This window comes from Gymnoscopelus braueri, assembly GCF_963280865.1.
Source record: "Gymnoscopelus braueri genome assembly, chromosome: 2".
Classification (NCBI taxonomy): domain Eukaryota; kingdom Metazoa; phylum Chordata; class Actinopteri; order Myctophiformes; family Myctophidae; genus Gymnoscopelus; species Gymnoscopelus braueri.
The window spans coordinates 11,727,130-11,799,218 of NC_137604.1; the positions used below are offsets into that span (position 1 = coordinate 11,727,130).

General features: G+C 43.0%; 4 protein-coding genes across 4 annotated transcripts; 3 read left to right on the plus strand and 1 right to left on the minus strand.

The window, feature by feature from the left end:
* Positions 1-17,760: 17,760 nt before the first annotated feature.
* Positions 17,761-18,531, plus strand: LOC308094105 (mitochondrial inner membrane protease ATP23 homolog; the record flags this gene model as incomplete). The annotated part of the gene is made up of 1 exon (XM_080440563.1): positions 17,761-18,531. The coding sequence occupies one exon, from the start codon at positions 17,761-17,763 to the stop codon at positions 18,529-18,531; it is 771 nt and encodes a 256-aa protein (XP_080296689.1).
* A 3,795-nt stretch (positions 18,532-22,326) lies between these two features.
* Positions 22,327-23,358, plus strand: LOC308098907 (cytoplasmic tRNA 2-thiolation protein 1-like; the record flags this gene model as incomplete). The annotated part of the gene is made up of 1 exon (XM_080447373.1): positions 22,327-23,358. The coding sequence occupies one exon, from the start codon at positions 22,327-22,329 to the stop codon at positions 23,356-23,358; it is 1,032 nt and encodes a 343-aa protein (XP_080303499.1).
* Positions 23,359-42,949: 19,591 nt separating this feature from the next.
* Positions 42,950-43,654, minus strand: LOC308094115 (mitochondrial inner membrane protease ATP23 homolog; the record flags this gene model as incomplete). The annotated part of the gene is made up of 1 exon (XM_080440575.1): positions 42,950-43,654. The coding sequence occupies one exon, from the start codon at positions 43,652-43,654 to the stop codon at positions 42,950-42,952; it is 705 nt and encodes a 234-aa protein (XP_080296701.1).
* Positions 43,655-58,641: 14,987 nt separating this feature from the next.
* Positions 58,642-59,631, plus strand: LOC308094122 (solute carrier family 25 member 3-like; the record flags this gene model as incomplete). Its single annotated transcript, XM_080440587.1, has 1 exon — positions 58,642-59,631. One exon carries the CDS (start codon positions 58,642-58,644, stop codon positions 59,629-59,631), a length of 990 nt encoding a protein of 329 aa, XP_080296713.1.
* Between the last annotated feature and the right edge of the window lie 12,458 nt (positions 59,632-72,089).

The window sequence follows — 72,089 nt, forward strand, 5'->3', positions numbered from 1 at the left end:
ATTGGTAAATGGTTTGTGAACCAGTGATCTAGAGTAGTTAGCGAAATAGAGGCTTGGTTCATAACGGACGGAAATAATTATAGATATCAACAGACACTATCAGGGAGGCCATATTTATATATATATATATATATATATATATATATATATATATATATATATATATATAGTTATACATGGCTGTTGTTGTAGTGGATCATGAAAGAGAAGAGGTCGAGGACATGGAGTCAAGTGGGACACTGAGTCGCCAGAAGTTGAAGATGATGTGGGAAAGGGATCCGAAACGCCCGGGCCATCCATTATCTGAGAGACTGCGGAGCAGCTTAAAGTCCACCAGACAAAGCACCCATGGCTAATTCGAAAAGGAGTTAACTTCTGCACAGCGTGTGGGGTCAGGTAGGATCACTTGGTCCTGCGAAGAAAGGGGTGGGAGTGGGTGTGAATCTAGCTAAACAGTGGGTGACAGGCACCGTTAATCCTACTGCATGTGACATGAAGAAAAGGGAGAGGGCCATGAGAAAAAAATGTGTGGAACACGAAGACACCAAGGCGCACAAGGCTGCATGTCAGATTGTAGAGAAAGCAAGCGAGAACACTTTGGAGCAAGTCATCGTTAACTCCCAAGCACAACAAATATCCACAACACCTAATGTTTTCCACACTGCATACAAGGAAGCTAAAAGACACAGGCCAGCATATGGATTTGAGCATGAGATCGATTGCCAGCAGTTAAATGGTGTTGACATGGGGCGAATTCTGCATTCCAATGTTGCATGTTCTAACATTCAGGAACACATATCTTCTGAAATTAAGAAAAAAACATTCGCCATCATAACACAGTGTGCACCAAAAATCTGCCTGATGTTAGATGAGGCTACAGGTCTAAACAAACACCCTGCCCTGATTGTATATGCGAGAGTCCAGCTAGACGCGATGGAGACGCCAGCAAATGTTTTTGTGGACTTGGTTCAATTACATGATTGCAGTGCAAGTGGCATTGTCCAAAGTTTGCTGTCTGCATTAAAAAAGGTACATTTCAATGAGGAATTCCTCGCCAAGTGCCTTGTTGGTGTGACGTGATGGTGCATCGGTCATGTTTGGGCGCAAAAGTGGGGTCGTGGCACGAATGAAGGAGATATTTCCCAACATCATCGGATGGCATTGCTGCACACACAGACTAGAGCTTGCTGTCAATGATGTCGTTAAAGAGATGGGAGCGATAAAGTATTTCAAATCATTGCTTGACAGCCTCTACTCACTATACAGCACATCAGGAAAAAATCGTATGGAGTTGAAAGAATGTGCAGACGCTCTTGATATCCAGCTTGATAATTGGCCGTATTCTAGACACATGGTGGGTGGCCTCCCGCTTTCGAACAGTAGATACAGTGTGGAAAGCCTATCCTGCTTTATATCAGCACTTCACCTCCGCAGCGGAGAGTGACAAAAGAGACGGCGCATCCCGCCAGACGCTATACAGGACTGGCCAAGCGTTTGTCCTCCCATGCTTTTGTCAATAACCTTGGTCTGATGTGGGACGCTTTGCAGGAACAATCAGAATTATCAGTTGAACTATAAAAGCGGGACATTAACATTATTTCTGCACATCGAGCTATTTACAGGGAGGTTAAAGTGTTAGAGGCCATGGCAGAGCAGGCTGGCACTGGCAGACACACACAGCTGAGCCAGGCAGCTATTGAAGTAAATGTGTTCAAAGGAGTCACATTACATGCTGGAAAACCAACCAATAGGAAGCTCTCACAGAGGGACCCCCCGATGTCCTCGTCACCTCCACCATAAGAAACCCGGACACATACAACTGCTTCAAGCATCAGCTTGAAAACATGGGAATCCGCTACGATGTCCTGACAGGCCCCGTCAGCCACGTCTTTCCTTACAACAGAGTGTCTGCTATAGAGATGATTAAACTGTACATATGACAATACACCTCCTTTGATACTGAGACAGAATACAAATTTATTATTATTATTAGTTGGTTCCAATTTCTGTATGAGTTGGAGTTCTCTAGTGTATGAGTTGGCGCACGCGCGATGTGTCCACGAAAGCCACATATTAATCTACAAATTAAGCACTGTATACACTCCTTCCCTAATGGGAAAGCTGCCAGCCCAGAAGCTTCCATGGATTTAGTCGCTCCTTTCTTGCTAAGGACCACCAGAGGACCAGATTTGTCACATACGTTTAAGACAGAGAGACCAAAGAACAATGGATGACAATAATCATAGCCCTTGTCTTGGGCCCACCACCTGCCTTGCCGCTCCCCCCCCCACCCCCCGCCATCATCCTTGCCCACTGCCCCCGCCAACCAATGGCCTAAGTGGTGGTTCGTCAACTTAGGCCACGATGAAAAACTGGGGGAAAAAAAGATTTTAAGTCCAACCAGTAGAAGGTTCATCTACCTACATCAAGAAGAATGACGAGTCCAACCGTTTCCTTTTTTTTTATGGAGATGTAAAGAATTGGGAATAATGATAAATTTCAATAATCTAAAAAAAACTTGGTATACTTCCTTAGATCTCTTAACCTACCTAAACTAAGCACCTGAGCACAAAAGGACTTGAATGCCATTTTGCCAACTTTACATTAGAAGAAGTCACTGGAGCTATACACTCCTTCCCGAATGGGAAAGCTGCCAGCCCAGATGGGTTCGGTATAGAGTTTTACAAAGCTTACATGGATTCAGTCGCTCCTTTCTTGCTAAGGATGTTCAATCACTCAATTAAATTGGTATACTGAGAATCTTCTAGATGCCGGTAACCACCAGAAGACCAGATTCGTCATATACGTTTCAGATAGAGACCAAAGAACAATGGATGACAATAATCGTCGACGCTTGGGCGACGCTTGGGCGATGTTGATCGTCATAGCCGGCCCCCAACACAATTAGATTTTTCCCTGGTCTTGGGCCCACCACCTGCCTTGCCGCTCCCCCCCCCCCATCATCCTTGCCCACTATATACGTCTATTCAACTTGGTCAAAGGCTTTTCTCGCGTCCAACACTAAAATAGCGATATATAATTTAAAAAAAGTAGGTGACAAAGAACTGCTAGCAAAACGTGTTTGGTAATGGCTTATCAGTCACAGTGAAGGAAGATGGGTTCAGAGGCATTGTCAAGAGCTGGACTCCCACTTGGCTACTCCATGCAGGGACTGTGCAAGTTTAGCTTCTATGAAGTGTTCAAGGGCTGTTTACGTCACCTAAAAAAGTAAGTGACAAAAGATGCTAGCAAAACGTGTTTGTGCATGTCTTCCTTTATTCTTACATGCTTGTATCCTGAGGTCAAAATGACAAAGTCTGAAAATCTTTAAGCTACCCAGTGTCAGAGTTCAGTTGCGGGTGTGATCAACATCCTGATTCATTTTACAAGGTTTGCAAAACGTTTTTAAACGTTTGACTTTGTCAAGTGTCACCTGCAGGTGGACCCAGCTAAATACAAGAGCATTGGTAATGGCTTTTCGCTCAGGAACTGTCCTGTTCAGCTGCACATTCTCTTCAAGCAAAGTTGTAAAAGACAGACCTAAAACGGAATTTTCAGCAATAAGATTTCACAATAGCGTTTGCCATTTATTATTTCACTGTGGAAGTTGGGATAATTGCGTGGATGAGTACTGAAGACCAGCAAACATGTCCAAAATGTATCACCCAATGTCCCAACCTGGAGGATGAAGATGGATGTATGGATGGATGGATGTAAATTGGGACAAAGTCAGATGGTCCAGCCTTTTTTTGAGCAAAGGTTTTAATGTTTGGTGGTAAGTAATTGAATTAGGGGGGCATGGTGGCGCAGTCGGTAGCGCTGTCGCCTCACAGCTAGAAGGTCCTGGTTTCGATTCCCGCAGGGGACGCTGTGGGCACTGGGGGTGTGTTCTCTCCTCCGTTTCATCAGTGGCCATACCCTAGGCGGGGTTGGCGAAAGGGCCTCTCTGTGTGGAGTTTGCATGTTCTCCCTGTGTCCCCTAGGGTAGGTACCCTCACAAAAACATACAGTAATCCTGGTCACTATACTGCCTCCCCCTGGCCAGCCGGGGTGCCTGATGGAAGGGAAGGGAACTGGTTGGAATAACGTGTTCCTTCCACGCGCTACGTCCAACCAGGAAAGCTCTCCCCTGTCAGGTGACAAGAAGGTCAGTTGGCTCTCATGCATTGAAGGAGGCATGAGCTCGGCCCTGGCCTCCCTAGGTTGGCAGAGGGAAGGTAGTGCCCAGGATTACATAGACAATTAGCACTGCGTAAAAAATGGGGTTACAAAAAAAAAAAAAAAAAAAAAAGTAATTGAATTATATTACTTGGAAGTAACATTGATAGCAATTGATTTAATCTGTCACTTTCTGTCTACTAAAGTGCTTCTCAAATTGGGGTCTGGGGACCCCGAGGGGTCCTTGAGGAGATTCCAGGGAGTTAATGTAGCATCAGTTTAACCACTTTAACCCATGCATCAGCTATTTTAAAATAGCAGATTTACAAGCTCACACGTTGTAAGGGGTCTGTGGCCGCATACATATTCATTTGGGGGTCCTTGACACAAAAAAAAAGAAATCTTGATTGACAACTTAGCAAAGTGCAGTGATGTTGAAAGCCCTGCGTTATGCGTCTCTGACGCACATTTTTATCAAAGGACGCATCAAACAAACCATTACAGCGTCCATTGTACGCACACTACTTTATCATGCTATGTTATGAACAAATTCAGCACTTATAATGCAGGATATTCCCTCATGTAATATTATGCGCAGAGGAGCCGACGTGAATGCGGAGCGGGACTCGTCTCCTTCTCTCCAAGTCACTGCCTCACGGTCGCTCTACAGGCAGCGAGGAGCAAGTCTCCCCCCCCTTCTCTGCTGGCTATGTGTTGCGCACCGAACCACCGCGGTGCCGTGAGTCGCGACTCGCGGTAAATTAATTGTAATTTTTTGGTGCGACACAAGCATAGATCAGACTAAAACTTAAATATATCATTTGAAGGGAATTCCGCTTTGTAAAAAACACCAGAGCAGCAAATACTTCTTCTCCAATGATAACAAATATCTTGTTCCGTCTCTATTATGCTTCCTCCTAACACATGTTGTTGTTATTTAGTTCCTATCTATTCTGTTTCTGTAAGTGTGAATTATATATTTTTCCCATTATTATTATTATGAATTTTGTATCTTTGTCACTTATGTATTCTGAGTTTTTGACTTGCCAAGGAGTAGTGAATACAATTTACAGTAGGAGATGTGTACTGTATGAACAGAAATGCATAAAGTAGACATCATAACTAACCTTATTCTACTGATCTTTAGAATCAAATATTAAAACTGTAGGTTACTACAGTTTCTGTCCAGTGGATGCATGCTATTTTACCTAGACTTAACAAAAAAAACGTATTATTGTAATTATATCTTTATTGATATATTTATTTTTGAACTTATAAGAAAAAAACTTTTTTTTCCCCCAACATGATCCAAATTCAAGATTTAGTTTAACTTTTTGTTTTTCCAGATACATTATCAACATACATGAATATAACCATGCTTATAGCCATATAATATCAAACACGGGTTTAACACTGCAATTTCTCAAAAATGACACATTGTATTAGGACTCATTAGATTTCCCTGGGACTCATTCACACACCAGTGAGTCCCGGGACTCACTACATTGAAAACTTAGCAACATCACTGCATCATGTTGTATTAGCTTGGTTTGCTTAACTGTTCTGTTTGTTTTACAGGTCAATCCTTGTGTCAGACATCTACGGGGGGAAACTGAAACCCAACAGCGTAGTCGAGGTGCGATTGGTTGAAGAAGAGGCAGTAGTTCCGGTCATCATCGACAAGGTGAAGGTGGCTACAGGAAACCAAGACGACTACGTCCTCACAGACGCTCAGGGAAATGAGATAATTGACTCTGAAGGATCATCAGGTAAAAATATTTTTAAATTACAATTCAATTTGCGATAAATAAATGCTGTAAATGTTGTAATGCAAATGGGCTGACTGTTGTGGCAGTATAACTATGAGCACCTTTAGTGTAACTTTGTGTTAGCACTCTTAAGCCCTATTTCAATCTCAGCTGATTAAATACACAATAGACAGATCACACAATACATTGACCAACACTAGAAAAGGCTGCCACAGGCTGTAGCAGAGGCCCTCAGATTTTGAGATACCCCTACCCGAGTTAGAACAAAACACAACCATGTTTTTCTCATCTTTAGGGTCTCCCATTAATGAAATTAATTGATTGGTTTGATTGGTTAATTGATTGGTTTGAAAAAAACATTTGGGCCAAAATTCGTTTTTTTGGCTATTCTTTAGAATTACCCCAATCTCTGAAAAAGGCCAATCCGAATAGGGCAAAGGTGACCAAAAATTCTATAACTTGAGAATGCTCACTCCTATCTTCATCAGATTTGCTGAGGTATGAACCAGGTGTCTACCCTACATCACCAAATAGTAGAATTTGGAATGTAATTTACCTAAAGAAATACTGAAACATTTAAACATACCTTTAGTTTTGGTGACAACCTGCTTGATAACATTGACTTGCCTAAGGAGGCACTGTACTGTAATAATCTGAACTACAAAAACGTGCAGCATGGCATCCAAATTTGTGTCATGTATGATAACATAGATTTTGGGTCAAACCATATTTATTTCCCCGCCTAGGGTCGAAAGAACTTTGTTCGCAGTGTATGCAGTTGTGAAAGTGATGAGGGGGGATGCCGAGCAGGACAAAAAATCGAGGATCTGGAGAAGAGGGTAGCTGACCTGGAGGCCAGGAATGAGGAACAGGGCATGTCAAAAGGTGTGTAGGCAGAAATCTTAATGAGGACTGAGTCAAAAATACAAGACAAATAAGGCAGAATGTTTCTAGGGTTTGTGTTTGTAATTAACCCATTCAATCCGGGAACGCATCTGTCATTTTAGATTTCTTTTCAAAAGAAGCGGGTTTTGGGGCGAGGTGTGCAAGGAGTTAAATGCACCAAACACGGTCAATAATCGGAGACAATTCCAACAGAGGCACCAACGGTGGACCAAGGTAAACTCCTATTTCTGTATTTTTGTTGGTTATGATTAATCCAAGGCAGAACAATGGGAACATTCATTATATTGGCCCTCAGTCTTTGCAAGGTTAAATGTAATTAGTTAGTTTTTTACTTTTACAGCCTAAGCACAATGTAGTCTTTTGTGCGACGCGTTGGGAGCTTGTAGATCTGTTATTTTTACTTTTATAGTAGGACACTCCTGACTGATGAAGTAGAGCATTCATGAAAAAGAACATACAAAGTTGAAATATGGAAATGCAAGGTTTCTTCCAGACAGCGACGATATATACATGATTTTAAAGGGATATTTCACTTTCAAAACAATTTGGGTCATTGTATCGTCTACTCAGGCTTTTGTGAGCCCCCCAGACTGTTTTTAAGTTGCTTGATTCAGTATTTAGATAAGACGAAAGCTGAATTAAGTCTCTACGGAAGTTCATCAGTGTACATCGGGGATCTTGCAGTTCTCATCTACGGCAGGGAAACACTGTCCAGTTTAAATTTGACCGGGAGGCAGTCTGGGGCTCACAAAGATATGTTGTCAAAGCCACCACTGGATAACACAAAGATTGATGTTATATCAGAATGTAATTTACCTAAAGAAATACTGAAACATAGTCCTTTAAACATACCTTTAGTTTTGGTGATAACCTGCTTGATAACATTGACCTGCCTAATCCTGAAATACCTCTGCAGGTTGAGGACTGGAGCTTCTCTCGTCACATGTTCCAGCGCCATCTTTTGCTTCGTGTCAGACGAAAACCCAATTAATGTGTTACCATGGACTTCGCTGTCTTCGCAGGGGGACTTGTGATAGGGTTTTCTCTAGGGGTATTAACACTATGGATATTCGCATCCCTTTTGATTCCTCGCATTCTAAACTGCCGTTCGAGAATGAATGTTCGGAACATGGCGTGGTGGATCGCCCCTGCAAAGTTGAGGGAAGCTGTAGCGACCCTCCGAGCCATGAAGCACAAGGATACCAAACATCTATACGATACCAAACATCTCCTTTTCAACTTAATGGAGGCGTTGTACAAATCGCTTGCTGCTCACTGCGAAGTGGACCGGTTAAGGAGGGCAGCGGTGGGGAATCGGGAGATAATCGAGGTAAACCTCGATTAGTACAGTGCGCTGCAGTGCCCTCTGCTGATCTGCAAGCCCCAAGACTGTCAGGGTCAGGCAGCAGTGGAGGCATACCTGACATAAGAGGCTCCATCTTAAGCAAGCAAGTAAGCAAGACCCTAAGGAGGCACTGTACTGTAATAATCTGAACTACAAAAACGTGCAGCATGGCATCCAAATTTGTGTCATGTATGATAACATAGATTTTGGGTCAAACCATATTTATTTCCCCGCCTAGGGCCGAAAGAACTTTCGACCTGCTGTACCTACTGGGGAAAATGATGACAACTGATCACACCCTCGCCGACAAAATAAAGAAGCTGGAGAAGAAGGTCAGGAAGCTGGACAAGAGGGTAGCTGACCTGGAGAAGAAATAGAGCCATGGATGTCAAAAGGTGTGTAGGCAGAAATCTTAATGAGGACTGAGTCAAAAATACAAGACAAATAAGGCAGAATGTTTCTAGGGTTTGTGTTTGTAATTAACCCATTCAATCCGGGAACGCATCTGTCATTTTAGATTTATTTTCAAAAGAAACGGGTTTTGGGGCGAGGTGTGTAAGGAGTTAAATGCACCAAACACGGTCAATAATCGGAGACAATTCCAACAGAGGCACCAACGGTGGACCAAGGTAAACTCCTATTTCTGTATTTTTGTTGGTTATGATTAATAAAAAGCGACGATATATACATGATTTTAAAGGGATATTTCACTTTCAAAACAATTTGGGTCATTTTATCGTCTACTCAGGCTTTTGTGAACCCCCCAGACTGTTTTTAAGTTGCTTGATTCAGTATTTAGATAAGTCGAAAGCTGAATTAAGTCTCAACGGAAGTTCATCAGTGTACATCGGGGATCTTGCAGTTCTCATCTACGGCAGGGAAACACTGTCCAGTTTAAATTTGACCGGGAGGCAGTCTGGGGCTCACAAAGATATGTTGTCAAAGCCACCACTGGATAACACAAAGATTGATGTTATATCAGAATGTAATTTACCTAAAGAAATACTGAAACATAGTCCTTTAAACATACCTTTAGTTTTGGTGATAACCTGCTTGATAACATTGACCTGCCTAATCCTGAAATACCTCTGCAGGTTGAGGACTGGAGATTCTCTCGTCACATGTTCCAGCGCCATCTTTTGCTTCGTGTCAGACGAAAACCCAATTAATGTGTTACCATGGACTTCGCTGTCTTCGCAGGGGGACTTGTGATAGGGTTTTCTCTAGGGGTATTAACACTATGGATATTCGCATACCTTTTGATTCCTCGCATTCTAAACTGCCGTTCGAGAATGAATGTTCGGAACATGGCGTGGTGGATCGCCCCTGCAAAGTTGAGGGAAGCTGTAGCGACCCTCCGAGCCATGAAGCACAAGGATACCAAACATCTATACGATACCAAACATCTCCTCTTCAACTTAATGGAGGCGTTGTACAAATCGCTTGCTGCTCACTACGAAGTGGACCGGTTAAGGAGGGCAGCGGTGGGGAATCGGGAGATAATCGAGGTAAACCTCGATTAGTACAGTGCGCTGCAGTGCCCTCTGCTGATCTGCAAGCCCCAAGACTGTCAGGGTCAGGCAGCAGTGGAGGCATACCTGACATAAGAGGCTCCATCTTAAGCAAGCAAGTAAGCAAGACCCTAAGGAGGCACTGTACTGTAATAATCTGAACTACAAAAACGTGCAGCATGGCATCCAAATTTGTGTCATGTATGATAACATAGATTTTGGGTCAAACCATACTGTATTTATTTCCCCGCCTAGGGCCGAAAGAACTTTCGACCTGCTGTACCTACTGGGGAAAATGATGACAACTGATCACACCCTCGCCGACAAAATAAAGAAGCTGGAGAAGAAGGTCAGGAAGCTGGACAAGAGGGTAGCTGACCTGGAGAAGAAATAGAGCCATGGATGTCAAAAGGTGTGTAGGCAGAAATCTTAATGAGGACTGAGTCAAAAATACAAGACAAATAAGGCAGAATGTTTCTAGGGTTTGTGTTTGTAATTAACCCATTCAATCCGGGAACGCATCTGTCATTTTAGATTTATTTTCAAAAGAAACGGGTTTTGGGGCGAGGTGTGCAAGGCTTTTGTGAGCCCCCCAGACAGTTTTTAAGTTGCTTGATTCAGTATTTAGATAAGACGAAAGCTGAATTAAGTCTCTACGGAAGTTCATCAGTGTACTTCGGGGATCTTGCAGTTCTCATCTACGGCAGGGAAACACTGTCCAGTTTGAGTTTGACCGGGAGGCAGTCTGGGGCTCACAAAGATATGTTGTCAAAGCCACCACTGGATAACACAAAGATTGATGCTATATTTGGTGAGCATTTCATTTGATTGAAAAAACTCATTCTAAAGAGTGTGCAGGATTTTTGTTCATGAATTTGTCCATTTGTCCAACGCACCTGCATCTGAACCAAGTGGATGTGCGAATATTTCCTTTTGCAAAGACTCATTACATTATCTAAAATAAGGCTGATACTCTTACAAATGAGATGACACTCAATGGATATAACAATTACATTCAATGATGAGCTTTCTTTTAAAGCTACATTCCGTAGGTTTAAATGTCTGTTGTTGCTCTCCCGACGAGGTCATTTCAACCATGTCTGAACTACAATAAAGATGGCGGCAAATCTAGTGTCCAATCTGGTGCGTCTGTCTGGTTCAAATATTGATTTTCAACCTGTAGGTGTCCTACCCAACACCAGGGTCTAAATTTGTCTGTAGGGAAATGGGGAATAGGGAGACCACCTCCAACCGCTGCAGTTGTACTAGTTATATTGTATTAACATACTCAATACAGATTGTATAAAATGTTTTATTCATTAAATTGAATTAAGTCCTGGATTGTAGCTTAAATGTTTGTAGAAATAATAAATTAGTGTACTCATCTAATAAATGTCTCATGTTTTCTAGTTTAGATAAAGGTTGACTTTGTGAACGTCCTCAATGGGCAACTAATGGTGTTTCTTTTGTGTTTCACACAGATCTTGTAAGACTACAGATTGATGGAGTTCTTTGTCTGAGGATTATGGATCCATTTAAAGTATGTTTCTCTTTTATCTCTGGTTATAGACCACCGAAGTCTGACGTAATTTACGCATCCTACCTGGGTAACGTCCGTCCCGTCCCCCCATTCTCAATTCCCATAGATGTGTTTAATATCGCGGCATATAAGAACTGTGTTCCAAAAATAAACGAAAGAGCCAGGCGGTTTGACTCATATGGGTATGAAGCATCAACTGACGGTGAGAAATTAATCAGAAACGTTACCACCACCAAATCAATAACATTTTCACCAGAAACAGACTCTATCAAATATGAGTGACTGACTATCGCTAACGATACAGAGCCACCTCCTTGACAATATCGGCAGGACAATTTGCTTATTCTTAGACCACAATTCTTATATCAGACGATTCTAAAGACGACCCAATGTTATTCTCCATAGAGAAAAGCCTCTGTGATAAAATTAACGTATCACATATATAAATGATACATAATTACAAATCCAATCTGGAAAAACATTTGGGGCTATAAAATACTAAATTGATTCTGTCATTTTTTGCAAACCTAATTTTGTTATTTATTCATAACTTGAAAAGAAAAGCACATCACTCTTTATGTGTCTATGTCTGTGTGTTTTTTTCAGCCATGGTAGCAGATTTGGAATGAAACAATTCCAAGTACACATCCTAGAAACTGATGAATGTTTCAATGTTTTTTAGGCTACTTATGGAAGTTATGGCATAGAGGGTGGTGCAGAAGCTGCAGCCACTCTACTGGCACAGACCAGATCAGCCTCAGAACTGGCAAAACTCACCTGGGACAAAATATTCAGGGTAAGAAGCTACATTAGCAAGGCTACTAAGCAAACGCTTGCAGAAACCGACTATGTGTTCATTTAGTTTGCATGAGACCAGTAGCGGTCTTAACTGTAGGCAAGGTTAGGCGACCGCAAGTCAGGAGGCCTCATGAGATTTACCCAAATTATTACTTTTTAAATATAAATAAACTGTTTTTCATTCCTTTTGAGGCCCCTCAAAAATCCTGTGTGAAAATACCACAACAAGACCGCTTATTTTATAAGCTTCACTTCATTTCACTCTGAGCCCCCCCCTCAGTTCACACTACAATGGTCTATTCCATATGCCAGCCAATTGCAAGCCGAGCTGCCCAGAAAGTAACGTTACATTCAGTGTTGCCAGATTGAAAGAGAAGATAATAAGCAACCAGGTCTAGGAAAAACAAGCCCAAAAGAAGCGGCCACATGAGCACTTTAAACCTGGTCAGTGTACTTGAGTAAAAAATTGAGTACTTTTTCCAACGCTGAACCTGGGCTATTTTAAAAAAAAAAGTCAACCTATTAATATTTACAAGCAACTTAGCAGAAAATACCTTTAAAAAAATGTGCTTATAATAAATGGACATGGCAACACTAGGTCACATGGTCACATTCTAGGAAGGAAATAACCGCATTCACTCACTAACTGCAGTCAGTCACTCAGTGAGTTGGAGAGTGGAGCACAGAGAGAGAGACACAGAAAGTGAGAGATTTACTGGCCGATTGTGGAAAATGATGAAAAAACGCTTTGATAGTGGTGCACAAAAACGGAGGAAGAAGGAGGAAAATAAGAAGTTCATAAATAAACTCCCGAAATTAACTTCATTTAATGTTTTCACCTCCCCTGGGCCCTCCCCCCCACACCTGTTGTTAAAGCAGCAACAACAACAACCAGTGCTGCTGCTAGTGCCACAAACGTTGGTGTTTGTAGCAGCAGTGCCAACATTAACTTAGTGTCAACTAGTGCAGATGCTAGTACTAGTAGTACCTTTGATGAAACTGAAATTAGAGCCTATGGTAATGATAGCAGTGGTGGTGATGACACCTCTTTCCATGATGGCAATGATGATGATGCTGACGACGACGACAGCAATGGTGATGAAGGAAATGATGAAGGGTCTTTACCTAATAATGACAATGACAGCAGCAATGGTGGTGGCGATGATGAAGGAAGTGATGAAGGGTCTTTACCTAATAATGACAATGACAGCAGCAATGGTGGTGGCGATGATGAAGGAAATAATGAAGGGTCTTTACCTAATAATGACAATGACAGCAGCAATGGTGGTGGCGATGATGAAGGAAGTGATGAAGGGTCTTTACCTAATGATGATGATGACAGCCGCAATGGTGGTCATGATGATGATAATGAGGAGGAGGAGGACATCGTAGTCCATGATGAAGAGCAGCAGCAGGTATATGATCCAGCACAGTGGCCAAAGCACCTAACCGACAAAGAGCACTGCTCAATAGTCAGGAAAGGGCCAGTTCAGGTTACAGGCATGGTTTGTCCCAAAAATAAGGATAGGTTTACAACATCTCACTATTACATAAAAATGAAAAATGGAGAAGAAATCTGTAGATCATGGCTTTTGTACAGTAAAAGCAAGGATAGTGTATTCTGCTTTTGTTTCCACCTTTTTGGAAACAGATCTAACAGCCACTTAAGTGGGGATGGTTACAAAGATTGGAAAACAAATATTTGTACTTGTCACTTGAACATGCAGTCTTTCTCTTTTTAAAATGTTTTTTTTTTTAGGAACCGGAGAACCTGAATTCCCTGATAACCGACTCCATCAATCAACAATCACATAGGTGGGGCATCCACTGCCTCCGTTATGAAATCAAGGTTTCACCTCGTGTCGAAGAGTCCATGGAGGTGCAGGTAAGATGCATTCATTCTAATTAATTAATTAATAACCCCTGACAACGTACCCACTCTATTGATGGATTGCTAAGTCCCACTCCACAATAGCTATTGTCCAATGCTAGCTTATCAACTGTTACCGTGTTAGACAACGCTCCCATAAACGATAACTAAGAACATTAATAACACGAATAGGAATACCAGGTCAAACATACTGTGTAATCTGCAATAATGATTGCACGTGCCCAGAGTGGTTGGAATGGACATTCTTTTATCCATTTCCACAAGCTGAAATATGCACTGAAACTGCAGGCTGTGGCCGTTGCTGAAGACACACACACAGGTTAACGTCAGGAAAATGACACGGCTCACCGGCCCAGGTGATGGCAATAATATTAATGATTACTGTATAATAACATTAATCGTAATAAAGTTGCAAATCATAGAAAACGAACAGACGTTACACTCGTCACTGATACTGATGTGTTTGGCATGATGCATCCTGAATCACTCTATTTAGACTCATGAGCATGTTTAGAAACATGTGCAGTATGTTATATTATAAATCACAAATGTGTATTTGTGATGAAAACTGTCTGCGACTTCCATAAGGACTTGGGATCAGTCAGTTCCAGTTCAGCACACAACTCAACAAAATAAGGCGCCAATCTACAAGCTTGAGAGCTTGTCTTGTATATCGTCTCTTTTTGTTTATTTGGCATACAACTCAGTATAGGGCTAAAGTAGTTAATAGATTAACTGGGCTTTTGACTAGGAAGATATTGGCGTATGTGTTTTACGATATGCACAGATTTACATTTTACTTAACTTACGCAAAGCACTACGCAAAGAAAGACACTTTATTTAGGTGATTCAAAAAATGTGTAATTATGTACTTTGTCTAACAGAGCGTGCTCTGTCTCCATTTTTGCACTCAGCACGGTGTGCAATCTCTGCATATGCATGTATGGCAGTTGAGCAGCCGGTCATGGGGAGGGTCTGCCTGTCAATTCTTGGGTCTGGTCATCTATCCTGCTGGAAGGCCACACGGCATCTACACCATCCACGCTACACACTGTGTAATAGCATACAGCCTAGTCTACAAAAATGAATCAATAAATAAAACAACTCATTCTAAAATAAATCTCTACATATTATGTTTTTTTTTTGTCAGAGCTGATATTGATTGAGTTACTCTCAGTATGGGCCCGGCGCCACGGGGGTGCCTGAGGGGGCCTGGCACCCTCAGTTTCAAATTGTGCCCCCTTAGTTTGTTTTAAAAGTTATTTTTATATTTTTTTACAATTTCTTTTTTGATAAATCGGTAAAATCAGGCAAAAATAAGAATTAAATAACATAAGCATAACCTAACCCTAACCCCAAAATAAAGTAACAAAAAAACGCCCAAAATCCATCCAATAACCGTAAATTTCCGGGTCGGGACGCGCACAACTTGTGTGCACCCTCACAATTTACAACTGCACCCTTAGTCATTTCATCCTGGCGCCGGGCCTGTCTCTGACAGTAATTCTCATTTGACTGAAGGACTAGTTCCACAGTATGCCACAACCTGGGGTAAAACAGAAAAGTAAAACATGTACAATGGTCAAAGTAGTAATTATTAATTATTTTGATGGGTTTGTTATTTGTCTGCTCTCTTAGGCACTACACACGCCTGATGGGAGCATGCCTCCATTCTAGCAGGATGTACAGTATCTGTGAAAAAAGCTGGGAGGAAGGTTCTGGAAGCGGAATGTTTATATTGATGCATTGTTAATATTTAATGTTGTGTATTTTGTGATTAAATACACCAAAAAAGAAAAACCACAGCAGAATAACCATGTGTCCAAACTGAATTAAAAAAAAACATTTTATATAAGTGATTTTTCAAGTCTACTCTCTTGTGAAAAAGTCAAGATGAGACCCTAAAAAGGGTATGTAGTTGTGGGTCTTCTGTGTCAGGGGAAATTTCACAGCTGTTAATGTTAATTCCCGGTAGGGGTGGAGGTTATGACAAAGTTTGACCCAAATACAGGGATAGACTGGCACGACCGGTGTCGTGGTTCTTGAACTCGCATATAAGAGAAGCAGAAGTTGCAGAACTGGCATGTGCACACAGAAAAGCAGAGGACATGGCAAACACTCATTTCAATGTGCAGGTGTGTGTATATATACACAGGAACTAACTAGACATAGGTGCGAGTCAAATGGCAATCAAACACATGATAGGCTGGGGCTAACAGGACACAGGTGAACAAGATGAACCATAATCTCAGGGTGGATGAGACAAGACGGGCAATAACAACAAGGGCAAACAGGAAACACCCAAACATTACTACAAAATAAAATACCAGAAACACTAACACTGCAAAATAAGAAATACAGATCTGACAGCTATATGAAGGCTTTGATAATGTGTTTCTCTGGTGTCTACAAGGACCCCTTAGCTGAGAGAGAGATGACGCAGGGACCCCCACTACATATTGTATAAAATTGTGTTGCATATTAAACTTTTTTCATAGCTTTCATAGATAGCTTCATAAACTTGTTTGACAGCACTATCATCAGTGTTGTGTAAAATAATGATGCATATTTTAACACATTATCTTCTGTTAATATTCATTTTGGATTCATGTTCATGTGTATTTTTTTACATTTAACCACTTAACCACTTAGACCCTTCTTATCATAAACACTTTGTAAACTTCACCGTTGGCTCTGTCTGCTCTTCTTTTCCCCACCGAAAATAGCCGATCTACAAGCTGACAAGCCCTCGTAGTGTGAGGTGCCCAAAGGGCAAGAATAGGGACGCTATAGGGTTGAAGTGTGTTGACATCATTCTATGATCATTATTTGAATGCACTGTTCTGAGAGGTAGGCAAGTGTACACTGCAAATGTCACAAAAATAAATGAAAATTGTAATCAACCATAAAGGCTACTTTCACATCTTATTTATAATGAAACGTGTTTAAATTAATTGTATAGTGATTTTGCTCTGGTAATCCACTCTAAATCTACCCAGGGCCCTTTCCTGCTGTGCTGTGAGTGTCCATGTCTCTGCCCCATACAGCAGTAGCCTGCCTACTGACTCCACTGTCGCTACGAACAGTCGCCTCTTGAGGTCTTCTCTCATGTCAGATTTCCACACTCTCCTCATCCCATGTAGGGCATTCTAAGTGCCCTCCGGACCTTCAGGTCCTGTCCCGTTTAAGCAGACCAGGTCCCAAGATAATTTTAAGTCCTCGACTACCTCGAGCACCATCCCATCGGCAGTGGCGATGTTTTTTTCCCCCTGTGTTGACTGCCATTCAATTTTCTTGGCATTCTTGACATTGAGCAATGGTTCATAAATGTTTGCCTGTATGCCTGGGGGACCGCTCATAATTCCAACGTCCCATTATTCCGACCATTAAGTTAGTGTGAGGTTAGGGTATGCCTGTAATATGTTTGCCTTCCACCATACGGCCCTTTCTACCCAATAGAAGAGTTTCTCTGTGGTGGTGGAAGATCTGTGACAGCAACCCAATCCCTTGAAGGCAATGTAATTGGCCTGTGCATTGTAGAATATTGTCAAGGCTGGATCCCCAAATATGGATGTTTAGAGGATGTTACATCATGCTTACGTCACTACAGAGTCACTTCTCTTCAACTGAAGGTAAACCTTCATGTTAACCTTATTTTACAAAATAGCTGAGCTGTAGCAGCAGTCCAAACAGGATCCTTGGACTGTACTGTACTGCATTGCTTTGCTTCACAACCTCGCCTGAGCGTCTATTGTGTTGTGACCGACGCCCTGACATTATTGATCCAGAACACACCCTCCTATCCTTACCAGATCTGAATACATTTAAAACGTCATGTGCCAATGGCTCACGCTAATCATGAAGCAGAGGACTACGGATACGACCTGTTTCCCGACAATAGAGGATTCAATAAAGGATCTCTTGCAGAGAGGCTGTTCACTTCCAATCACAAGTGTCAGGCCATGTTACAGTATACATTAGAAAATAGTCCATACGCAAAACTCCTCCTTAGAGCCATGAAGAGTTCGGGATGTGCAGTGTTTAAAGACCGCCATTTTTCCTGTGAAGATTGCGACGGCGCTGTCAGCGGGGGGTTTGACTCTGCCTCGTCTCAAATCGTCTTGTGTCAGAATAACATTCACCAGCAGTCACACATGAACAGACTGGTCACACACGAGCTCATCCATGCTTTGGACCACTGTCGGGCACACGTGGACTGGTTCAACAACGTCAAACATTTGGCTTGTTCAGAGGTTCGAGCGCATAACCTCAGCGGGGACTGTTCCTTTAGGAACGAAGTCGCCCGATTTCACTTTGGCTTGAAGCGGCAGCATCAGGAGTGTGTCCGGGGAAGCGCCGTGCGCTCTATCCTGGCCGTGAGGAAGATCCCCAGGGAAGAGGCCGAGAAAATAGTGCATGAGGTCTTTGACACCTGCTTCAATGACCGCACGCCGTTCGGTCGGATTCCACACGGCGAGAAGGACGCAGAGTTCGCCTTCAGAGATTATGAGAACAGAGAACGATATTATGCAAACCTTTTACATGTCCATAAGAACACTCAGTGTAATGGCCAAGGATGCATTGACAATTATGCCCCCCCAAAAAATGGTTAATGACCACAATACCCACAGAAAAATAACCAAGAAGGAACTCAACTCAAGGAACATCTTGTGTCTCGTCCAGTCGATGCACTTTTTGTCCCACTTCAGAAAAACAGTTTATAATTATTAAGACCAGCACCTAAGAACAGTGAGGGAGGGCCCTTAACTCATCATCAGTTCTAACCATTAACTTAACCACTTAACCCAAGCATCCATATTGTGGGGAAAATAGCAGATTGACACGTCAAGCTGCGACGCGTTGTGAGGCTATTTTCAGCGAAAGCTTTCCCCACAATAACAGAAAATATACTAGTATAGAGACCTGGGACTTCGGTCAACCATGGGGTTTAAGTGGTTGACTTAACTTTAATTTACTTCACTCTTAACTTAACTATTCTGGGTTTTCATTTTATTCCAGTAGCCTCTTGTGTTGTATTCATTAGGGCCCGAGCACTGCACAGTAGTGCGAAGCCCTATTGAAACTGCAATGATTATTCTTCTTCTTCCGATTCTTCCCGATAATGAAACGGGAAAATGAAGGCTTACACGTACTACAAAAGTTACGCTACTGTGCACACACATTATCAGTGGTGAAAAATTACGTATTTAAAAAAAAGTGGGCGTGGCCTAATGGCTCAATAGCGCCCCCTACAAAACTTCGTGCTTCAAGCCCGACAACACGGTTTCACCTACATGTATAAAAATCGGTACACACCTGTATCATGTCCCAACTTACGAAAAAGTCTCTTGGAGCCATGACCAAAACCAAACAGGAAGTCGGCCATTTTGAATTGCCATTTTCACGGGTTGTACTTTAACGAACTCATCCCAGGCGGATTGGCGGATCCGTCTCAAATTCGCTCAGAGTACACAAAAGATGTTAACGATGAAAAGTTATCAAAAACTTGAGTTTTCGTACAACGGCGTGACCGTGGCAAAGCGTCAAACTTCAACGCCAAACAGGAAGTGAGAATAGCCGATCTACAATTCCTATTGGCTGGGCTTTAAACAGCCATAACTTCGGTTTACTGTGGACTAAGACCACCAATAGGGACGAGTTGTAATTTCTGAAGCTCCGCCCCTCTGTCTTCCTATTGGCCGGCCTTTAAACAGCCATAACTTCGGTTCGCAGCATGCTACCGAGTCCAAATTTGGTATGTGGACTAAGCCCACCAATAGGGACAAGCTGTAATTTCTGAAGCTCCGCCCCCTCTGTCTTCCTATTGGCCGGCCTTTAAACAGCCATAACTTCGGTTCGCAGCATGCTACCGAGTCCAAATTTGGTATGTGGACTAAGACCACCAATAGGGACGAGCTGTAATTTCTGTAGCTCCGCCACCTCTGTCTTCCTATTGGCCGGCCTTTAAACAGCCATAACTTTCACTTCACTTTCAAAAACACTTTGGGTCATTTTATCGTCTAATCAGGCTTTAGTGAGCCCCCCAGACAGTTATTAAGTTGCTTGATTCATTATTTAGATATTTGATATTAATTTTAGCAGACACGCCCCCTTCCTATACAAACCCATTATAACTTCAAACTCCATTTTTAACTGTTAGATTCATCAAAAACACCTGTCCTTGGTTCTGGTGACTCACCCTGCCCTCCTAATACGCGAGGGGGCCGTGTTTTTTCGATTACTTTTTTCGTTTATTTGATTAAATTTTTTATTGTATTTAATTGTTTTTAATTTTCAAAAATATATATTAAAAATAAATGAAAAAAGTTATCGAAAGAACACGGCCCCCTCACGTATTAGGAGGGCAGGGTGAGTCACCAGAACCAAGGACGGGTGTTTTTGATTAATCTAACATGCTAAAAATGGAGTTTGAAGTTATAATGGGTTTGTATAGGAAGGGGTCGTGTCTGACAAAATGAATATCAAATATCTGAATAATGAATCAAGCAACTTAAAAACGGTCTGGGGGGCTCACAAAAGCCTGAGTAGACGATAAAATGACCCAAAGTTTTTTTTAAAGTGAAATATCCCTTTAAGCTATGTAGCCTTAAAGGCTTGCATCTTGGACGGAACGTCGAGGGCCCGTTCATCGCTGCTTGCAGCTTTAATTTTGTTTGAGTTTAATTTTTAAAATCTTTTATATGGTTATGCTGTAAAAAAAAAAAGACCAACCAGAATGCCCTCGATGCAAGTTTGAGCTGAACAGATTTTTGATTGATTGGATATTTTATTGACAGTTTAAAAGGTACGGACAGCACATTCAAAAAGGCAAATAAATAAATCACAAATAGCCAAATACTTGACTATCTGTCAGACATTTGATGCCCCACAAACACACAGGAGTTCAGGATTTATCAGCTGGATAACGAACATGGAGTATTGTGTCACTTGAAAAATAGCAACAGCTAGAATGGGACTTAATTTACAATCCGCCACTGCAGTGAGGTGACACGATTATAATTTTGTTTTATAAGTATAAACTCAATTAAGTTTAGGTGTAATATAGTAGATGTTAATAGGAACTGTTACACATTGAATGGGGCTGTGACCTTAATTTGCTTCACTGTCCCTTTCACAAACACAAATGCTAACTCTCCGACCCCCTAATTATAACTTAGCACAGTAATTTAACTTGAGAGCTGTCGATAATTAACGAATGTCCACAGACATCATACTATAATAATTGGAGAAGATTGAGTTGTATTATGAATGCTACTAAGCCAATTACAGTCACAGAGGTAGAACAGGCTCTTTATCCATTGGTGTGAAAAAAAGCGACTTAAAGATAGTCAGCCTCTAATGACGTTTGTGTGTGTGAGTGTGCGTGCGTGCGTGTGCGTGTGTGCGTGCCTGCAGTGCGGTGCGGTGCGGTGCGGTACGGTGCGTGCGTGCGGTGCATGCGTGCGTGCATGCGCACCTGTGTACATCTGCGTGTGCGTCCGTGCGTGCGTGTGCGTGCGTGTGTGTGCGTGCGTGTGTGTGTGCGTGCAGTGCGGTGCGGTGAGGTGCGGTGCGTGCGTGCGTGCGGTGCGTGCGTGCGTGCATGCTCCCCCTATCGGTTCACAACTCGGACGGCGCTGATTCGACTAGCAGCCCTTCGGCCGGTCGGCGCGGGCACTCGCGCCTGGAGGCGCTCGGGCGCGTCTCCTCGGCCTCAAGCTCTGCTGAGTCGGCGTGCCTCCGTCATGGACAATAACTATTATCACGTGTGCGTGTGAACGCGTGTTCAGCGTTCCCCTAGCGTCGCTTCCTGGTTGCTATGTGGGGGGGAACAACAAAAGCCAGGTCGGCCTCGCATCAAAACCCCGCCTCGCGCCTCCTCCTCCTCCTCGCGCCGCCTCGTATCAAAGCCCCGATTCGCGCCTCCTCCTCCTCGCGCCGCCTCGTATCAAAGCCCCGCCTCGCGCCTCCTCCTCCTCCTCCTCCTCCTCGCGAGCCTCGCGTAAAAAACCCTGTCTCGAAAAGCCCTGCCTCGCAGCCCCGCCCCGTGCCTAAAAACAAACGCTCCCCTTCCAATTTCCCTGGAATGCCAATTTACCTGTGACATATACACACACACACTAATACAACTGTGGTGGTTGGACGTCGTCTTCAGAAATGTACCGTATAATCATGTTAGACATGCCCAAATATGGAGTGTCGCTGGGAAGTTGCCGGGAGTTCTGCATACATTCCCTTGTCCCTTGTATGCCCATACTGTATATGGAGATTCCAGAACTCTCCCCAAGCTGATTGGTTGAAACACTTGCCCATATATGGAGTTCCCCCAAACTCTTTCAAGCCGGTGCGTCATCAATATCTTGTTATTCTGAATGTTGTCGTTGTGTCTTAGGACATTTTCTTCCAAGATGCCAATACAGTGCAGCTGTTGTTCTGAAAAGCGTGCGGCACTGAGACGTCCAAAGACCGGCCACTCGCTGTGCAAAGAGTGCTTCTTTGGCGCCTTCGAGGAGGAAGTGCATCAGACCGTTGTGGCGGCGAAGCTCTTCAAACCTGGAGAGACGGTAGCGATCGGTGCCTCTGGCGGAAAGGATTCCACGGTGCTGGCGTACCTCATGAAGATGCTAAACGAGCGACACGACTACGGACTCAATCTTGTGCTGCTGTCAGTGGACGAGGGAATCTCGGGCTACCGGGACGACTCCTTGGAGACGGTGAAGAGGAACCAGCGGCAGTATGACCTGCCGCTAAAGGTCGTGTCCTATGAAGAGCTCTACGGCTGGACCATGGATGCTATAGTGAAGCAGATCGGAGTGAAGAATAACTGCACTTTCTGCGGGGTATTCAGAAGGCAGGCGTTGGACAGAGGCGCCATTATGCTCAAAGTAGACAAGATATGCACGGGCCACAATGCCGACGACGTGGCCGAGACCGTGTTGATGAACGTGCTGCGAGGGGACATTGCGCGCCTGCGCCGCTGCACCGCCATATCCACGGCCTCGGAGGGCGAGGGCGTCGTCCCGCGCTGCAAGCCCCTCAAATACGCCTACGAAAAAGAGATTGTGCTCTACGCTTACTTCAAGAAGTTGGACTACTTCTCCACAGAGTGCGTTTACTCGCCTAACGCCTATCGGGGACACGCTCGTGCCTTCCTGAAGGACTTGGAGGCCGTGCGGCCTAGCTCCATCATGGACGTCGTTCACTCTGGTGAGAACCTGTCGGTGAAGGAGGGGGTGAAGATGCCTGTACAGGGGACTTGCAGCCGATGCGGCTACATCTCCAGCCAGACGCTCTGTAAATCCTGCGTGTTGTTGGAGGGGCTGAACCGAGGGCTGCCTAAGTTGGGCATTGGGAAGCACCACCCCCTCCACGGCAGAATCCTCACCCAACAGCCTCTCACCGAACAGGAAGAGAGGAAGTTGAGGGCTATAGACTTTTGAGATTTATCGGGAACTTTATTTATACACCATTTCAGTAAAAAAAAAAAGAAGAAATAAATGGCACACTGGCCACCACCACTTAGATTTGCTAACTTAAAGAGATAAGAGAGAAGTTTGCAATAACATGAATGATTTTATGTATTTTCTTGTAGGCAGTAGGCACCGCAAACTGCTAAATGTTTAGAATGGTATGACAAATTCAATATTGTCACAGGATGGGGTTGGTATTGTGTTTATTATACAGTAGGTTAATCACACAAACAGGTCTTAATGGTGAGGCAATGTTCACAATATAATGTATATTTTGTATTATATTATAATTAATGCATTATTCTATAGAAAAAATATATATACTCCAGAGTTAATGAAGAGTTACTGAGTCTCTTCTCAGTTCAATTGATTCATTTTTATCTGAAATTGGTTGTGGTTACCTACAATTTGTGACTATAACTAAACGTCAAAACGTAGTACCTGCTGCCAACAGATACGGCTTCGCTGATTGGTTGAAACACGCGTGTCACCTTTTGCCCATATATGGTTATCTCCCTCTGTGCGTACATGTTTGTGTCCCTTTCATGCCTATATGGAGATCCCCACAATCTCCCCAAGCTGATTGGTGAAACACATTCCCATATATGGAGATCCAAAACTCTCCCAAGCTGGTACGTCTTCAATATAACATCATAGTAATGACGTCATAGACTGGCCTTTAAGTAATCTGGCTACTGCACTAGTGATGGTAAATGCACTTATCTCTTATTAATTTATCCAGCTCCAAGATCTCTTATTTTTGCCTGTAATGGCATGGCCAAAATAGGGAGACCAGGTTGGAAGTGGTAAAGTCTGTTTAACTGCATTGCATCCATTGGAAGGTAAATTAGAAAAAGTGCTCCTCGGAGCACTGCCAGACCCCTAGTGGTTGAAATCTGAAAATCAGAGCACTACGTCACGCGAAGCTTGGACAGGTGGGAAAAGAGGGACAGACCGACAAAGCCTCCTGTAGGCCGACCTCTGGGGTCTGGCAAAAAAAAACGTTTTCATTTCCTGAAAAGTAACAGTTTTGGACATACAGTATAGCCTACAAGGTTTCTGCCTGACCAGTGACGTTATCCATGGTGGCGATGCCTTTGTGATACAACTGGAGGTCTGGAGCACCGATGGCCTAGTGGTTAAGATGCATACCACATATCGTCTCTGATGGCCTAGTGGTTCAGATGCATACCACATATCGTCTCTGATGGCCTAGTGGTTCAGATGCATACCACATATCGTCTCTGTCGGGTGGAAACCTCAAACATGTCCAAAACTGTTACTCTTCAGGATTCAAATTAAAAAATGTCAAAAATAGTAGATCGACAAGCTCAAAACACGCCGTTTCGAGCTTGTAGAGCTGCTATTTTTGATACTTTGGTGTGACACTGTAGTATGATCAAGTAGGGCATTCATTTGTGTAAAAACACAGAGAGGTTTCTGCCCGACAGCTACCATATAGGCTCTAGGGTTCGATTCCTGAGCCTGACGACCTTTTCTGCGTGTCACTCTGCGTATCTCTCTCCCTGTTTCCTGTCACTCTTCCGCTGTACTATCCAATAAAGGGAGAAAAGACCCCCAAAATATTATATACAGTATATAAAATTAAAAAACTGGAGGTCATCTTCTGCCCAAACTAGCGGCCATAACCCCAAGGACGGCATCACAACTTTTTTTGGGCAGCCGTCCCAAAAGCGAGCATGCAGCTCACATGACCTGACATGTGGGGACTGTCCATTCGAATGCTCTTTCCATGCACTCGCATCCTGGTGCATCTGTCACGGCAGTGATCAGCCAAATGGTGCCTTCAACCCGCTGTTGGGGTGGGGATGCTGGCGATGATGGCCAAGTTGATCTCCGGTCCTAGACACGACAATGCATCTCATGTCTGTGCAAGCAGCTCTCTCTCTCTCTCTCTCTCTCTCTCTCTCTCTCTCTCTCTCTCTCTCTCTCTCTCTCTCACACACACACACACACACACACACACACACACACACACACACACACACACGCACACACACACACACACACACACAGCATCAGTCTCCTGCAAACAGCTAAAGGCCAGCAGAAAGTAGCCATTTGCATTGGCCCCCCACTCGCATAATCAACCTCTAATCAAGGGCTTATAGGATCGTTAGGGCTCGTTAGAGCTCGTTAGTGGGCTGATTTATGCACTGTGTATGGAGGGCTCCTGAGCCACACACCCCTGTTCACGGGGACATTATGACCCGGACACTGACATTTGCAGTGATGCAATGCTCTCTTCTCTCTTTCTGACACTCCGGCGAGTGTGTGTTTATGTTTGTGTGTGTGTGTGCGTGTGTGTGTGTGTGTGTGTGTGTGTGTGTGTGTGTGTGTGTGTGTGTGTGTGTGTGTGTGTGTGTGTGTGTGTGTGTGTGTGTGTGCGTGTGTCGTGCGTGCTTGTTAGTGTGTATGTGTGTGCCTCATCACCTGTGTTGAGGATGCTTGAATGGCACACTTGATGTTTCCTGTAATCTGTTAATTATCATAATAACATTAGACGCCATGAGGCTAATTACACACATACACACGCACACACACACACACACACACGTGCGAGCGCATTCACGTACACACGCGAGCACGCACGCACATTGATTAGATGGTATAATTGCCTCCGCTCTGTGAATGGATGTCGTCTCATCTCCTCATCCTTTTTGTCTTTGGAGGAGATCAGACTCGGATGCTCTTGGCAGGTTTATAGTTTTGTTTTGCATCCGAGTGTGTGTGCGCGGTGGGCGCGCATGCGTGTGTCTGTGGTGTTTGTGTGTGCGTGTTCGTGCAGACAGTATTTTCAGGGGAAAGTGTCTACTTGTCTAAACTTTCCTATTTCACCCGCCAAAGTTTGAACAATAAGTATTGTTTCACTATTCACAAGACAAACCCAGTCCGTTTGACAAAGCGCCAGTGTGTGTGTGTGTGTGTGTGTGTGTGTGTGTGTGTGTGTGTGTGTGTGTGTGTGTGTGTGTGTGTGTGTGTGCGCGCTTGTGTGTGTGTGTGTGTGTCTTGATTTAATGTCTCCTTACTGTGCACTTTCCTGCCTCTCAGTATTCTGTCGTCGGCATGGAAAAGCTCTCAAGCTGTGGGACAGAGCCTCACATCTCCTCCCTCTAAGTCTTGTTTTTGTCCAACCTCCATTTATCCATCACTCATTCACCTCTCCTCTCCTCTCTTTTCCTCTCCTCCCCTCCCCTCCTCTCCATTCTACCTTTCATTATCCCCACCCCGTCCCCCACAGCCCCTCCGTCATTCTCTGCCTCGCTCTCTTGTTTGCTGGCAGCATATATACTTCAAACGAGGTCGAACTTTTTCCTCTGAGAAAAAGTTCTCAGAGGACAAAACTGCGATGTGGCTCCTCTCTGCGTTCTGCACGTTTTGCCCCGCCCACTGTATACAGTGCTGGCGATGTTAAAATAAGGCCTTTAGTCATTCCGTGAGGGAAGTTCAGTTGCCTAAGGGCAGCACAGCAGTTACGATACAGCTACGGGGCAAGAAAAAGTACTGTAGATACAACGGGGTAAAAGACATCACACTCAAATAAATACACTGTGGAGAAAATATACATTATACAACATTAAACACCCTCAAATGTTGTCACCTGGATCTCCACTGTTTGTTTTCATCGTCCTCTGACTTTGAAATCATTTGTCTCTGACATTTCACCATTTCTGGCGACAGACACTGAGGACAACGTGTGTGCTATCTATCTCCATTAATTAACTGGCTCCTGTCTGTGTTAGTAGTCCATCAGAGATGGATTATAGGGGATTACAGAGGTTTTCCCCCCACGGACACGGTCGAGGCAGCTGGCCGGCCACCCTAGAGCCTGGGTCTGCCTGAAGCTTCTAGTTCAACCTAAAAAAAAAGTGTATTTCCAGTAGGAAACTCAAAAGAGACTCCTTTGAGTCTCCTACCGAATACATTAGCATCTTTCCGCCAGTAATCAAATTATTGGCTTAGGAATGCCAAAAAAAAATATAAAAATGCAATATATTTTTTCGAAAATCTGTATGGGAAAAATGTATGGGCTTTCGAGTTTTGGCACCACAAAATGGCCGCCACTGCTATGCCCTATATCAGTGCATCTCTAATTGAATGGAGTCGTAACATTTATTTACAAAAACAAATGTGGGAGAGCATTCAAAATCGGGGCATTAGAAACATGGGACATTCCGTTTACTCAGCATGTGCTTCCGTGCTCAAACATGCACCACCTCAGTAAATAAGTACCCCTCCCCATCCGTTTATCTCACCCCCATCCCACTCCACTATCGTTTCTCCTCCACTCCCTTTCTTGTATCTTTCTGGCTCATCTCTCCGGGGTGGCTTGGCATGTCTTTATTCCTGTTTTTTTGCTGCTGATGAGGCACTTTCCTGTGCCAGGCAGAAGACAGTGTTTCGCTGTGTAATGCACTTATTACTGGGAACTACAAATGACCTCATGTGCCGACATACCCGGGCCACACAGTTAGCCGTGTTCAGCTGACTTTCTGCAGGGAGCTCATGGTCTGTGTAACAGTGTACTCATTATCATCCCCTTCTTAAGCCATGTTCCGTTTATTATGCCGTTGCCGTTGGGTGGAAACCTTGTATGTCCAACACTTTTCAGGAAATGGAAAAATAACTTGTATTCCAATGGATCAAATTGAGTTATTATTGAATCACAAGCTCTTATATTACTTTTTTCAAACTTATTTTCTAATGTAAAGTACAGTACAGTACAGTAATTCTTTTTGCAAACAAACACAATATACTTTATAACTGCACAAGTAATTGCTATAAGTTGTGACTTGTGTTTAAACTTTGTACTACTTGCTCATTGGTAAGATGGAATTCACAGCACAGTGAACAACCAGGCCAGATAGTTAACTCGAGCCAGAGACCTTTTAAATTCAATAATGCCTGCACCCAGTTTGTTTGCTAATGTGCACCCCATGTCCTCACACAACACCAGTATTTGTTTAGATTAGCTGAAGTCCCATTACATTAGCTAACTAAACACTCAGTAGAGGAGGAGAGGTCGTGCGGGTTGGTGAGAGCTTTTTAACATTGTATAGCGTCGCTGTCGGGTGGAAACCTCATACAGTGTGTCCAAAACGGTAACTTATTTTTCAGAACGTTTCAAGAATAGCGGAAATAGCCCATTTTCAAGCTCAGGTCAGGCGTTGTTGATCTCGTATTTTCACTACTTTTGTGCGACATTGGCATACGACAAGGTATAAAAAAGATGAAATATGGAGATACAGGCACAGGAATAAAAAACTGGGAGATTATTATTCCAATCTCCTTCATAACTGTTGCCACCTTCTCCGATATTGCATAGATTAGTAGGCTGCACACTACAGTTATTGCACTGTTTAGTACAGTTTAAAGAGCTATATTGGAAAATAACCTGTAAGGTTGCACTATGTCTATGTCATATTCTGATGATAAAGGCATTGAAACAAAAGTGTTTCTTCTTCCAATATGAAATGATCCCATATGATCGACACATTCAATGTTTTTCTGTTTGGTTCCAAAAGTGTTTGAATATTTGGTCTCTCACGATCCTCAGAGGTCAAATCTGACGTCCCTCCACGCATCTGAAAATAAACATTATAGCATTTACTAGTAATATTGTTTGAATACTTACTTTATACATAACTTTGCATAAATGAACCTAAATTATGGTATAGTTAATTAACAATTGTCCAGTTTCTATCTGTTCCTGTATCCAACCCCTCCGATCTGAATAGTCAGTTGACAAACCTTGCTTTGCTCTCCCCTAATTGTTCAATTGAGCACACTTTTTGTGCATAATTTGCTTAATTATTCTGCCCCAGTTCTATGGTGACTGGTGAGGCAGCCTCAGAGTGACAGTCTTATTGCACGAATCCGGAACAAGGTGCACTAATCTGCAGGAGCCCATGGAGGATATCTATGAGGAACGAAGGCCAGGAAGGTACCTGCAATTCTACAGCAGAACTATGGAAGAAACAAACATTTGACAGACAAATGTCCTTTCATACTTCCACAGAACACGAAAGCCAGACCCCGCCCACCACGGCTTGCGAGTCGACTCGCTCGGGCAGGGACGCAGGAGGTGTGGGGGGGGGGGGGGATTGGACATACTCAGTTCCATTGGGGGAGGGATATCCCCCCCACTTTTGGGATGAAGAAAAAGGAAAAAGAAAATCATTTTTTTTGTACCGAATTAACCGAAGGAAAGTAACAAAAACACCCAAAAAAGTAACAAGCCCGGTAAAAAAAACACAAATTTCCGCGTGCTCACGCACGGAACGCACGCACGGAACGCATGCACGCACGCTTGCGCTCGAGCGAAGCAGTGTGTACACTACATGCACTGCTGTAACTTGTGGCGTGTTTGGGAATTTGTAACGGAGGTAATATGGAGATCTTTCTAGGGATAGGTTGTGTTTATGAATGGTCACTGTAGAGAGGGATTTCAGAGGTCTTTGTACACCTTGCCTCACTGCTGACAGAATTAATTTGGAGCTGGGCGGTGACTTCTACAATGTGTTGCATCACTATTTCGGTTCTCTCCCCTTCTCTACGTTTTCCCATGCGCTCCCACATGTAACAGAAATCCCTGTAATCTCATCTATCCATCCAGGTCACCCGGTCACCACATCCTTATGGAAGGAGGACTTTGGAACTGCCAATCAGCAGTCCAGACAAACAAGTTCATTTCAAACCCTCCAGCTTGTGTAATGCCTGGCTCTCACTGAGACGTGGATGACCCAGGAGAACGCTGCTCCCCCTGCTGCCCTCTAAGAACCCTGCACCTTCAGCCACTCTGCCATGCAAGCTTTGCAATGTTCGGCACGGCAACTCGTGCGCTTTAGCGTGCTCGTGGTGCCTCTTGTGGCTCAAGTTTGCTTGAGACTGCGCCCCTCCGTCGCGGTCCGGTCCAAAACTATACTTTATCGGCGAAAAAAAGTAGTCCGTGGTTGTTTGAAAAAGTATTGTCCCAAGCGAGAGCCGAACCTAGACTCACAGTGGTAGTATATTGAGAGTCTAATGATTAGCGAGGTGCGCCACTGTGGCCAGTGCTGAGATTAGGTATTCGGGCTGAATTACAATGTGACGTCCTAACTCTTCCACCCACTTCAAATCCGCCATGCACTACCATAAGCCTCTGCCATAGCCTGGCATCGCCAGACTGATCACGTGGGATCACTCACGTGATCAATATGGCACACTTACAACTCAAGTGGAATTTCTTTGTTTGTAATATTTTGTTAGTAGTATTTTTCCCCCCCAACTATACTTGAAAGGGAGGAAAGCAAATTGGGATCAAGAGGTGTGTTACAGACGAATGATCAGACAACCAAAAACAGAGGACCAGAAATTAAAGGGATATTTGACTTTTAAATACAATAAACATTAAAAAAAATATATATTAGAATGTCCTTTTAATGCGTGAGGGGGTCATGATTCTTCCATTACTTTTTCATTTATGTTTTATTTATTTTGTTTATGTTTATTTTATTTGAAAGTGAAATATCCCTTTAACTAAGGAGGAGCATGACCAGAACAAAATGTGTTGCAGAGAATACGATCCACCACACCTAGGGCTGACAGAGGGCTAGAAGACTGGCTAGAATAATGTATTCTATGGAGAGTCATTGAATTAATCTGTGTCTTATACATACAGCACAGTAGATGTGTTTATAGCAGGAATACAATGTGCCCATAATATATATATATATTTTTCTATCAGTTTCTATGTGTCCTACAACAAGTACAAGCAGCAAAATGTTGTTTGGATTTGTTCTGCTACAGTAAATAGTGTGCAACATCCTATAATGACATATTAATATATTACGTAAGAGAAGAAATACTAATATAAAACATATATACAGTGAGGAACAAATATAAGATATTGTCTTAGACAGGTACATTAGCAGCAGTTCCAGAAGTATGCAGGTGATATACTGCACATATACATATCTAACTGTGCAGGTAAAGAGCATAATTATGCATATTATCTATTGTGGGGTCCAGGGACCCTCAGGGCTCCTTGAGGGGGTTCCAGATGGATCCTTACAGGTCTGTAAATCTGAGAGTGTACAAATGGAACCAAATGAACCCTTATGGGTCCATTTGGTTCCATTTTAATAGTTATGGGTGTCCTTGGAATTAATAAAAGTTTGAGAACCACTGCACTACATAAAACAGTCAAAACATGGTTAATGAGCGATCTAGGACTTTCCTAAATCTGGCATCGGTTGTGCTCTAGTTGTTTCATAACAGATGCATTTGAATAAAACATTGAAAACGATGGCTTAAAAAGCAAACTGTAAGAATTAAAGTGCTAAAGTGCTCGTGCTCATTTATTGCACCAAGACTTTGCCTTGTGTGTGGCAGAATAATTGTTCACTTTAAATACTTTCCGATTACAATAGATTTAAGAATTAATATTAATACCCGAGTTTGGAATTGTGGGTTGCATTTGTGAATCACTACTTTTTAACATGCACACAAACTTGGTGATGGCGCTGTTGCAGTATGACTTTTACTCCACAACATGTGGAAGATAAATGTACTTTTGACTCCTCTACATCTCTAAGAAGGGACAAAAATTCATTATGAATCAACCACTTCATCCATATTTCAAAAACAGTGAGAATAGCTTATCTAACAGCTCACAACACGTTTCATGGCGTTGTGTTGTGAGCTTAGATCTGCTATTTTCACTATATTTGGGAACATTTCAATAAAACAATGCATCATTAGAAGATTTCTTTTTGATACTTAAAGCTGCACCATGTAACTTTCCTTTGAACCCGAGTCGACAGCGCAAGTGCTCGGGTAAAAACGTGTGTCAAACCAGAAACAGGATTGTGTCAAAGGTTGTGTCTAACCTAGACACAGGCTCTAAATGTCTTCTCATTAGAAGAACTGGGAGACAAAATACAACCACCCCAATTGTATAAGTTGTATTGTATTAACATACTCTACCAAACAGAATGGACAAAAGATCATTTTATTCACTATTTCTTTACATAATAGAGCCGTTTTATTATTATTATTATTATTATTACTCCAGTACCTTAACTCAAGGACACATTTGACTGAGCCACTTTCACTTGTAGTGTTGAGTAATATTTGACCAGGAGTGTCTATATTTTGACTGAAGTACTGGTGTTGTTGAGTACTTTGTCCACCACTCGGTATGGGTATATAACCTGCAAAGCAGTCATGAATAAACCCCTCCACTGAATGTTTTACAAAATCAACAAAACAGCACCGCACCCGCAGCACCACCACTTACAAAAGTGAGCCACAGTTAATTTTAGCTCAAGTGGTGTGTCCCTGGCCTGCCTGGCTCACTTCTGGTGCCTGACTAATGTCTTTTTAAGCCTAATGACCTCAGCCGTGCATAACCCAATGTTTATCAACCTCTCATTTATCAATGGAGTTAATCCATCCGCTCTTAATGGATGACTTTTCTTAAAACCATGCTAAATGAGGTGGGTCTGTTATTTAAATCTGTCGGTAAATGTTATTTACATCTTTGGCTTAAATGCACACTGGGAGGGAGGAAGAGTTTTTTTTTTTTTTTTGTAATGCCTGGTTTCCATTTGTTTAATAGATAAATGGATGCCACAGGTAATAGGATGTAGAATTGCTTTAGCAATTATGTCTTTAAAGATGGAAGGTTTTCATGAATTGAGAAAACAAAAACAAATTGGCAAATCTCCGGGGAAGCAACTGTTAATCAAACAAATCAATGTGATTGATCATGAAAAAAAATGAAAAAATCCAATTTAATAAAATAAATGATTCTCAAAAATAGAGAAAACAGCAATCTTCAAGTTCACAATAGATCGCAATGTGACGCGTTGTGAGCTTGTAGATCGGCTATTTGCGCTGTTTTTGTGCCATACCATAGTACGGCAAAGTATAAAAAGCAGCTGAACCTTCATCATAGCACAATGGTATTAAAACCAGGGATTTGGAGGAGACGCAGACGGCTGAAGACAATTGAATTCCACCATCTAAGGGAGAGCATTATGATGCGATGCGACGCGTTGTGAGCTTGTAGATCGGCCGTTTTCACTATTTATTTATGTTATGTATTTTTTAAATAACAATAAAATAGAAACGGTTTTGGACATACAAGGTTTCCACCCGACAGCAACGATATTCACAAGATATGTTCTCAGGCCATAACTCTATGATATGGCCTCCGCACTGTGGAGAAAGTGATCTGATGTCATGGATGTCACGTGTGACTGATCAAAGCCCTACTCATACACAAACATCAAAAGAAAGAAAAAAAAGATAGAATAGCTTGGTAATGCACACTTTCTCATGAGATTCCTTATAGAGCTTTTTTTTTACACCGGTACATGCCTGACATCAAATTGGACAAATCTTGCGATGAAAGGACATGTGATTGGATGGGATGCTCAGATATGCTGTGACATTCAAAGATCACTCCAGTTTGATCAAAGGGTGCGATGCGTGTCGAGCAAGCATGTTCCCAGACACAATACCAGTGACATTTCCAACAGTGCTGAAAGGTGACATGCAGTCATCCATATCATGTTGGTTTCTTTCTCTATAGCCCGGCCCCTACTCTAACCCATTAAGACCTGAGGACCAGGGGCGGACTGGGACCAAAATTTAGCCCTGGCATTTTGGTACGTACCGGCCCACAACCCCCCGTTTTGTCAACTCTATGCAAATTACGCCACTGCTGAAAAGCATCCCAGCCCAATTTTTTTTTTGGGGGTGGCCCACCGGCCCACTGGCCCAACGGTCCACTATGCATGGTATGCCAAATGGCCAGTCCGCCCCTGCTGAGGACTCGATTCTACAAATGTCCTGTTTCCTGAAAAAATTGATGTTGCTATGTCAGTGGTGCTCAAACTTTTTCATGTCAAGGTCAAAATTGTATTTCGCTGCCGACCCCGCTCTCAAACTATTATGTTCCAGAGTTAAAAATGTTCGCTCTAAAAAATATTATTGTCTCCGCCAGGCCGAAAGGCATGGCGAGAGAGTATGTTTTACCCCCTGTCCGTCCGTCCGTCCGTCCGTGTGTGCGTCATTCTATCTGTCTGTGTACAGCTAATCTCCGCCACCGTTGGCTTGCTCGCAGCGAAACTGTGCACACACACTCCCTGGATGCCAGAGCAGAACCTCTGCCCCACATTTTTCACAGGGGCCTGTTATAGCGCCACCAGGAGGCCGATTGGTGCAAAACACATTTCTTGACAGTACTCCTACAGATTTTGTCCAAACATCACGCAAATCGGTACACAGTATCTCTATAGTCATTAAACGAAAGGTTTTTCAGATTTGTCGAATTCCATCCTGATTGACTAAAATTGCCTTCCAAAGTTTGCAGGAGTGCTCCGTTTTGAACAAAATGCCTCTAAAAATGAACACAGCATGCAATTTCCGTGACATTTTGCACGCACATTCCCACTACGCCAAGGAAGAAATGCCACTTGAACATTTTTAAATCAGCCTCATGGTGGCGCTATAACAGGCCAATTTGTGTTTTTGCCTATAACTGCACCGATCTGTGTAAAACTTTGTATGCACACTCTCTAGAGGACAAGGAAAAACCTTTTTCCTGCATTTTTCACATTTGCCTTTTATAGCGCCACCAGGAGGCCGACTTATGTAAAAAAATAAAATTGATTGTAAGCCTTCAGATTTTATCCAAATTTCACGCAAATCGGTACACATGATCTCTATAGTCATGTGATCAAGACGGATCTGTTAGATTTTTCATATTCCATCCTGATTGGCTAAAATTGACATCTAAAGTTTGCAGCAGTGGCCCGTTTTGAACAAAATGCAGCAAATCATGAACGCAGCGTCCGATTGTAGTGAAACTTTGCACGCACATTCGCACTACGTCGAGGAACAAATGCCACCCTTTTGACATTGCCCTATTATAGCACCACCTTGAGGCCACTTTTTGCAACAGTTTTCTTTTTTATATTACTCCTACAAATTATGTCCAAACATCATGCAAATCGGTACACATTATCTCTATAGTCACGTGATCAAGATGGTTCTGTCCAATTTTTTATATTCCATCCTGATTGGCCAATTCCGAACATTGCTGGCCCATAATAACCTACCTGACCTGGCGGAGACCTGTGCTCCGAGGAGCACTTTTTCTAGTTTTATATGTTTTCAAAGATCTGCACAAATTTTCAAGATTTTTTAAAATAGCTCGTAGCTATAAGCTTGTATATCTGCTATTTTTGAATAGCCAAGGCATAGAATAGTGGTTAAAATCGAAAATGACACAGATGCCTTCCTGATCTTGGGTTAAAACTGTTCCAACCAACAATTCAGAACAACAGATATAAACAATGGTTTAGAATTATTTCCTCGTGGGTCCAGTGTGTTTTCATAACCTTTTGACTGCTATAGTTTTTTGTTTTTTTTACAGCGTGGTGCAGAAGGGGCCTAGCCATCTACAACAGGGTTTGTCTGTGTCTCTGTCTGTCTCTTTTTTATGTATCTCAATAATCAAGAATCAATAGGGGCTTTTATTAGTCTCTCACTCATACAGGTACAAGCAGCTAAATGTTGCGGTGACATGGTCTGCAAGATAATAAGAGTAGGAATAATATTACAGGACTGTATGAAATAAAACAAAACAAAATAAGAAATAATAGAATATGAAAGCAGCAACGGGGAATGTGCAAAATTGGGGGTACATTAAGTATACTTGCTACGGACATCTGTGCAGCAAGATAAAACTGATCATACACTTATTTTTGTACATTTGTGAAAAATAACCACACAAAAAAACACATAGTTGAATGCCGCTTACCGTTTTACTCTAGTTATTTCCTAAATACAAATTTAAATAATAATCTGTGTCTGTATCTCTGTCCCCACTCCAAGGCCAATCTCAGCTCAGCTCACGTTATCAACGTTGGTGCAGTAAGCTCATGTTATTGGTGATGTGTACTGTATAGGCATTTGTTGATGACATGTCCATATCGTTGCTGTCGGGCAGAAACCTCTTATCTCCATATTCTAACTTTTTGTGTTTTTTGTAAATGATTTCCCTACTTCATCAAACTACTGGGTCACACAAAAGCACCAGTTAGCTCCTGTTTACTTTACATATTTTGGTTCTACTCGTTTATATGATGTTTTTGCATAGTATTGTATATTTGTCTGTCATTAAATGTTTCGATGAATTGAGTAGGTACAAAGGACCCCAATGGAAACAAGCGATAGTGCTTTCTTGGGTGTAAAATCCTCTTAATAGACCTTGTATTTAACTGTACTTCCCTGTGCTTGTCTTTGCAAACTGTAAATAAAGTATTCAATCAATCAATCAAACCAAAAGTAGCAGATCTACAAGGTCGAAACGCGACGCGAAGCGATGCGTTTCAACCTTGCAGATTATTCTGTTTTGCACCCAAAACAGATTGTTCAGATTGTTCTGAATTGCACCCAATTCACCCAAGTCACAGTTTGTGACTTGGGTGGTACTTGTCCTTGATGATGCACTTGGCTTTGACCACGCACCGCTTTTTGTACAGTTCCTGGAGCGCTGGAAGCTCGCCTCCCATTATTCGCTCTGCCGATCGCACTACTCGCTGTAGGCTGATCTTTTCTCGGGCAGTGCAGTTCCCATACCAGGCCGTGACACAGCCTGTTAGGACGCCTTCAACCGAACTGTTGTAATACAGCCTGAGGATGCAATGTCCTACTCCGAGCTTCTTCAGGAGGCGTAGCCAGTACAGTCGCTGCTGAGCCTTTTTCTTCACGTGTGTGGTGTGCGTCTCCCATTTGAGGTCCTCCTCGATGTGTACTCCGAGGAACTTGAACTCGCTGACCCTTTCCACTGCAGCACTGTCGATGAGGATGGGCGCATGGTCTCTCCGCGGCCTCCTGAAGTCCACGATCAGTTCTTTGGTCTTGTCGACGTTAGGAGCGAGGTTGTTCTCCCGGCACCAGAGTGCCAGTGAGTTGATCTCTCTATAGTCAGACTCGTCGTTGTTGACGATTCGTCCTATCACTGTCGTGTCGTCCGTGTACTTTATGATGGTGTTGGAGACATGTGTAGCTAGAATAGAGGGTCTAAGTGGTTAAGTGGTTATATGTAAAAAAAATTACACATAAACATAAATCCAAAATGAACATTAACAGAAGATAATGTGTAAAACTATGCATCATTATTTTACACAACACTGATGATAGTGCTGTCAAACAAGTTTATGAAGCTATCTATGAAATCTATGAAAACTTTTTTTTTTCAACTGTCAAGTCCCTTTCTAGTTTTGCTCCAAAGGACACAAGGACGCAACTCAAACTTCCAAACTCAACTCAAAACAAAGTAAAAGTGGGAGGCAACATCAGCCAAGCGAGCTGTGCTGACTGGCGAAGAACTGGTTGACAGCCGTGTGGCTTGCAGGAAAAACAAGGCAAAGCGGTGTCAACAAATCATAGCTGACCTGCCTCTACAGCAAACAGGCCCAGCTGCACCCTTAACCACTTCACCAGTCACTACCATGGACCTGCGTGGCCCGATGAGGTCAAGAAAAGAACCTGGCTCAGACTCAAGAAAAGAACCAGACTCAAAGTAGTTACCCGAGGTGTGAAGGCAGAGGTCAGCAAATTCTGGAAGAAGTGGAGCCAATTTGCCGGACCTGATTTGTTCACAAGGAACAAATGGCACACCAAAGAGCAAAATGTTGCTGTTGGAGATGGTGTGGTCTGGTTGGCTGACCAAAATGCCCTGAGAGGACAGTACAAGCTGGCTAGAGTGGTCTGTGTTAACACTGACAGCAAAGGCATCGTCAGAGATGTGCTTGTGAAGATCTTTCCCAGCTATCCTGTTCCCATCACAAAGGCAAACCGCAAAGAAGAGCCCAAAAGAGCAAACGGTAAAAGAACCAAGAGGCTCCAAACCAAAATCCCGGCCACAACTCTTCAGAGATGTCAGACGCATTGTCAGTCTACTTCCCACTGAAGAACAACCAGAGGCGAGAAGGACTTGTGTGACCTCTCTGGGTTTTGGAAAAGCAGGAGCTCAAGTCTGAGGTGTTAAGTCAAAACTGGAGCTTTGACTCCAGATCCTCTTCCTTATATGGTCAAAAAACTACAACTACTCAAAAAGCACTACACTTCCCAGAGTGCAGTAGCAAAATGGCTGCTCGTCATCAGATTGGGAGCACCTGAAAAGGACCAGAGGTGCTCATTTCAAACAAACATTCTCCAGAGAAGGAGAAGAACTCCAAGTTGCAGTGGAGAGTTGAGCCCAAAGACGCCAATGGTCGGTGAAGTGTTTTATTTACTTTGTTTGAATGCTGCTTTAATATGTTGCTTAATGTGTCAGGTTTAACAGCTAAAGTTGTAAAGTAAGGAACACATTGCAGAAATGGTTGAGGAGCACATTGCAGCATTGACCTAATTTGTGTTAAAGTCAAAAGTATAAAATGCTAAAGAATACAATGTTACAAAGCTAAAATTAAGTTTATTTTATTTAAAACTACTAAAATGTAGAACTCATGAATTTGACATGTGTGTTTAAAAAAGGTTTAAAATGCCAAGTGAAAAAGAGACGATCTACAAGCTTGTGGAACAGCTATTTTTCTGAAGATGTGTCTTTGTTATTTTTAAAGACACTTATTGTTTGGTCTAAGGGCTTTAATTGTTTGGAACATTTATTGTTTTAAAACATGTATTGTTTTTAGACATTTATTGTTTTTAAAACATTTATTGTTTTAAAACATTTATTGGTTTGGAACATTTATTGTTTTAGACATTTATTGTTTTAAAACTTTATTGGTTTAAAACTTTATAGTTTGAAAACGAAGTTGTTTTAAAAAATGCTATGATTTGTTGTAAAATGGCAATGTTGCTAATCTTTATTTTTCTCTGTTAAAGGTTTACAACCTAACTAAACAACTAATCTACTATTGATGATTGACCAGACCGATCAACCAAAGCCAACAATGAAAAACAAGCTGGAAAATAAAAAGTTGATTGAGTTTGGACGTTTGAGTTGCGTCCTTGTGTCCTTTGGATCAAAACTAGAAAGGGACTTGACACTGTCAGATCTGTATTTCTTATTTTGCAGTGTTAGTGTTTCTGGTATTTTATTTTGTAGTAATATTTGGGTGTTTCCTGTTTGCCCTCGTTGTTATTGCCTGTCTTGTCTCATCCACCCTGAGATTATGGTTCATCTTGTTCACCTGTGTCCTGTTAGGCCCAGCCTATCCTGTGTTTGATTGCCATTTGACTTGCACCTGTGTGTAGATAGCTCGTGTGTATATATATGTTACAGGGAAAATGGCATTCCAGGGAAATTGAAAGGGGTACGCTTGTTTTCATGCCCCTCATGCAATTCTGTAGAATCAACGCTAGAGGGCAATGCAAGCCAGACATGAGCCCCACACCACACACGCACGCATGCACAAACCAGCACGCACACACGCATGCGCACACGCGCGCGTGTACACACACACACACACACACACACACACACACACACACACACACTCCAGGGGGCGGGCCTGGCGGGCTATGTTAGTGCAGTGAGTGGCACTTGGGGCAAACGCAGTCCCCACACAACATCATTTACGATTCTGTGCCTATCGGTACATAACTCGGACGGCGCTTAAGTCGACTAGCAGACCATCGGCCGGTCGTCGCGGGCACTCGCGCCTGGAGGCGCTCGGGCGCGACTCCTCGGCCTCAAGGTCTGCTAAGTCGGAGCGCCTTCCGTCATGGTCCAAAACTATACTTTATCAGCGAAAAAAAAGTAGTCCGCGGTTGTTTGAAAAAGTAATGTCCCAAGCTGGAGTCAAACCCCGGCTCCCAGTGGTAGTGGGTGGGGAGTCCAATGATTATCGAAGTGCGCCACTGAGGCTTGTACTAGTGGTGCAAAGTAACAAAGTAGATTTACTCAAGTACAATTTTGAGGTATTCGTACTTTACTTGAGTATTTCTCTCATATTATCCATTTTATTTTCAGCGTTCCCCTAGCGTAGCTTCCTGGTTAGTATGTTGTTGTTGTGGTCGTCGTCCTCGCATCAAAGCCCCGCCTCGCAGCACCGCCCCGTGCCTATAAAACAAGCGCTCCCCTGTCAATTTCCCTGGAATGCCATTTTCCCTGTGACATATGTACACCTGTATAATGTAAAGAGTTGAGTGTTAGCCATGTCCTCTGCTTTTCTGTGTGCACATGCCAGTTCTGCAACTTCTGCTTCTCCTATATGCTAGTTCAAGAACCACAACACTGGTTGTGCCAGTCTATCCCTGTATTTTGGTTTTACTTTGTCACAACCTCCACCCCTGCCGGGAAATGACATTATCAGCTGTGCAATTCCCCCTAACACAGAAGACCCACAACTACCTGTACTTTTTTTTTTAGGTCCCATCTTGACTTGTACATAGGAGAGTAGACTTGAGAAAGTCAGTTTGGACACATGGTTACTCTGCTGTGGTTTCTTTTATTGGTGAATTTATTCACAAAATACACACCATTAAATATTAACAATGCATCAATATAAACATTCAGCTTTCAGAACCTTCCTCCCAGCTTTTTCCACAGATACTGTACATCCTGCTAGAATGGAGGCATCCTCCCGTCAGGCGTGTGTAGTGCCTAAGAGAGCAGACAAATAACAAACCCATCAAATGAACAATTAATTACTACTTTGACCATTGTACATGTTTAACTTTTCTGGTCCAGATATTATACCAGCAAACCCCAGGTTGTGGCATAATGTGGAACTAGTCCTTCAGTCAAATGGGAATTACTGAGAGTAACTCAGTCAATATACCTCCAACAAAAAAAAAATATGTAGGGATTTCGTTTTTTTTTTTCTTTAATCAAATGAAATGCTCACCAAATATAGCATCAAGCTTTGTGTTATCCAGTGATGGCTTTGACAACACATCTTTGTGAGCCCCAGACTGCCTCCCGGTCAAACTTAAACTGGACATTGTTTCCCTGCCGTAGATGAGAACTGTAAGATCCCCGATGTACACTGATAAAAACAATCTGGGGGGCTCACAAAAGCCTGAGTAGACGATAAAATGACCCACATTTGTTTTGAAAGTGAATTATCCCTTTAAATCATATATCGTCGCTGTCTGGAAGAAACCTATTTCCATATTTCAACATTTTGTCTTTGACTACATTGTGCTTAGGCTGTAAAAGTTAAAAACTAACTCATTACATTTAACCTAGCAAAGACTGAGGGCCAATTGAATGTTCCCATTGTTCTGCCTTGGATTAATCATAACCAACAAAAATACAGAAATAGGAGTTTACCTTGGTCCGCCGTTGGTGCCTCAGCTGGAATTTTCTCTGATTATTCCACGTGTTTGGTGCATTTAACTCCTTGCACCCCTTGCCCCAAAACCCGTTTACTGGATAATATTTTGTGTCAGGTGGTTTAGACAGATATCTGCTGATTTTGTTGCAAATTTTAAGCAAATCTTCCAGGGTTTTGGTCTCTGTTCTCGCCTGAGAACCGAGACCAAAAGAGTTAAGGGCCCTCACTGTTCTTAGGTGCTGGTCTTAATAATTATAAACTTTTTTTCTGAAGTGGGACAAAAAGTGCATCGACTGGACGAGACGAGATGTTCCTTGAGTTGAGTTCCTTCTTGGTTATTTTGCTGTGGGTATTGTGGTCATTAACCATTTTTGGGGGGGCATTCTTGTCAAAGCATCCTTGGCCATTACACTCAGTGTTGTTATGGACATGTTAAAGGTTTGCATAATATCGTTCTCTGTTCTCATAATCTCTGAAGGCGAACTCTGCATCCTTCTCGCCATGTGGAATCAGACCGAACGGCTTGTGGTCATTGAAGCAGGTGTCAAAGACCTCATGCACTATTTTCTCTGCCTCTTCTCTGGTGATCTTCCTCACAGCCAGGATGGAGCGCACTGCTCGTTCCCGGACACACTCCTGATGCTGCCGCTTCAAGCCAAAGTGAAATCGGGCGACTTCGTTGTTGAAGGAACAGTCCCCACTGAGGTTATGTGCTCGAATCTCTGAACAAGCCAAATGTTTGACGTTGTTGAACCAGTCCACGTGTGCCCGACAGTGGTCTAAAGCGTGGATGAGCTCGTGTGTGACCACTCTGTTCATGTGTGACTGCTGGTGAAGGTTATTCTGACACAAGACGATTATTGACCGTGTTTGGTGCATTTAACTCCTTGCACACCTCGCCCCAAAACCCGTTTGCTGGATAATATTTTGTGTCAGGTGGTTTAGACAGATGTCTGCTGATTTTGTCGCACATTTTAAGCAAATCTTCCAGGGTTTTGGTCTCTGTTCTCGCCTGAGAACAGAGACCAAAAGAGTTAAGGGCCCTCACTGTTCTTAGGTGCTGGTCTTAATAATTATAAACTTTTTTTATGAAGTGGGACAAAAAGTGCATCGACTGGACGAGACGAGATGTTCCTTGAGTTGAGTTCCGTCTTGGTTATTTTGCTGTGGGTATTGTGGTCATTAACCATTTTTGGGGGGGCATTCTTGTCAAAGCATCCTTGGCCATTACACTGAGTGTTCTTATGGACATGTTAAAGGTTTGCATAATATCGTTCTCTGTTCTCATAATCTCTGAAGGCGAACTCTGCATCCTTCTCGCCATGTGGAATCCGACCGAACGGCGTTTGGTCATTGAAGCAGGTGTCAAAGACCTCATGCACTATTTTCTCTGCCTCTTCTCTGGTGATCTTCCTCACAGCCAGGATGGAGCGCACTGCTCGTTCCCGGACACACTCCTGATGCTGCCGCTTTAAGCCAAAGTGAAATCGGGCGACTTCGTTGTTGAAGGAACAGTCCCCACTGAGGTTATGTGCTCGAATCTCTGAACAAGCCAAATGTTTGACGTTGTTGAACCAGTCCACGTGTGCCCGACAGTGGTCCAAAGCGTGGATGAGCTCGTGTGTGACCACTCTGTTCATGTGTGACTGCTGGTGAAGGTTATTCTGACACAAGATGATTTGAGAAGAGGCCGAGTCAAACCCCCCGCTGACAGCGCCGTCGCAATCTTCACAGGAAAAATGGCGGTCTTTAAACACTGCACATCCCGAACTCTTCATGGCTCTAAGGAGGAGTTTTGCGTATGGACTATTTTCTAATGTATTCTGTAACATAGCCTGACACTTGTGATTGGAAGTGAACAGCCTCTCTGCAAGAGATCCTTTATTGAATCTTCTTTTTTTCCTGTCGGGAAACAGGTCGTATCCGTAGTCCTCTGCTTCATGATTAGCATGAGCCATTGGCGTATGAGGTTTTAAATGTGTTCAGATCTGGTAAGGATAGGAGGATGTGTTCTGGATCAATAATGTCAGGGTGTCGGTCACAACACACTAGACGCTCAGGCGAGGTTGTGAAGCAAAGCAATGCAGTACAGTACAGTCCAAGGATCTTGTTTGGACTGCTGCTACGGCTCAGCTATTTTATAAAATAAGGTTAACATGAAGGTTTACCTTCAGTTGAAGAGAAGTGACTCTGTAGTGACGTAAGCATGATGAAACATCCTCTAAACATCCATATTTGGGGATCCAGCCTTTTCTATTCTACAATGCACAGGCCAATTACATTGCCTTCAAGGGATTGGGTTACGGTCACAGATCTTCCACCAACACAGAAAAACTCTTCTATTGCGTAGAAAGGGCCGTATGGTGGAAGCCAAACATATTACAGGCATACCGTAACCTCACACTAACTTAATGGTCGGAATAATGGGACGTTGGAATTATGAGCGGTCCCCCAGGCATACAGGCAAACATTTATGAACCATTGCTCAATGTCAAGAATGCCAAGACAATGTAATTGCAGTCAACACAGAGGGAAAAAAACATCCCCACTGCCGATAGGATGGTGCTCGAGGTAAAATTATCTTGGGACCTGGACTGCTTAAACGGAACAGGACCTGAAGGTCCGGAGGGCACTTAGAATGCCCTACATGGGATGGAGGAGAGTGTGGAAATCTGACATGAGAGAAGACCTCAAGAGGCGACTGTTCGTAGCGACAGTGGAGTCAGTAGGCAGGCTACTGCTGTATTGGGCAGAGACATGGACACTCACAGCACAGCAGGAAAGGGCCCTGGGTAGATTTAGAGTGGATTACCAGAGCAAAATCTCTATACAATTAATTTAAACACTTTTCATTATAAATAAGATGTGAAAGTAGCCTTTACGGTTGATTACAATTTTCATTTATTTTGGTGACATTTGCAGTGTACACTTGCCTACCTCTCAGAACAGTGCATTCAAATAATGATCATAGAATGATGTCAACACACTTCAACCCTATAGCGTCCCTATTCTTGCCCTTTGGGCACCTCACACTACGAGGGCTTGTCAGCTTGTAGATCGGCTATTTTCGGTGGGGGAAAAAAGAGCAGACAGAGCCAACGGTGAAGTTTACAAAGTGTTTATGATAAGAATAGAGGTTCTAAGTGGTTAAGTGGTTAAATGTAAAAAAAATACACGTGAACATGAATCCAAAATGAATATGAACAGAAGATAATGTGTTAAACTATGCATCATTATTTTACACAACACTGATGATGGTGCTATCAAACAAGTTTATGAAGCTATCTATGAAAGCTATGAAAAAGTTTAATATGCAACACAATTTTATACAATATGTAGTGGGGGTCCCTGCGTCATCTCTCTCTCAGCTAAGGGGTCCTTGTAGACACCAGAGAAACACATTATCAAAGCCTTCATATAACTGTCAGATCTGTATTTCTTATTTTGCAGTGTTAGTGTTTATGGTATTTTATTTTGTGGTAATGTTTGGGTGTTTCCTGTTTGCCCTTGTTGTTATTGCCTGTCTTGTCTCATCCACCCTGAGATTATGGTTCATCTTGTTCACCTGTGTCCTGTTAGCCCAAGCCTATCATGTGTTTGATTGCAATTTGACTTGCACCTGTGTCTAGTTAGTTCCTGTGTATATATACACACACCTGTAGGTACATTGAAATGAGTGTTTGCCATGTCCTCTGCTTTTCTGTGTGCACATGCCAGTTCTGCAACTTCTGCTTCTCTTATATGCGAGTTCAAGAACCACGACGCCGGTCGTGCCAGTCTATCCCTGTATTTGGGTTAAACTTTGTCATAACCTCCACCCCTGCCGGGAAATGACATTAACAGCTGTGCAATTCCCCCTGACACAGAAGACCCACAACTACATGTACCTTTTTTAGGGTCCCATCCTATCTTGTCTTTTTCATAGGAGAGTAGACTTGAGAAATCACTTATAGAAGGTTTTTTTTTATTCAGTTTGGACACATGGTTATTCTGCTGTGTTTTTTCTTTTTTGGTGAATTTATTCACAAAATACACAACATTAAATATTAACAATGCATCAGTGGCGGCTGGTCATTTATTGGCCCGGTGGTTTCACGCGCGCGGGCGCCTAAAATGTGCACAAAGGTATTATCACATTCAGAGGAAGGCTTTTAATTTTTTTCTCATATTTATCAGTCATATGACTTAGCCACCTTGTGGTTTAACATTTCCAAAACTAAACAAAAAGTGCCTTATGATAAGTGCTAAATAAATCTACAGAAAATTAACCAGTGAAAATTAACCAGTTAGTTTTTTTATTTATAATTTTTAACTTTTCCTCAAATCTAGCTAATTTGACACTGTGTTATGTTAATTCTTCATTATTAATTACTTGTGATGCATCTCTTTTTCTTTCTAAAAAATCAAGCAAACATGCACAAAGATATTATCACATTCAGAGGAAGTCTTTTATTTTTTCCCATATTTATCAGTCATATGACCACCTTGTGGTTTAACATTTCCAAAACTAAACAAAAAGTGCCTTATGATAAGTGCTAAAGAAATCTACAGAAATTAACCAGTACCATGAAAGCAAAATAAAGCATTGGACTCATTACATGCAGTTAGCCAAGCCTTCTTGTTGTACCAGCTCTTTGAAAATGACCTTGTGTATTCTCTTCCTCTGTCCTTAGTTTTTTGAGTGATGTTGACATCAGGTTGATCAGGTCCAAGCTTTTTTATTCTTAATTTATCTTCCAGTGTTCTTCTCTCAAATGGAGTTTTATGCAGTGATTTAACTGAGTTTTATTTTTCCTCCATCCTAAAATTACTGAGTTTACACCATTAAACCATTAAAAAAAAGGGTTAACACTGTCTGTGTTTTCACGACGCTACTCCTCCTCAATATCATTCATTTATGAACGCCGTGTGTGTCAGTCTCTGTTATGAAGTGTATGCTGCCCCTAAGAGGTTGGTGGTGTGTATTGGTCTGAACGCAGTTAATGTGCGACCAACTGAGGTCCTATCGTTTGCATTGAAGAGGAGCTGTAGCAACTCATAATGTAATAACGGCTCATAATGTAATAACGGTTCATAATGTAATACTTTAAATGTAATAAAAACTCATACTGTAATAATCAGCTCATAATGTAATAAAAAAATGAGCGCATAACGTAATAACAGATTTTTCTATAATGTAATGTGTTGCATTAAGAATATCACGTAGCCGCTCATAATGTAATAAAAGTTCATAATGTAATGTCTCATATTGTTGAGAAAAGTAAAGTGTTACATCATAATAATCATTATCACTATCATGGTCAGTATCATGGTCAGTACCAAAGCGAGAGGCAGATCTCTGCGCACAAACATGTGACAGTCTGTAACCTATCAGTAACGTTATACAACGTAGAACATTTTTGTCAACATCTGACATTTCATCAGGGCAGATTATACCTTTTACCCACTGGTTACTTACTATTATATTTACCTTGCTCATTTTAAATAAATTACAGGAGGCAGATATCAAAGTGAAAGTGATTTTTATTCAGGTCGGTGGGGTGTTGGCAATGGTGGTGCGGCGCACTTGCGCCCTCTATGGACGGGCCGTGGCTGCAATGCATCAATATAAACATTCAGCTTTCAGAACCTTCCTCCCAGCGTTTTCCACAGATACTGTACATCCTGCTAGAATGGAGGCATCCTCCCATCAGGCGTGACGGAAGTACACCTTGACGGAGTCGTAGATGAACCACTGCACCCTTCCACACACCCGCGGGTCCCAGCTTCTTGAGCACCTGCATGGCGGTGCTGCCCCTCTCCTTGTTGAGCACGGAAACCACAGAGTTGGCGGGATGTGACACGATGGCACAGAACAAGTAGCCTCCAGGACAGCTACCCTCTCGCTGTTCCGCCATCCAAGCCTCCATGACAGCTACCCTCTCGCTGTTCCGCCATCCAAGCCTCCAGGACAGCTACCCTCTCGCTGTTCCGCCATCCAAGCCTCCAGGGCTTGGATGCCAACAGGGTGACCCCAAAAAAGTACAAGGTCCACAGAAAATCATGATTCAGAATGAGAATAATCTATAAAACTGTAAAATAATTATTTTATGCTACTTTGTGTGATTTGAAAATAAAAAACTGATTTAAGATCACAACAATGCCAAAGGTTAGTACACAACAGAGGGGCATGACATTCTACTTACATAAACTCCACCATAATAAATAGTGAAGATAACATTAGTATGATCGCTAAAGCGTTCCCACAATTATTATATATTTTTTTACTTAGATCCCAAACCACCGAACAGACTGTTAAACAATGGAAAACCTGGACATTTTCAAAATGAGAGAAAATGCCATTTGTACAAGCTTGTGACTCAGTCCTCATTAAGATTTCTGCTAACACACCTTTTGACCTCCACGGCTCTATTCCTCTGGTGGTCCTGTGCCCTGTTCAGCCATCCAAGCCTCCAGGACAGCTACCCTCTCGCGCAGATCCTCCTGAATTGACGTCAGTAAATCGACCCTCTCGCGCAGATCCTCCTGAATTGACGTCAGTAAATCGACCCTCTCGCGCAGATCCTCCTGGATTGACGTCAGTAAATCGACTTTAGTAGTGTACCTAGGCGGGGAAAAAAATATGGTTTGACCCAAAATGTATGTTATCATACATGACACAAATTTGGATGCCATGCTGCATGTTTTTGTAGTTCAAATGATTACAGTACAATGCCTCCTTAGGCAGGTCAATGTTATCAAGCAGGTTATCACCTAAACTAAAGGTATGTTTAAAGGACTATATTTCAGTTTTTCTTTAGGTAAATTACATTTTGATCTCTTTGGTGATGTAGGGTAGGCACCTGGTTCATACCTCAGCAAATCTGATGAAGATATGAGTGAGCATTCTCAAGTTATAGAATTTTTGGTCACCTTTGCCCTATTCGGATTGGCCTTTTTCAGAGATTGGGGTAGTTCTAAAGAATAGCCAAAAAAACTAATTTTGGCCGAAAATAACATTTCAAACCAATCCATTTAATTAATGGGAGACCCTAAAGATAAGAAAAAACATGGTTGTGTTTTGTTCTAACTCGGGTAGGGGTATCTCAAAATCTGAGGGCCTCTGCTACAGCCTGTGGTAGCCTTTTCTAGTGTTGGTTAATGTATTGTGTGATCTGTCTATGTATTGTGTATTTAATCAGCTGAGATTGAAATAGGGCTTAAGAGTGCTAACAGTTATACTGCCACAACAGTCAGCCCATTTGCATTACAACATAGCATTTATTTATCGCAAATTGAATTGTAATTTAAAAATATTTCTGCCTGATGTTCCTGATGAGTCATTTATCTCATTTCCCTGAGCGTCTGTGAGGACGTAGTTGTCTTGGTTTCCTGTAGCCACCTTCACTTTGTCGATGATGACCGGAACTACTGCCTCTTCTTCAACCAATCGCACCTCGACTACGCTGTTGGGTTTCAGTTTCCCCCGTAGATGTCAGACACAAGGATTGACCTGTAAAACAAACAGAACGGTTAAGTAAACCAAGCTAAACGACATGATGCAGTGGTGTTGCTAAGTTTTCAATGTAGTCAGTCCCAGGACTCACTGGTGGTCATTTGAATGAGTCCCAGGGAAATCTAATGAGTCTTAATACAATGTGTCATTTTTGAGAAATTGCCGTGTTAAACCCGTGTTTGATATTATATGGCTATAATCATGGTTATATTCATGTATGTTGATATTGTATCTGGAAAAACAAAAAGTTAAACTAAATCTTGAATCTGGACCACGTTTTCCCAAAATGCTCTCCTTATTTTTAGTACAAAAATAAAATAAAATCAATAAAGAAATTATAATTACAATAATACGTTTTTTTGTTAAGTCTAGGTAAAATAGCATGCGTCCACTGGACAGAAACTGTAGTAACCTACAGTTTTAATATTTCATTCTAAAGATCAGTAGAATTAGGTTAGTTATGATGTCTACTTTATGCATTTCTGTTCATACAGTACACATCTCCTACTTTAAATTGTATTCACTACTTGGAAAGTCAAAAACTCAGAATACAGAAGTGACAAAGATACAACATTCATAATAATAATAATGGGGAAAATATAATTCACACTTACAGAAACAGAAATAGATAGGAACTAAAGAACATGTGTTAGGAGGAAGCATAATAGACACAGAACAGAGATATTTGTTACTATTGGAGAAGAAGTATTTTCTGCTCTGATGTTTTTTACAAAGCGGAATTCCCTTCAAATGATATATTTAAGTTTTAGTCTGATCTATGCTTGTGTCGCACCAAAAAAGAACAATTAATTTACCGCGACTCACGCCACCGCGGTGGTTCGGTGAGCAATATGGCCGTTCGATAAACTATAAATACACATAGCGAGAAGAGAAGAGAAGGGGGAGGGGAGACTCACTCCTCGCTCTCGCTGCCTGTAGAGCGACCATGAGGCAGCGACTTGGAGAGAAGGAGGCGAGTCCCGCTCCGCATTCACGTTGGCTCCTCTGGGTATAATGGAATGTCCCGCATTATAAGTGCTGTATTTGTTCATATCGTATACCAGGGGGTCCCCAGCAAAATTAGTTAATAAAGTCTCAAAATCATTTTAACTCCTTTATCCGTATTTTATACTTTGGCTATTCAAAGATAGCAGATATACAAGCTCATGCCGCGCTATGAGCTTGTAGATCTGCTATTTTTGAAAATGTTGTGAAACTTTGTGCAAATATGTGAATATAATTTTTTTACTCAAAGCTTTGCTTCTGGGGGTCCCTGGAACAAAATATTTGAGATGGGGTTCCGTGGCCATACATATAATTTTGGGGGTCCTTGACATGAAAAGGTTTGAGAACCACTGCTTTAGGCTTTCTTGTGTGGTCAATCTGTGTGTGTGTGTGTTGGAAGCTTACTTTCCAGTACTGGAAAGTAAGCTTCCAACTGTCTCATGTCGGTAAAACACACACACACACACACACACACACACACACACACACACACACACACACACACACACACACACACACACACACACACACACACACACACACACACACACACAACCCTTGGGGGTCCCCAGTCCCAATTTGAGAAGCACTCTAGTAGACAGAAAGTGACAGATTAAATCAATTGCTATCAATGTTACTTCCAAGTAATTTAATTCAATTACTTACTGTACCACCAAACATTAAAACCTTTGCTGAAAAAAAGGCTGGACCATCTGACTTTTTTCTGCCTTTGTCCCAATTTACATCCATACATCCATCTTCATCCTCCAGGTTGGGACATTGGGTGATACATTTTGGACATGTTTGCTGGTCTTCAGTACTCATCCCTGCAATTATCCCAACTTCCACAGTGTCCTTCAAATAATAAATTGTGAAATATTATTGCTGAAAATTCCATTTTAGGTCTGTCTTTTACAACTTTGCTTGAAGAGAATGTGCAGCTGAACAGGACAGTTCCTGAGCGAAAAGCCATTACCAATGTTCTTGTATTTTGCTGGGTCCACCTGCAGGTGACACTTGACAAAGTCTAGGGGTCCAGTCCACATCCATTCCACAGAACATTGTAAATATTCTACGTTGATTTCAGGTCCAGCTATTACACCAGTAACCTTCTTGTTGCATAATGTGGAAATGGTCCTGCAGTCAAATGGGAATTACCAAATGGATTGACATTGTATAAGGTATTATCCTGAAATTATAGCACCAACATAACCTTATAGCACATTCAACATTTAAAGACGCATTTCAAATCGTAGTGCAAACCTTTACAAATGGATGAGGATGTTGATCACACCCGCAACTGAACTCTGACACAAGAAGATATGCACAAACCCGTTTTGCTAGCATCTTTTGTCACTTACATGTTTAGATGATGAAAATAGCCCTTGAACACCTCATAGAAGCCAAACTTGCACAGTGCATGGAGTAGCCAAGTGGGAGCCCAGCTCTTGACAAGGCCTCTGAACCCGTCTTTCTTCACTGTGACTGAAAAGCCATAATACAAATGCTCTTGCATTTTGGTGGGTCCACTTGCAGGTGACACTTGATAAGTTTGAGGGGTACAGTCCACAGAACTTTGTAAATATTTTACCTTGATATCGGGTCCAGATATTAGACCAGTAATCCTCTCGTTGCATACGCCGGGATACATCCTGGCGTTGAAAGCGTGGTTGACCCCCAGGCATGAGATGCAGATGCGGTGGGGGTCGTCGCCAGCGATGAGATGGACACAGTCCTCGAGTCCACATCTCCTGGGAGCCTCCATCGTGGTGGGTTAAAACAAAAGGCTAACTAGCTAACCGAGCCACGAGGAAAAAGGAAGAAAGCCGCGGGAGCGTGCTTTTAGAAGATTTTTAAAGAGAAAGCCTGAGGGAGATGCAGAGGATCTCCGCTTTGGGTTAATCTGTTTTTTAATTAAATCATCTTAAACTGTATGATTGTCTTGTTGCGTGCGCATCTGCGTGCAGAGTGATGTAAGAGGGCGTGCCTAAGTCACATGAGGGGCTATATACCCCCCCGGTCTACCGGTCACATGACATGACCCTCACAGCCAATCATATTGGCCCGGGAGTGTATTGTATGTTGCTCTGTGCATCGCCTGAGGGCGATGTTATCCCATAGTGAGTGTCTAACGAGAGAAACAAAATAGAAACCTTATAGCACAGTCAACATTCAAAGACATTGAAAGACATTGTTTTGAAAACCTTGTAAAATGAATCAGGATGTTGATCACACCCGCAACTGAACTCTGACACTGGGTAGCTTAAAGATTTTCAGACTTTGTAATTTTTACCTCAGGATACAAGCATGTAAGAATAAAGGAAGATATGCACAAACACGTTTTGCTAGCATCTTTTGTCACTTACTTTTTTAGGTGACGGAAACAGCCCTTAAACACTTCATAGAAGCTGAACTTGCACAGTCCCTGCATGGAGCAGCCAAGTGGGAGTCCAGCTCTTGACAATGCTTCTGAACCCATCTTCCTTCACTGTGACTGAGAAGCCATAACCAAACACGTTTTGCTAGCAGTTCTTTGTCACCTACTTTTTTTTATGACAAAAAACATGTTTTTAAAGATTACAAATTATGAAACAACCCATCTCTTTCTCCTTAATAACCTGCTCTAAAATCATCCCGCCTTGACGGCAGGAGTGTTGTAATGGAAAGGGGAGGATTTAGTCAACATTGCTAATATATATATATATTTGGGACTCTTTAGTCTGGCCTCTGTGAGTCACATCACAGACTGTGATGTGACTCACAGAGGCACGCAAGCCCCCACACCACGTCAAGGCAGAGTCCATGTGGGGGGATTATTATTATTATTCTTTTTTTTTTATATACACGCACATAAAAAACAAAATAAAAAAAACGGCCTGCCTCAGGCGACTATATACAAATACAAAACAAAACGGCCTGCCTCAGGCGACTATGTACAAACAAAAAACCCAAATAAATAATAAAGGCCAGCCTCTGGTGTGTTTTTTTTGTTTTTTTTACACACACACACACACACATAACAAACACACGCACATAAAAAACTAAATAAAATGGCCTGCCTCAGGCGACTATTTGGTTGGGGCTGAGGGAGAAAATAAAAATAAAATGATCTGCCTATGCGTCTTCTCTTCTGTCCTTTATGAGGATATTCCTCTTGAGGAAGAAGGCCTTCTTCGTACGCATCGGTATTCTGGCGTCTTGACAGGCACTGACGTACGCCTTAAAGGCCTCTTCTCTCGGGCCTGTCAGTTTGATGAGCTGCTGCTCCTCCATTGTCCACCGATTTTTGGACAGGGCAGGGAGGCACAGGGCGCGGTGGCTTAGTGGTGTGTGGACGAGGTCGGGGTCCAGTGCCTGATGGTCCACCTCAGACTCCCTCACCATCTGCTCCAGTCTCTCCTGGTCCTCCTGCAGGTGGTCCTGCAGCTGCTCATCCGCCTCAGCCTCCTCCTCCGCCTTCCTCTTCCTAGGAACCTCCTCTGACAGCGGAATGTCCCATGAGTTTTTCAAGCCTCTCATTTGTGGTTATCCTGTACTCCCTCAACTGTTGCTGAGGGATCAGGCACCTGGGCAGGAGTACAGCCACCTTGTCATAGGGAATGAAACCCCCGCCCTGCATTATCGCCGTCGCACTTAGGACTGTCATGGTGGTGAGGAATCTTTCCCGATCCCGGGCTCTGTCCTTCACTGATAGGAACACTCCTGGATAGCGGACCTTTGTGGGGATGCGGGAGAGGATCTTTGTCATCCAGGGGAGTCCATTCTCAGTGTAAAAACTCGCCCTTCCCCGAAACAAGCACTCTGTGTCCACCAGGTTGGCGATCACCCTGGTGGTGAGCGTAATCACCTCCTTGACGCTGATGTGTGGTGTGATTCCCTGCCCGTGAACCACGACAAAGGCAGGCGAGTCCCAAAATTCATCCCTCTGACGGCCACGGCTCCACCACTTGGGCATGGGGAACCACTTGAGCTCCAGCTCCTCCATACCCCTGACCAACAGCTGTTGTGGATCACGTCCGGCACTCCTCACCAGCTGTGTCGCCTTACCAAAGGTGAGGCTCTGCTGGAAGTGCCGGACGTGATCCATGACCTGCTGGGCCAGCTGGGTATATGTGAGGGAGTCCCTTACCTCAGCATTGGGCTGGGGAGCCTCTTCAGTCTGGAGCACTGTCAAATGGATTTGATTGGACCTGTGCAGGTCCTTGAGGAGGCCGTTAACCAGCTCCACCCCAAGGACCTCGTCAGCATCCACCAAACAATCGGACAGTGTCCAGATCCGAAGGATCTTTTCCTTTAGGAAGGCACTCCCCAGCCAATTGCTGAGGGGTGGTGGTTCCCTCTCAACACTGGCCGACGAATACGGGGCCAAAGCCAGGAACCCCCTGTTCCTCGTCGAGCTGTTCCAATGGACAGACGAGGTGCCCAGGGAGGAGGTGTAATGCCAATCCTCTGGGCACCTCGGCATGCCATGGAACAGCTCTTCAAGAGCCAACTCCATTTGATAGGCGGTCCAGGTGGACTCGTACCCACCCCTGTACCTGTTGGAGTTGAGAAGCTCACCCAGTTTTCGCAGCATGTGTTATGCACAATCCTGGGCAATGCTGGTCCACCCAGCATTGTCCACGTTCATGAATGGGAGAAGCATCCCCTGCTCCTCCAGGAGGGTCTGAAGTATTGGGATGTCTACATAGTCCACGGCGACAAGGCCTTCAGGGATGCACCCTCTGACGAGGCGGATCACCCCTTCCAGCCTTGCCGCCGTCTGGACTTTTAACTTGGAAGCAAGGTCCTCAAAATGGGCCAAATATGTGTGGGCCCTCGACAAGAGGCACCTTTCCTTTTTTCCATCGATCATGCCCATACTTATAATCACCCCACTCACAGGGCGTTTGAAGAAAGGGGTCTGGTGCTGGTGGGCGCTGTCTGCGTACAATTATGTAGGAAGTTGAGCTGTGGTCCATATTGTGATGTCTTAAATATGGACCACAGCTTCTTGTGGTGTTCAGGCCTGTGGTGGTCCAGGGGGGATTGATAATTGGCGGCCTCATGTATGGTCAGGGCAGTGAAGATCCTGCCCTGCTTGCCTGTCACCTCATGGAGTCCCGCCCTGGACCACAGCATGTCCACCTCTGGGTCCTTGTCCCGTACGGAGACGGCCATGTGGACAGTGACCGCCTCCACATCCTCCAGCGTATGCACAAGACCCCCCTTCAAAATGACCGGAGCGGGGTCCTTTTGACCCAGCCGGGTCAAGGTCAGCATGATTTTTAGCCCCCTCGGGACCTCTGTTTCCAAGATGACCGCGTCGAGGAGACCCAGGATTAACTCCTGGTCCTCCCCGACGATGTTCACCTTGGAGAGGTCCGTCATAAGGGACTTCATCACTGTTGGAACACCCTTGTATAAGGGTGGCAGGTTTTGCAGCTTCTGCTGCATAGCCTTGGCCAAGGCCTCCTGCACGCCCTTAACTAGTGTACTGCTGACCCTGTGGCTCTCCAGCTGACCGGAGGGCTGTGTCAGGCTTTTTGGTACCAGGGACCAATTAAGCCTGTAGCCCCCATCAACATAGCCCAGGGTGGAGCCGTGGACATGGGTCCACTCTTTTATTATTCCTTGGCACATGTTTCTTGAAAAAGAACCAGTGGCAGGCGTGCCCGTCACGCACCCATTCAGGGAGGAACATATGTGGCACCGGGCCTTCAGGGACCTTATCCGGGCCAGCTCCACCACCAATCCGTCCAAGTCCGTTTCCATGTCGAATCTATGATTTTGGACATGGATTGGGACATGGGTGGGGCTGACCGGGATAAAGTCCCCGTCGGACCGGAGGAACGCCTCTGTATCCCCCCTGAATGAGGCGTAGACTGTCGCCAACGACATCGTGTTTTCCAACGATAGGATGACAAAGTCATTGGAGGCAGTCACAGGGGGAGGGACCGGGGCAGGGAGAGGGCTTGATACCGGGACGGGGCTACCTGGCTCTACGTCCTCCTCCTCACTTTCCTGGGTGTCTGGCATGGTAGGCGTAGGGCCAGGCACAGGGGCAGGGAGAGGGCTTGGCACCGGGACGGGGCTACCTGGCTCTACGTCCTCCTCCTCACTTTCCTGGGTGTCTGGAATGGTAGGCGTAGGGCCAAGCACAGGGGCAGGGAGAGGGTGAGGCACAGGGGGAGTCTCGGCCACTGGCATTTGGGCGGTGACTGGGGGACTGACTGGACCAATTTTGGGGGTTTGCGGCATGTACATCTGCACATGCAGTGCAGCCTCTTCCCTCAGAATATCATCAATGGCACGGGGGAGGGGCAGGGGTTAGGGTGTGGCGTATAAAGAGGGTTAGTGGCAGAGGACGCACGTGGAGTGCGGCCTCTTCCCTTATCATATCCTCCATTATGTACTTGTCAAGAATTTCGATATTTAGAAGGGCTAGGGTTAGGGTTAGGGGTTAAGGTAGGGTTAGGGTTAGGGGAGGATTTATTATAATTAGTGATAACTGAGGCTGTTGGGCAAGGGTACAACTTTTTAACCCAGAGGTAAAGTTATTGCCTAGATGGTACTCTTTCATAACTGTTAAGATATACTTCTATTCAACTTGGTCGAAGGCTTTTCTCGCGTCTAACACTAAAATAGCGATATTAGTCTTTCTCGTATCTGGAGTACATCACATCCAACAGACGTCTGATGTTAAAGAAAGAAAATCTGCCGGGAATGAAGCCAGTTTGATCATGGTGAATGATAGTGGAAATGCATTTGTTAAGTCTTTTCACTAATATCTTTGTGAATATTTTGAGGTCACAGCCTATGCGCACAATAGGGCGGTATGAGGCTGGGTCAATGTAGACTTTACCTTTTTTCAATATCAGGGAGATATTGGCAGCGTATAAGGATTCGGGAAGTATTGTATCCAACTTACATTTAATCATACCCCATCCGGTGATGTAGCATTATAGTGGTGTTGGGCACAATCTGTCCAGAAGGAGGCAGGCTGGCCAACGTGCCTCCTTCTGGACAGATTGTGCCGTCGGTTGGACTCATCCTTCCTCTTGATGTAGGTAGTTGAACCTTCTACTGGTTGGACTTAAAATATTTTTTTTCCTGTTTTTCATCGTGGACACCCACAGGTGGTTGACGAACCGCCACTTAGGCCATTGGTTGGCCGGGGCCAGTGGCCCAGGATGGGCAAGGATGATGGCGGGAGGGGGGGGGAGCGGCAAGGCAGGTGGTGGGCCCAAGACAAGGGAAAAATCTAATCGTGTTGGGGGCCGGCCATGGCGATCAAGAGGGAACCCATCGCCCAAGCGTCGACGATTATTGTCATCCATTGTTCTTTGGTCTCTCTGTCTTAAACGTATGTGACAAATCTGGTCTTCTGGTGGTCCTTAGCAAGAAAGGAGCGACTAAATCCATGTAAGCTTTGTAAAACTCTATACCGAACCCATCTGGGCTGGCAGCTATCCCATTCGGAAAGGAGTGTATAGCTCCAGTGACTTCTTCTAACGTAATGTTGGCAAAATGTCATTCAAGTCCTTTTGTGCTCAGGTGCTTACAGTAGTTTAAGTAGGTTAAGTGATCTAAGGAAGTCTGAAATTTGTGAATATTAGAAGTGATTTTAGAAGTGTATAGTTCTTTATAAAAATCAAGATCATTTTCGTTTTTCGTGTCATATAAAAGCAGGGAATCATAGCTACAAATTGGTTGTGCAGTTTGACCCACCAGTTTTGAAGAGTGACTCTATATTTATTTTGTTGCTATTCAGACGCTATCGAATTACGTCTGAAGTCATCTCGATCCTTCTTCTCATCCTTAACTGCCGGTGGAAAAACAACACAAACACCAATAAATCATTATACACAGAATATGCAAAGTTATTTCTTTGTGTTTTTTGTCTGCTGGTCAATCATGCCACAGCTGTGTATTGCATGTAGCAATAAAACAAAAAACATACCTTCCAAGGTCTGTTTGGAAACATTAATCATATCCGTGCAAAGTAAGCTATTATTCCTTAGGATGATCTGGAAAGGGAGTACTAGTATAATATAACATTTGTCTATGTTGTCTATGTTGTCTATATACCTTAATTTTATAATGGAAATTAATGGCAGAGGCATCAGACTGAATCCTTGTCCAAATATAGACACATACATCATAGATATGTCACAGATAACTGATGTCACTTACTTGTCCCAAATATGGAGTTTTACTGAGTTTCCACTGAACACACCTTGATGCCTGACGTCACAAGAACTGACATCATAGACGCTTCGACTCTAATTACCCCTGTCTCGCAGCTCAACAGGTGCAAGAAGAAAAAGTCTTACAGTATTTTGTGAAATACTCCCTTAGAGTGGCACTCGATCGTCTAGTCAACTGACTGAAGGTGTCATCACACTTGTCTCCAAAGGCCCATAGCAGCAGTACCACATTTTTACTGCAAAGTCTGAAGATACAATGGAACCGAAACGTAGCCCGGTACCTGACGGTGGACGGAGACTAGCAGCTGCTGCAGTAGCTGACTCTGATGTGAGCTGTGAGTTTGGGTCAGCAAAATATTATGCCTTGTGTGGCTTCGGGGGCATTCTCAGCTGCGGAGTCACACATACTATAGTTGTACCCCTTGATCTTGTCAAATGCCGACTGCAGGTGGACCCTGCAAAGTACAAGAGCATCTTCAATGGGTTCTCGGTTACAGTGAAAGAGGACGGTGTCCGTGGGCTGGCAAAGGGCTGGGCTCCCACGTTCATCGGATACTCCATGCAAGGCCTCTGCAAGTTTGGCCTCTACGAGGCTTTCAAGATCTCTTACAGTGACCTTCTGGGAGAGGAGAATGCCTACCTGTGGAGGACATCTCTCTACTTGGCCGCCTCTGCCAGTGCAGAGTTCTTTGCCGACATTGCCCTGGCCCCGATGGAGGCATGTAAAGTGCGCATCCAGACCCAGCCTGGTTATGCCAACACCCTGAGAGCGTGTGCACCCAAGATGTACGCCGAGGAGGGCTTCTGGGCTTTCTACAAAGGACTGGGCCCCCTGTGGATGAGGCAGATTCCTTACACCATGATGAAGTTTGCCTGCTTCGAGAGGACCGTGGAGAAGCTCTATAAACACGTCGTGCCCAAACCTCGCAGCGAGTGCAGCCAGCCCGAGCAGCTGGTGGTGACCTTCGTGGCCGGTTACATCGCCGGTGTGTTCTGTGCCATCGTGTCACATCCCGCCGACTCTGTGGTTTCCGTGCTCAACAAGGAGAGAGGCAGCACTGCCATGCAGGTGCTCAAGAAGCTGGGACCCACTGGTGTGTGGAAGGGTCTGGGTGCTCGTATCATCATGGTCGGCACCCTGACCGCCCTGCAGTGGTTCATCTACGATTCCGTCAAGGTGTACTTCCGTCTGCCCCGCCCCCCTCCACCGGAGATGCCGGACTCGCTGAAGAAGAAACTCAACTAGATGTGTACTATTCTTGGAGAAACTGCGTTGATTGATTGATTGATTGACTATGTCATTAGACAGTAATGTAAAACAGCACGAGTATAGTCACACACTATGTCTTGTTTCCATTGGGGTCCTAGGTATTCAATTCATCAACATATAAAGAATAGCACCAAACATTCAATATCACCACAAATATAAAGCACTATGTACACAGTAGGGGAAAAAAGGGGGGGGCGCCTGTCTAAGGGAGAAGTGATAACTACCTCCCCATTTGGCCTCCTGAAAGGTGAATTTTCAGGGCTGTTTTAAAGGAAGCCAGTGAAGCACATTTTTTAAGGGATGGGGTCAGGACATTCCACACTTGGGTGGCAGTGCTGTAGAAGGAGAATTTACCCATGTTTGTTCTAAAAGTTGGGTGTGAGGGCTCGATCTGTTGATGTCTGTCAACGTGATGTTCCACGTTCTTCTTCCTCGCGTCCGGCCATCTTCTATAGCATGTCTTTACAGCAGGAAACTGCGCCAACAAAAAAATGGGTTATGTCATCCATTCTTGAAAGTCTCCCAAGTTGGTGTGTTTGTTACGGCAGAGAACATAGCATCAAACATGATTGACATTGTAGCCCCCATTAAAATTAAAGTTAAATAAGTACAGTACAAAACACATTTTGATCTATTTTTGCAAATTCTGTCAAAGTGGGCATTCATTTAGAAAAGAACATAGAAGGTTTAAACACCAACCTTTTAATAGGGAGATACAACACTTCTCATAAGGACAACAAATAAACTCGGAGCTCTAGAAATGCTCCATCATAAGCAGACACCACCATATTCTAATCTTGGGAATGTCATCCTAAGAAATAAACCGTTTCAATAGACAGTAATAGAGGAATTTGAGAATAATAAATGTTTGCATGTAAATATAAACTCACAGGTCTCATCTGGGACCAGGTGAAGAGCATTCTGCAACAACTTCCAACTGTATTATGTCATTTTGTTCACTAAGCAGTAAATAAAGCAAAGCTACATGCAGAAGCTACATGCAGTGGTTAAGTACATTTAACCAAGTACTGTGCTTGTACATTTTGAGGTACTTCTACTCCACATGAGTCTTTCCATTTTTAGATCATTTATACTTATATACTCCACTACACCGCAGTACTTAATTTTTTACTCCATTACCCTTATTTATGGTACTTGTACCAGAGTGTTTCTACATTATGGTATTGCTACTTTTACTTGTGAAACAGGGATAGACTCTGGTTGATACCGACTAATATACCGCCTATCCAACCTACTCACTCACTTACTTACTTATTTACTTACTTACTTACTTTTTCTTACTTACTTACTTTACAATCTGAGCACTTTTTCCACATTTTTACATGTTTCTATTTAAATCACTTACCATCAACATGAAGCCCACAGGAAAACATATCCATGTATCATATTTCATTAATAGCCTAATGGGTAAATGCACAATACAGTTAATGAATGAATACTGTATTAATTTTCATCTTGTTATTGAGGAGTGAACTGTTTTCATCGCAATCTTACTGAAAATGTTTCTTTTAATTCCTATAATGTAAGGAATTGACATGTACTTACATTAGTATAGGGGCCAAAACTGTATTTTGGCACCACCCAAGGTGACCATAACATTTTGGTATTTTTGTCTTCCTTACATGCCTCTAGGATATATATTGGTATGATAACCCTGCCCATCTTGTAGCTGAATGACAGTTATCATGCTGTAAACAAACCTACCTGCATACGAAACCATGATATCTGTATATCATTCTAGACTTCTAGACAATATTTTTGGAACCCAAACAGTTGATTCTAAAGTTGTTTTTTCCAGTAGAATCTATTTCTGCCTGGTAAATTGTTTTATTGGACATATTTAATGAGGCAATTTGCATATCTTACAATATCTGCAAGTAATCTCTGTACGTACGTACTAGAGATGCACGATATAATCGGTAACGTATCGGAATCGGCTGATATCGGCCCTAGAATGCCATATCGGTATCGAACCGATCTCAAAATAAACCCGATTAAATTCACCGATATTGAGAAGAAATATAATAAAATGTCCGAGAGCAGTCTGTCTGCCTGTCTCTGTCAGCTGATTGAAGAGAGTCAGCTGTTGCCCCTCCCCCCTCCACACGCTCTGCATGCCTCTCAGACAGAGAACTGAGCAGCAGGCTAGGCTGCTGCGCGAACAGAGACAAGTAGTCAAACTAACAGAAAACAAACTCTTCACGTCCATAGTTCATACCCAGAACAGTCAGAGGGTTTCTTGTACATCTTAAATTAGATTAGAGTAGTGATACTGCGGAGGATATGCTTTCAACACGAATGTGTATATTGCCTCGTTATTTAAAGGAGCATTTCACCCCTGGAAGAACTTACAGTCACTCAATGTTAGTAATATTTGTAGTAGATAACAGTAGCAAATTTTGAAATTTGCACCCTATGGCCAGAACAATATAGAAGTATGTGTTTTTGACTGGGGTTTGACTGGACTGCTGCATTACTACAATGACCTTAATGCTTTGGGGCACTGCCCTTCCTTGTGGGGAGGGGAGGATGCATGGGGGATGCATGGGGGTGTGGTCTACAGTCCGCTACGCGTTGTGAGCTTGTAGATCTGCTATTTTCGGGACCCGCCGCCCGCCGACGTCATGAAACTCAGTAGCTCTGAAACATGACAGTCATGGCGGAGCTTCAAACTGGTGTTTGCACTTTCTACATGTACAGACCGTACATCTACATAAACGTTCAGATTTCAAATATAAAGTGCTGACCTCATGCCACGGATGTTACAATTTGAATCGGGTGGGTCTAAGTACCAGTATCTTCCGTATTGTTTAATAAAAAGCATTTAAATCCAATCGGTGGCCATTTTCTCCTTATGCTTTCAATTACGCGACCCTATCGGTTGGAATGTATATTGCACTCTGATACATATACATCTAAGAGAAAATGGCCACCGTTCGGATTTAAATGTTTTTTTATTGAACAATACGGAAGATACGGGTACTTAGACCCATCCGATTCCAATTGTAACATCTGTGGCCACGGGGTAAGAACTTTATATTTGAAATATGAACGTTTATGTAGATGAAAGGGCTGTGAATGGAGAAAGTGCCAAAACCAAGTTGAAGTTCCGCCATGACAGTCATATTCCAAAAAAAAGACATGGGTTTCGAGGCTACAGTCAAAGTCAACAATAACAAACGTTCCGTTCACGCCACGGCTTTACGAGCTAGTTTAGTCTACCCGAGGGATACAACATGAGATTATAGTGATAGTGGCAACTTTACAGCATGTTTACTTACTCGAGAGACAAGCGTCCACCGTCCACGGTCCGTGTACATTCTGTCAGTTCCACTAAGAAATATCCCCGACGGGTTGTTGCTCCTCACTGCCCGCCTAGCTGCAACAATGTTACGGTGACACCTTCGGGGACGGTCCTTTGAGCTATGGGGGTTGGTTTGGATTTGAACTACACCTGTAGTCACCTGCAGACATGTAGTGCGGACATAAGGTGAGAACGCCAACGAAAACGTCATTTGACGCTTTGGTTGGCGTCTCACGGATAAAAAAAATTAAAAACACAGATACAACACAGAAAAGACACCAGGATCATGTTTATGGGGTCCTAGACTTCATAAAAATAGGATTTGTATCAAAATCGGCGAAGTGTCCCTTTAACATCGACGTAACAAACACTCGTTACTCGACTCGAGTGCAACCAGCGGCCGCTTTTGAACAAGCAAGCTGCTTTTGTTTTTAACCACAGAGAATGAGCACAAATTAGCTCTCAGTAATGTTTCTGTCTTTGATATCCTGTTGTCCTACAATCTGTAGTGTAGTGTACGAAGCAAGCTGTCCCTCTGCTAAACTCACCGCTGATGTTCTAGAATGTTAGATAGTGATAAATTAAACGATGATTGTATTCATGGTAAGATTAGTTTGTATAACACACACACACACACACACACACACACACACACACACAGTGGTGGCTCCAGGGAGTTGTGATTGGGAGAGCTAAGGGGGGCTTTATTGTTTAGAGCAGAGGCTAATTAGGTTAGGCAACAGACAATATGAATAACACTAATAACAAACTAGATTCATGATCTTAGTTCCATAGGCCACATATCATATGGTTTTGTGTTATACAAAGATTCAAATAATTATGTGATGGCTTATAGCATACAAAAATGATGTCATAGTTAAGTTTGTTACTTAGAAGAATATATATCATTAATGTATTTATTCCATAAATATTTTTCATCACAGTACGGCTAGTGGAGAGGGGGGTTTACCATCAACTTTCACCAGTAAAACAAATTAAAATAAAAAAAATCAGCAATGAGCTCAATATAAATATAATATATAATATATCGGGATCGGTATCGGCCGATATGACCCAGCAAATAATCGGTATCGGTTTCAAAAAAACTATCGTGCATCCCTAGTACGTACGTCTGAAATCCACGTATCTTGAGAACTGTTCCACCGACCGACTTCAAATTCGCCACCCATGTTGTAGATGACCAGAGAGAGTGCCGTGCCCGGCGTCGAGTCTGTCAGATAGGCTGTTGTCCAGAACCGCCATGAAAAGGCTCTGGCCAGGCTCTGGTCGTGGCCCAAATGAGCCAATTGAACGGAACTGTCCACAGCCCTCCTCTGAGACACAGCCTAAGTAGAAAAAAATGGTACCATACTATAATGAGGACCAATTATATGGATATAGGTTGAAAACGACTGATGCTGTCCTTTAAAATAAGTTCCGGATTCTGAATAACATGTGGACCATAAATAACTGGATGTAAAACAGATCTAAAACCAACACTATAGTAGGTGTAAATGGGGTGGCTTTGAAAGTGTCGTATGCCCTTTCGTTGACTATGCGACTGAGATTGATGATGATTGATGCGCTGATGTACCTTTAACTATTTGGATGGTGAAAATAGCTGTTATTTTATGTGTGACATTTTATCCCAGAGTTTAAGGAAAACAGAGCGGCCCTGCACGCTGATTGAAAGGGGAATGCATTTTGATGCGATCGCCTTTATCCAAAAGAACTTTGTAATTGGCATTACATGCACTCTTTTGTCAACAAAAGTGCTCTCAAGACTCTAGGTGGAGCCCTCGATCATTCAATGTCATTTGGATTATGCTTGCACCTCTTGGTTCTCCAACATCTCAATGTCACTCAAAACTAAGCTTGAGACCTCCCAAAATAAACTGATACGACTACTTCTTGGCCTTAAGCCCATGACTCACCTAACTCCAACACACTTTGCTAGTTTGGGATGACTCAGGGTATAAGACACGTACGGTTAAGCACATATCACTAGGATTGGTATTCAAAGAGACAGTGCCCTCAATACCCACATACGTGTCTAACTATACTTCTCCAAAGTGAGTGACACCCACTGCCACAACACTAGAGGGAGTGACCATGATCTGGTACTACCCACATATAGAACAAACATGGGAAAATTCTCATTCTACTTGGCACCATCCATTCAAGGATGTGTAACACTGGTTTCTTTCAAAACTGGCCTGAAAAAAAAAAACTATCAGGAGACCTGAGACCACAAGAGGAGGTAAATGTAAATTCCCATCAAAAGGAGGTTTCATTCACTGCCACTTTCCCTTTTCTCCTTTGTACTTATAGTGTTTGTATTTGCTGATGACATGTATTATCGTGTTATTTATTATGCTATGTTGATGAATTGAATACATAGGACCACAATTGAAATAAGTCCCCAGGACTTTTTGTGTTCTCCTTTTAGCCTTAAAGGAGTATAGTTCACTCAAAAAATTGTAGTAGCTATCGGTCGATATAGAAGCACAATTACTGTTTATACAGTTTCCACAGTTATAATATTGGATGAACAAATGGACACAGCAAGTATTTCTAACTGTCTGACACTGATGGCTCAATCTACATGTCATAGGAGCCCTGGCTGCACAAACTGACCTATTGACCCTCAGGAATGTCCCACAGAACTGGACCATGGATACAGATGACAGTTGCATCTCATTTCGCAATCGCAAGGTTTGACTCACTTTGAAGTGCAACCCAAAACTTGCTACATTCTATTTTCAGATGTTTGTCTCAAAGCAGACTCACTGGAACCCCACAGACTCAATCCGGAATGGATCAGGATTCTTGGATTATAATACTGTTCCCCTTTATTGGATTACGTTATCATCCCACAGATAACACTCTGACTTATTGACAAGTAACCATTCATGTCACCACTCATGTCATAAAGTTTGAATGTTTCATTCATGTAATCATTCCAATTCATTAATGATGATATTGATTGTAATTATGACATAATACTATTTGCACCATATTCATCGTAGTTTACTGCACTGGATTCAATGGTTTGTAATAACTGTGTAAATAAAATAAACACGACATTTGCAGAATATGTGTAATTTAAGCCATGAGCAATGCACGAGTGCATGACTTCATCTTCCCAAGATGGACATCTCTCTGGACCACTTTGCCTCAAAACAACAACACGTGTGTTGCAACAGCCTCATGTTACTGTCAACACGCAACGTATATAAACGCTGTGTGTGACCCCCCTCTTCAGACTACTCGGAAGCTCCCAGACTTTGGAAGCCCATCTCTGCGAGGAAGCAAGGGACTGCGAAGAAGAAGATGCCCTCCATGGCTGGATGAAAGCTCTTCAGTGACCGCACCTCCATGACTGGAAGGCCTGATTCTCCCACAAGCCAGACGCAACAGCTTGGGGTCCCCCAGACTAACCTGACCCTGACCAAGTTGTGTCTCCGCTGCTTCTCTTCTGCCTGGCCTAGGCATTCCTAAAGATAGTACAGAGCCTGCCACAAAGCTCCTGACTGGCCCCTGCTCAACGCTACGACGACTGCGCTCTTGCCTGACCATAGGTACATCACATGGGCAGCATTCTGCCACAACTGGCTCCTCAGAAGACTGAGTGGAAACAAAGGACGGATCTACAACTACAACTTCACGTTTTCACCCTAAAACCAGCGTGAATTCGTCACAAACAGACAACGTTCATCACTGGACATCGGACACATCACATGACAACTGTGATGTGCGGTAAACACAGGAATGAATAAGATCAATTCAGCTGCTCATGGCATATCATTCTTATTTCATTTAACTGTTGTTTTATTACAGGATTTAAAGTTAGGTTTAGCTTCCATCTGAATCCAGCTAAAACTTTGATTACGTTAAATGTTGAAATTTTCCTTTTTATTAAATGTTGCATGCCTAGCTTAGGTTTGATTGAATAAATTCATATATTTTTATATCAAATCTAGTTTGGTCATTGCTCAAGTTGAATTATTATTCCTTATAGAACATTGACATATGTTGACACACATCTTAAAAAGGCTGTGCCGAGACAAGAACGTTTTCCCCTTCAGATCTTGTAGATTTATTGAAATAAAATAATAGTTGATTATTTTATAATCTTTCATTATTTTATTGGTGGTTTAAAGTTAAGGTTAAATACAAATTAAGCTTGTGTTTAGTCATAAGTTGATTTTCATGGTGCCTCGTAAAATTTTTGACTCTTAATTTTAAATACACATAATTCCAAATTTATGGTTATTAATTTGATTATTAATAATACCACCGATATTGAAATTTACACACTCATGCCTACTACATTATTTTCTATCAATTACATACCCCATGAAGCATTAAATTCATGGAGATTTTTTTGTTTTTGTCACATTCCTGAGCCAATAATTTGATGATAATAATAAAGATGCTTATGTATCCGGTAGGAGACACAAAGGAGAATTTTTGGGGTGAATTACTCCTTTAATGTCACATTTCTGACTAAAAAAGTATTCAATCAATCAATCAAAACCAATTCACACACAGTTCACACACAGACAGATAACCATGCAAGGTTTCATCAGGAGCAGTTAGGGGTTCAGTGTCTTCCACACTAGCCTGCAGGGAGAGTCGGGGATCAAACCAGCAACCGTCTGATTCCCAAGCAGCCGCTCTACCTCCTGAGCCACTGCCGCCCCCAAGAGTGGAACTATTGATTGAAATGTTGCTATTAACTGTCTGTCAAACCAAAAGACTGAGCTTTTCTGTTCCTTGATTGATTTTTTGATTGAATACAGTTTGCAAAAAAAAAAGGAACAGTGGCACAGATGTATACATAAGAATGCTAAAAGGATGACCCCAATAAGCCCAGGACTTGTTTCCATTAAGGTCCTGTGTATTCAATTCATCGAGACATTAAAAGACAAGCAATAATTATACAGTAATATGCAAAAACATCATATATACGAGTAGTACGTTAAATTGGTGCAAGATTATTTGCCTCAACATGTTGGCTTAACCGTTTGCTTTCTACACAACAAAATGGCATAGTGTGGGTCCATGCATGGACAAGTAAGCTATCTACACCAGGGGTCTTCAAAGTTTTTCAGGCCAAGGACCCCCTAGCTGAGAGAGAGATGAAGCAGGGACCCCCTCTCTATATTGTCTAAAATTGTGTTTCAGATTAAACTTTTTTTTCCTTTATTTTTTCCCCTTTACACCTATAACTCTTTGCCAAAAATAGCCGATCTACAAGCTCACAACGCCTCGCAGCGCGAGGCGTTGTGAGCTTGTAGATCTGCTATTTTTGGCTAAAGTTCTCCTCAGAGAAGGGATGCAAGGGTTCAAGTGGTTAATGTGAAAAAAGGAAATCATATCACACAAAGATTTGGCGGCCCCCCTGTAGTAACTCTGAGGACCCCCTCGGGGTCCCGGACCCCCTGTTGAAGACCCCTGATCTACACAATAAAATGGCACATGCATGTGGGTCCATGCATGAACAAATAAACTGAAGATCGCTGCAGATTTTGCCTTGAGTTGAGCAAGTCATTTCCACAATTAAATTGGATGGAATGCAGTCAGACATTCAGGTTATAGAATGTAGTCCTGCTTTATATCATCTCTGTCGGGTGGAAACCCCATATTCCAAAAAGTGTTACTTTTCAGCTTTCAAATTCCAAAATACCAAAAGTAGCAGAAGCTCAAAAACGCGCCGCGTTTCGAGCTTGCAGATCTGCTATTTTTGATACTTTTCTGTGATGCTGTTGTTAGTATTCAATGAAGGCATTCATTTACGGAAAAAAAACACGAGACAGCGACGATATACTGTATACCCAATTCAATATCATGTGTCATTATTCTCTCCCTGTGCCTCAGGGCTGAGAATGAATGAGTTTGTGATCATGCAGATATTGCCGGGGTGCAAATTCATATCTCAATATGAAATATAATGCAAAGCGGAGAACAACGCGCTCCTGAGCCAATCAAAGCATGCAATCCCAGACCATGTGATGGCCCGGCAACCTATGATATGATGACACATCACACTGTACATAATGTGTGTGTGATGATATTTTTGTGGGGTTTGAGTCCTCGGTTGTTAAAACTACCAGTGTTTCCTTGAATATTAGAGTCACTCTGTTTAAGAAAAGATGTGTCTGTATGTGCATTTAAATGATAGTGTGTGTGCGTGTGGGTGTGGGTATGTGTGTGTGAGAGAGAGAGAGAGAGAGAGAGAGAGAGAGAGAGAGAGAGAGAGAGAGAGAGAGAGAGAGAGAGAGAGAGAGAGAGAGAGAGAGAGAGACATACAGTAAGATAGTATAACAGCTGGCCATTATTCAATTAGTGTTACTTCACATTCCTGGAAACCACTTGAAGAAGTGTGTGTGTGTGTGTGTGTGTGTGTGTGTGTGTGTGTGTGTGTGTGTGTGTGTGTGTGTGTGTGTGTGTGTGTGTGTGTGTGTGTGTGTGTGTGTGTGTGTGTGTCGCGTGTGCGCACGCACGTGCATGCGTGCGTGCGTGCTCATGCGTGAGTGTTTCGTCTCCAGCTGAGAGAGAGCAGAATAATGGGATTAGCCTGTAGCCCTAATAACAGCAGCTGTAGCACCACTCCATGGTGGGCATCCATCCATCATTCAGGGTCCTGGTGGCACCACAACAACATCCACCAGACAGCAGGAATCCCACAATGTTGTGGTGCAGGGGGTTCCCCAACCTTTTAGCCCAATTAAGACCCTAACGATACTTTTCTGGTAATAAATAAATAAATGCTAAATGCTAAATAAAAGCTCACAGCGTGTAGCGATGCGGCACAGCTTGTAGATCGGCCGTTTTCACTATTTATTTAACGGTTCTATGACATTCATTTTCACCTTTTTTATGTTTTTTGGGGGGTTTCATGACCTCAATTAGACCCCAAAAAACGGAACTTTGAACATTCAGTGGATTTTCTGTGGTCTGGGGTTTTCTGGATAATTAGGCTGAAAAGTAATCAGTGATTGGCTCCTGGACTTTGATGTAACAGTCCATTAATCCCGCCCCCTCTCCTCTCCTCTCCGCCCCTCCCCTCCCCTCCCCTATCCATTCATTTGGGGGGGGGGGCAATCCTGCCATGGATCACTGGAGTGGATTTTTCAGTTAACACTATCTACTATACAATTGAGAGATCGTCTCTCTTCCGGTGGTGCGACTGAAGGCACTTCATTTGTTTCGGCGAAATAACGACAATAACATCTCACATGTCACTACAACACCAGTCACAACGTGCGCAATTCATTTACGCACTTATTCGTCCACTTTTCATTGCTCAACACACATTTGCCCCCTCAAACCATAATTAAATCCGTCCAACACAAATTTCCCCACACATTACCGACAAACCGGAAGGTGAGACCTTTTAGGAGCCTCAAAGACGTTGCCAGGTTGCGCGAGAGTAATACGCAATCCGCTCCGTGAATTTTCCTCCAGACGACAAAAGGCCAGCAACAAGCCACCAGGTTGATGCCAAAAACACCACAGATGGGGACAGACACGCTGGATCTATATAAATAACATACCTATGCCTATGGACCTTTCAATATATTCTACATATACATGTTATATATTATTAACAAAGGCTAACCTCTTGCTAATCCAACGTCACTTCTAATAACTTCAACGCTTACAATACCCGGACGTGGCAACACTACTCCACGTCGCACACCCCCCTGTTGCTACAACAACCATCACGGCATCACGGTCCCCAGTCCCCATAACGTCAGACTTTCCCATTGAGCCAACACTACTCAGCGACGACGTTGCTTCTCAACACACAGACTTCTTCAACAACGACCAGCTCACTGGAGTAACGTGAACCGTCTCTAGCGAACCCACGGTATAGTGATCCCCCCCATCGAATTAAGTAGGGTACTTACGGTAGGAGTTGCTCCGTGCGGGGGAAAGGTCCTGAAAGATACATTACGTATCTTATTCAATCTTCTGTTTTATCAACACGTTACTCCAGTACCAGCTCCACGTCTTTCGCATCCCCGCTCCACTCAGGTCAGTCCCAACTCCCAAGTCGGCCCCCGCATCGCCCCATCATGTAGACCAGGGGGTCCTTTCTGTTCATACGGGGGGGGGGGGGGGGGGCGCGCTACCCACCAACACTCATTGACTGGCTGGTGCCTGCTATTTATATGTTAGGAAATCACTACATAATTGCAACGTCACGCATTACTTCACCTGAGTTACATCTTCCGCCAGTTGCACTTCAATGTTCACATGAAATGATAATACAGTTTAGTCTTTCATTAGCGCTGGCCAGCAAAAATCAAAATACAGCGTGTAGTGTGACGTTATGGTAAACAACGCGTTGCAAGGCTATGATCAAGACACCAAGGACTCGACAGTGATGTCATTACTATGCGACACGGAAGTAGCACGGCAGAAAGACCCCAAGGATTCGTCGATGATGTGACATCACTGACGAATCCTTGGACATGTCACCGACTCAGCTTTTCTCCGTTGCTGGTAACATCCTGGCAATGCTCGGTTTCACACTCGACGTTGCCTGCATGTACAGTTTGATCACCACACATTGCAGAATGTATTTACACAACACATTTACACCAACATACTTCACACACATCACCTCACACGCACTCTGCCCCCCCCCCCCTTTCTGCACATGTGTACCACCCAGTTCTCAAGCACAAACAGAGAGAGAGGGAGAGAGACGGTGGATCTATATAAATAATATACATATGGATATTAAATGGATATTTATATATATTCTACATATACATGTTATTTAGTATTACACACGAGAAAGACGGTGGATCTATATAAATAAGATGCATATGAATATGGCTATTATATGGCTATTTATATATATTCCATATATTTTATTATATATAAATAAATTACATATTACAATTATTATTTCAATAAACTGTTAGATATCATCATATTAGACATTACAATAATATGTATTATTATGTATATTATATCTTATGCTATAATAAATATTATATTACTGATGTTATATATTATATTATTACATATAATAATACATTATTATATCAAAATGTTATATGCTGTATTACAGTACATAACACATATT